This window comes from Lupinus angustifolius, chromosome LG20, assembly GCF_001865875.1.
Source record: "Lupinus angustifolius cultivar Tanjil chromosome LG20, LupAngTanjil_v1.0, whole genome shotgun sequence".
Classification (NCBI taxonomy): Eukaryota; Viridiplantae; Streptophyta; class Magnoliopsida; order Fabales; family Fabaceae; genus Lupinus; species Lupinus angustifolius.
The window spans coordinates 20,901,607-20,965,037 of record NC_032028.1 but is presented as its reverse complement, the minus strand read 5'-3'; the positions used below and the strand labels follow the sequence as shown (position 1 = coordinate 20,965,037).

Below are 63,431 nucleotides of genomic sequence, written 5' to 3'. Positions count from 1 at the left end.
TGAAAAAACTATGATCATCAAATAATTTTCCCAAATTTAATTTGCAATAATGTCTCAGACTTGTGTCATTTCTATTATTTACTGAAGATTACTATTTACCCTTGTTAATCTACATTCAACCATTCATCTCAACAATCAAATTTTCTTTAGCATATGGTCAAAAAGTCTCTCTCTATTGTGTTGAATTCTAAAAAAGTATTTATATTGCAACAAGTGTTATGAATTAATATTTGTCTTCTAAAAGAATAATTTCACATCATCTTTAAAATAAAATATGAGTATTGCTTTTATATTAGATTGATTATTACTCACTCAAAAGTCAATGAGTAAGTCAATACTAGAGATTAGAATGAAAAAAACTTAAGGCATACCCAATATTTGGGGAATCTGGATCCTCCCTGATACTGGAGAGTCCAATACTGACAGAGATTGTGACATGTCACATTTAAAAATATTCAATGGTACAGATTTTAAATAGTTTTGAATTAATTTTGTTTTAAGTTATCAAATTATTATGAACCTCACATTCCAGTACTAGACTGTCCAGTACTGGAGAGGATCTTAACCTATATTTGGGTCGGCTTATCGAGACCGACATGATACATAGTCAGATTTATGTGACATCTCTAGGTCACATATTGGAACTATCATAGATTGAAAGTTGTAATAGGATTATACATAAAGATGTTATGACTAACAAATGGATAATACATGAGCATGGCTTCAGTCATGAAATCAATGAATCATCATTCACATTATAGTAATGTCATTTATACAAGGGTATTATCTTATCTTCTTGGTAGATTTCACTTCTTCCATAATTTCTCTCTCTATATTGCCCCATTCACACACCACTCATTGAACCAATTAATGCTTAGATTCTTATGTTTTTGCCACTTTTGAATTCAATTTTGGTAATGACAATGTTGATGTGTGTTGGACTTGATCGATGAGTCTCCAATTATTGGGGAGTTTCATTGTTATCAAAGTATGGAAAGATTGAAAAGTTACAAATGAGAATCACGTCTTGAACCAAAATCTTTAATACATTAGTTTCATGAGTCTTTTCCACTTATAAACTCAACAATGTGTAGTTGTTTATGAGGTGCCAAGGAGTTGGATTGATACATAGGCGAAAACTTAAAAATAAACTAACAAGTAGTGCTGCTAAGATATTACAACTAACCCAAGAATTAAGAAAATATACTCATGATAAATGTATGAAAATATCATTGTTGCATGCAAACACATAATTTTGTTCAACCCGTTTTAATAGAAGAAAAGGGAAGGAAACATAAAATGAAAAGAAAAGGAGACAAAAATGTGATATAGTAGTTTTATGGCTTTATAAAGTCAACAAATACTCTAACCCAATAAGGGTAATGTGGTATTTTTCGGGTTTTATAATTTCATTATATTATTTTCACCCAAATAATGGCATTGAAGTATTTGAATAGTTATATAAAATTAATAAATTACTTTTACCCATTCAAGGATATATGGTATTTTCATCCAATTAGGAGTACTATGATATTTTGTATTTGTTATTATTTAGTTTCTAAGTACATTCTTTTTAATAAGTATGATAATAAATTATAATTTACTTGATACAAAATGAACAAATAATTAAAATAATTATTTAAAGAAATAATCAAATGATAATAATAATAAAATATAACAAAATAACATTTTTTTTCAATTAAAAATAATCAAGTAAATGAATACAATATTATAATATCTATACTTCTATACTATTAGTAAAGCCAAAACAAATAATAATCACCATGACATAATTTTATATTCAAAATTTATCCTTAGTAACATCTATCATTAGTAACTAAAATAACTTTCATTTTTATATTAATATCTCACTAATCTTGCATACATTATCTTATTTATATTTTCACTCTCTATTGAGTTCATATATTGCATTTTTTATATTTAAATTATTTTTTCTTAAATAATACAACGTGAAGATGGTACATCATATATTAGAAAAAACTACTAATGGGGGTGGATCGGCACGGATCGACACGCTAGTTAAAATAAACTAAATTGTATTTTTAATTAAATATACAATATGTAAGAGAGGAAAATATTGGTCATGGTTGCATTTTCCTTTCCCTTGGACTTTTGACACAATATAGGCCATTTCATTAATAGTGATTCTTTCATCTCACAATTTTGTAGACGGTTGATAGAGAATTTTTTCTTCTTTTCTAATAATCTTTCCTCTACCTCATAATTAATTCTTATTGAAGAATCATTAATGGAAAATCTCCTAATTAATTTAAAAATATTTTTCATTAATGAATTAATTATTGATGGAGAATCCCCTAACATATAAAAATTCTTTTATTAATGATTCATTAAATTAAAGGAGACTGCCTAATTATTTTAAAATGTTTGTATTAATAAAATCATTAATAAGGAATATAATCCCAATTAATTTAAAAGAATATTAATAATGATTCATTAGTGAGGTATCATTTAATTAATTAACAATATTTTTAACAATTGGTAGTTAATAGGAGATCATGGACAATTATAAAAAATATATTTTAATAATAGTTCATAAATAAAACAAACACACATCAAAATATTTTAATAATAATTCATAAATAAAACAAACACAAATCCTATAAGGATAGCAACTACTGCCAAAAATTCTATCTCAATATCATGTCATTATTCTAGCCTAGTGACTAAAAGAACATATATGATACCTCAAATAATGTTTATCAAAACATTGTAGCAATAAATATTTTCCAAAGATGACAAACAAGTAATTAAACAAAATCTAATAAGAATGAACTAAACAAAAATTTTAAAGTGAAAATATTTTCCCATTAGATTTTATTAAATTAAATTAATATACATGAAATTACACCAAATAAACAAATATCCATAAAAAGTTATAATTCTTTTTTTATTTATATTTATATTATTAATAAAGCCAAAACAAGTAATAACCACCATGTATGGTATAATTTTTAAATTCCATTTTTATCATTTTTAACCTCTCTCCTTAATGAATGGAAATCTATACTTCTATACTATTAATAAAGCCAAAACACGTAATAACCACCATGCATGGTATAATTTTTAAATTCCATTTTTATCCTTTTTAACCCCTCTCCTTAATAAATGGAAATTTCCACATTTTGCTTTCATTTTTTTCATTAATACATTATTACTCATCCACACATTCCTTTTTATCTTCTCTCTTTCTCAATTCAAAACTAAAACAATAGCACGTGAAAAAAAAAATATCCAACAACTCAATAATGATTATTAGATGTCTCAGAAATTTATAAAAGTTTTGTGTATATCATATCAACTATTACATCTTATATTCTTAAATTTACATTTTCTATTGAATTTATATGTTTCATTTTTTATACTTATACACTTATATCAAACAAATAAGAATGTGGGTCGACCGGCGCGGAATGTCGGTCGACACGCTAGTAATTTATAAAAAAAAAAAGTAAAGTTAGTAAACCATAACACATTTCCATATTCCTCGGGTTAAGGGTAAGGTGTCCAAAACTTAGATCCATTTTGTCTCAACCTACGTAACCATTTCCATTCCAAAAAACAGAAAACCAAAAAACAAACACTACATATTTAAATGAACAAGAAGAAACCCTATTCCTATGATGGCAACACCTAGAAGAATAGCATATATAAACACACCATCTTTCGATTCCAACACAACAACCTATCAAATTCGACACTCATATGTTTCCTCTATGTTGCACTTTTTCAAGAGACCTCACTCTCTTCCTTTTGTTCTAACCATCTTCCTTTTACTCACATGGATCTCTCTCCGAATGCGCCATGCACCTAAGTTTTCACCTTCAATGATTCAAACCCATTTGGATTCGACCATCAATGATGATTTGAAGGCCAATTTGGTTAGGTTTAAGGCACAGATCCCTTCTGATTCGGGAATAAAGGTGTATAGGTAGTTGATATATAGTTATTATATGAAAAATATCATAACCCTAATACAATTTTTTTGTTGTTTTTACATCTTATTAGACATTAGTATATGTTAATTTTTATTTCTGAGACGTTTTCTCTAAGTGGAATTGTGTTAATATGATAGTTTCTTATGATATAGGCACAGAACAACTTCCAAGATTGTAAAAGATAAGCGTGGCTGGTCACTTGATCCTCTTTCCCTTGCTTCTGATTCTGGCATTTCAGGTTTTTTTTCTTCAAAACTTGTTTATACTCTATTTATTTACTAATATTTTCTTTCGAGATATGTGATCTCCCGATAAATATTCCTCTCAATAATTAAACATTGATCTTTTAATGTTTCTGATGAAAACTTATACCACTATATCAACTTAATTTGATTTTTTATTATATCAGAAAATAGAATATTTAATTTAAAGATACAGTGCTAGAGGTAATCAATAGCATAAAAGTTTTCAAAGCTTAATACACTCGTTTAGAATAAAATATATTTTGGGTTTGTTTTGTGAGATTTGTTACCATATATACTCAAAGTAACACTATATTTGTCCACAAATCTGTAAAAAGATTAATTATTTAATTTATATTATAGTATGTCAATGTTATTTGAGATTTCACTTCTTTTATTTTATACAAACCAATCAAATCTTTGTTTTGTTTTATTAAAATTGTTATTGCTTTTCTTATTACACACTTCTAATTTCTTCTCTTCATTATTAATAGTTGACTCTCAATAATATAATTGGTATAATTAATAAATGAGTAATTAATGTTGTCTGGAAATTTGAGAATAACAGTAGTTAAGTTGAAATAATTTTTTTTTTGGAAAGAATTTAAATCTTCTATATTATTCCCCAATATCTAACCCAACATCACTAATAAGAATTTGACAAATATGTATTAAATAAAAATTAAGTTAATTTTTAATTTTAACATTATTACACATAATGGTACTTAATTGGTTTGAGACAGAGAAACATGATTATTTTGACACATAAGATTTCTATTCATTTGGGAATAGAGATCCCTTTACTGAAAAGATGTTGTCTTCCTATCTCTTGATAATAAATTTTTAGTGAATAATATAAAAATAATAATTTTTGTTTTTATAATTTTTAAGTAACATTTTTATTGTATATGAACATAAATAAGGATAACCGATCTCCATTCCTTATTGCATGGCTCAGTGTCAGTCTCTGAACCCTAGAGTAAGGAACTCTTCTTTTGTGGGACCCCATTTGTGCTGAATTTTTATATATATAAAGCAGATGAGATTTGGATTATGAAATGATCTTCGCTCTATTTTTTTGGATTAAGGGGATAAATTTTTACTTGGGTGACAAAAAAGAGTAAAAGAAGAAGGTTGTTGATTGTTATGTAATTAATTTATGGTTCTAGGAACTATAACATGATCATCCTTTTGTGCAGGAGGAGCACTCACTTGTGCTTCAATTCATGCTGGAGAAATTAGACCTGGAAAGTTGAGAGGAAATCATAGACACCATGATTGTAATGAGACACTTGTCATTTGGGGTGCTACAACAATATATAGGGTAACCTTCTACCTTTACTTAACAACAAATCTTCATTTTAAATAAAAACTACATTTAAAATGAATTTGCTTTTTAAGGTGAGAAAGTAATAACATCCATTATTAATTTTTTGAAGTATATTTATTTGCTCATTTTAGAGATATGCTCAAAGAGTTCTTGGTTGATTTTCATATATGATCCATGTTAATATATCTTTTGTCTCCTTTTTTCTTTTCAAAATTTGAATGCAAAATTTGGATTGATAAGTAAGTTGCTAGGTAAATGATATACATGAAGCAACAATATAGTGAGGAGGTGAGTAAAAAAATGTATTTGCTATTTTTGAAGTGTGTGTTTCTTTATATGTGGAAGCTCCTCAGACATGAGGTTGGTTCTAAAATGAAAAAAAATGAGGTCCATCCTTCATTAATAAAAGTTCATCAATCAAAATCTCAATCCAGTAGTGGACTCCACGACTATATCATTCCGTAATTGTGGTATAACAATAAACCATGAGATGCAACTATATTGGTGTTCTAATTAAGGATGACATTATATATTTAATACAATTATATTGACTATTTATTTTAGGTTACAAAACAAATGATCTAATTCTAACAACATATAGGACTTCTAACACTGAAAACGAATATGAGCTTAGTGAGTAGATACCCAAGTGGTTGGCCTATAGGTGATAATAGGAACCATATAAGTTGGTACATAAAGAACGATTATGGAAGGAAACGAATGTCCCAAAAGGAATTCATTTTCACAGTTTTAACCTCTCATCAGAGAGAAAACGAAAGTCCCAAAACAACATTTGGCTGAGGAAGACCATCGTACAAAAACTCTCTCTAAAGGCACACAAAAGGAATAGATTTGAGAAACATATATTCATGTATGATTTTCCATATGTTTTAATATTATGTATGAGAAACATAAGATTGAAGATCATTTGATTGATATTTCACCAATCACAAGAAAATTCCAACAAGTGGTATAAGTGAGTAAGTTTTGAATTTTATGATTGTCCATAAAAAATGTTTTTCCAAATTTTGTAGGAACCCTATTTTTAATTTAAAGATTTTATACTTCCTCTATCATGTTATACAGATTGAGATTTTTATATTGATTATTTCTGCTCCAATATTTTCTTTTGTGTTTCATAATTTTACACAAATAATGACATAAGGTAATAGTATGGATAATGTTTTAGGTTTTCGTTTTTGTTCATACCCCACAAGAAACTGTATAATGAAGGTAATATGCTGATGAAAACTTACTATTCCAATTTTTTTTGCACTTACCATATATATTGTTTACATGTTACATAATGTATGTACATTATGATATTTTAATTATCTCATCCATCATATTTGAGGCTTGTTTAATGATTGATTCATAATATACCTTACAATTTTATTATGCTAATAAATATTGCATTTACTATATATATAAATTATGTATTATAAGGCACATATAATATCTACTTTTGTCTATGACTCTAGGTGCATAAACTTATATAAACTATATAAAATGCATAAACATATTTGATTTCAAATTATATTGAGGTATTAGATTTGTTAAAAATTAAAGTGGTCAAATCTTAAAGTTTTAATTCCAATTGTATTTTTTTATAATGGATCATTTTATTCTTTTTGTCTAGTAATTTGTTTATTTAATTAGTTGACGCAATATATTGTCAAAGTAATATCTAATGGGAAAGCTGATTTGATTAAAATTGCATAGATGTTAGTATGTGATTATTTATGCGAATTGTGATCAGCCTAAAGGAAATCACAATTTGGCTAAATAATAACATACTTGCGATGATAAATATGTAACAATCCTAAAATTATATTTTTCATGTGAATAAGAGTGAGTATAAAAAAAGACTATTGTTTGATAGAACTAATTGTTATTATTTGACATTACATTGAGAGTACCACTTATACATTAATTTTTTTATTCAAAGAATAGAAATTGATGTTGTGCTAGTCTGTCAGGTATCTTGTGATATGTCTATTATGTGAAGATGTTTTATATATTACATAACTTGTTTGTTTAGATGTGAACATGTTATCAATTCTTTGTTCTATGGATTCAGTGTCTTTTACTAGTGTTGCAAATATTTTTGCTCAAATTAAAATATCGCATTGTTGAATGACACAAACTTTAAGGTCCAGAAGGAAGTCATATAAATTATTATTGGCTATATGGATTTAGATTTGGTACTTCGTATGCAGAAATCCATTTCTACTCTGTAAGATCTTGACGAGTTTAAAATTGAGAAATGGGAACACTCTAACTGAATGTGCTTAATAATCATGAAACACTCTATTCTAGAAGCATTTCGGGACTTTTTGCCAAAAATGAAAAGGCAGAGACGAAAAGCCTTTTCGCTAAACTCATCTCCATTAAGTATAAAGGTCAAGGGAACATAAAGGAGTATGTTATGGAGATGTCTAATCTCACATCAAAACTCAAGTCATTTAATTTAGAGCTTGGTGAAGACATCGAGTTAATCTCGCATCAAAACTCAATTCTCTTTTTTCATGGCATCAATCCACTTTTGAGAGTTACAACTTTTAATGCCTTGACAGAAGTTGAATGTATCATCATCTATTAACTTGATGTCTTCATCAAGCTCTAACTTAAGTGACTTGAGTTTTGATGCGAGATTAGACATTTCCAAAATGTTACTCCCTTATGTTCCCTTTGCATTTATACTTCTTGGAGATGAGTTTAGCCAAATGACTACTCCTCTCTGCCTTTTCATTTTTTTGGAAAAATATTGTTCTATTTCTTCAAGAAACTAGCTTGCACTTTGACCCTCAGAAATAGAGTCCTGAAATACTTCTAGAATAGAGCGTTTCATGATCATTAAACAAATTCAGTTAAAACGTTCTCATTTCTGAATTTTAACTTCATGAATGTTTTCCGGAGTTGAAATAGATTTCTCCATACGAAGTGCCGGTTTAAACCAATACGAGAGTAATTTCTACGGCTTCCTTCCGGACCTTAAACTTTGTCGCATTCAGTAATGAGATATTGTTAATTTGAGCAGAAACATTTGCAGCACAAGCAAAAAACATTGGATCTATAAAACAAAGAATTAATAACATGTTGACATTTTATGTAATATATAAAACAATAAGTGGATAGACTCATCACAAGATCCTAGCACACCATCAATTTATAGTATTTAGATAGATAAATTAATTTATAAGTGATACTTTCAATATAATGATTAAATATTACTTTTAAATGCTGAAACATTTTATATAAATTTATGTGCCTCGGGTCATGGACAAAGGTAGAGATTATATGTGCCTTATAAAATCATAATTTATACATATAGTATATAAAATATTTCAACATTTAAAAGTAAATGCAATATCTATATGCATAATAATATTATGTGGGTATACTATTGATCAATGAATAATGCATCAACTAAATTCTAAATCAATCAATGGACAAGCCACAAATATGATGGATGAGATAATTCTGTAACAAGTAAATATATACATGACAAGCGTAAAAAAATTGGAATAGTAAGTTATCATTATCATATTAACTTTATGGTACAATTTCTTGTCGCGTATAAACAAAAAAAACAAATGAAAAACATCAATCATACGATTACTTTATGTCATCATATGTATACAATTATTAACATAAAAGAAAGCATTGTGGTGGAAATAATCAATATTAAAATCTCAATCTTTAAAACATGATATCATAAACATAAAATCTCCAAATTAAAAATAGGGTTCATATAAAATTTGGAAAGACACCCTTTATGGAGAATCATAAAATTCAGAACCTACGCTCTTATACTACTTGTTGGAATTTCCTTAGTGTTTCTTTATATGTGGAAGCTCCTCAGACATGAGGTTGGTTCTAAAATGAAAAAAAATGAGGTCCATCCTTCATTAATAAAAGTTCATCAATCAAAATCTCAATCCAGTAGTGGACTCCACGACTATATCATTCCGTAATTGTGGTATAACAATAAACCATGAGATGCAACTATATTGGTGTTCTAATTAAGGATGACATTATATATTTAATACAATTATATTGACTATTTATTTTAGGTTACAAAACAAATGATCTAATTCTAACAACATATAGGACTTCTAACACTGAAAACGAATATGAGCTTAGTGAGTAGATACCCAAGTGGTTGGCCTATAGGTGATAATAGGAACCATATAAGTTGGTACATAAAGAACGATTATGGAAGGAAACGAATGTCCCAAAAGGAATTCATTTTCACAGTTTTAACCTCTCATCAGAGAGAAAACGAAAGTCCCAAAACAACATTTGGCTGAGGAAGACCATCGTACAAAAACTCTCTCTAAAGGCACACAAAAGGAATAGATTTGAGAAACATATATTCATGTATGATTTTCCATATGTTTTAATATTATGTATGAGAAACATAAGATTGAAGATCATTTGATTGATATTTCACCAATCACAAGAAAATTCCAACAAGTGGTATAAGTGAGTAAGTTTTGAATTTTATGATTGTCCATAAAAAATGTTTTTCCAAATTTTGTAGGAACCCTATTTTTAATTTAAAGATTTTATACTTCCTCTATCATGTTATACAGATTGAGATTTTTATATTGATTATTTCTGCTCCAATATTTTCTTTTGTGTTTCATAATTTTACACAAATAATGACATAAGGTAATAGTATGGATAATGTTTTAGGTTTTCGTTTTTGTTCATACCCCACAAGAAACTGTATAATGAAGGTAATATGCTGATGAAAACTTACTATTCCAATTTTTTTTGCACTTACCATATATATTGTTTACATGTTACATAATGTATGTACATTATGATATTTTAATTATCTCATCCATCATATTTGAGGCTTGTTTAATGATTGATTCATAATATACCTTACAATTTTATTATGCTAATAAATATTGCATTTACTATATATATAAATTATGTATTATAAGGCACATATAATATCTACTTTTGTCTATGACTCTAGGTGCATAAACTTATATAAACTATATAAAATGCATAAACATATTTGATTTCAAATTATATTGAGGTATTAGATTTGTTAAAAATTAAAGTGGTCAAATCTTAAAGTTTTAATTCCAATTGTATTTTTTTATAATGGATCATTTTATTCTTTTTGTCTAGTAATTTGTTTATTTAATTAGTTGACGCAATATATTGTCAAAGTAATATCTAATGGGAAAGCTGATTTGATTAAAATTGCATAGATGTTAGTATGTGATTATTTATGCGAATTGTGATCAGCCTAAAGGAAATCACAATTTGGCTAAATAATAACATACTTGCGATGATAAATATGTAACAATCCTAAAATTATATTTTTCATGTGAATAAGAGTGAGTATAAAAAAAGACTATTGTTTGATAGAACTAATTGTTATTATTTGACATTACATTGAGAGTACCACTTATACATTAATTTTTTTATTCAAAGAATAGAAATTGATGTTGTGCTAGTCTGTCAGGTATCTTGTGATATGTCTATTATGTGAAGATGTTTTATATATTACATAACTTGTTTGTTTAGATGTGAACATGTTATCAATTCTTTGTTCTATGGATTCAGTGTCTTTTACTAGTGTTGCAAATATTTTTGCTCAAATTAAAATATCGCATTGTTGAATGACACAAACTTTAAGGTCCAGAAGGAAGTCATATAAATTATTATTGGCTATATGGATTTAGATTTGGTACTTCGTATGCAGAAATCCATTTCTACTCTGTAAGATCTTGACGAGTTTAAAATTGAGAAATGGGAACACTCTAACTGAATGTGCTTAATAATCATGAAACACTCTATTCTAGAAGCATTTCGGGACTTTTTGCCAAAAATGAAAAGGCAGAGACGAAAAGCCTTTTCGCTAAACTCATCTCCATTAAGTATAAAGGTCAAGGGAACATAAAGGAGTATGTTATGGAGATGTCTAATCTCACATCAAAACTCAAGTCATTTAATTTAGAGCTTGGTGAAGACATCGAGTTAATCTCGCATCAAAACTCAATTCTCTTTTTTCATGGCATCAATCCACTTTTGAGAGTTACAACTTTTAATGCCTTGACAGAAGTTGAATGTATCATCATCTATTAACTTGATGTCTTCATCAAGCTCTAACTTAAGTGACTTGAGTTTTGATGCGAGATTAGACATTTCCAAAATGTTACTCCCTTATGTTCCCTTTGCATTTATACTTCTTGGAGATGAGTTTAGCCAAATGACTACTCCTCTCTGCCTTTTCATTTTTTTGGAAAAATATTGTTCTATTTCTTCAAGAAACTAGCTTGCACTTTGACCCTCAGAAATAGAGTCCTGAAATACTTCTAGAATAGAGCGTTTCATGATCATTAAACAAATTCAGTTAAAACGTTCTCATTTCTGAATTTTAACTTCATGAATGTTTTCCGGAGTTGAAATAGATTTCTCCATACGAAGTGCCGGTTTAAACCAATACGAGAGTAATTTCTACGGCTTCCTTCCGGACCTTAAACTTTGTCGCATTCAGTAATGAGATATTGTTAATTTGAGCAGAAACATTTGCAGCACAAGCAAAAAACATTGGATCTATAAAACAAAGAATTAATAACATGTTGACATTTTATGTAATATATAAAACAATAAGTGGATAGACTCATCACAAGATCCTAGCACACCATCAATTTATAGTATTTAGATAGATAAATTAATTTATAAGTGATACTTTCAATATAATGATTAAATATTACTTTTAAATGCTGAAACATTTTATATAAATTTATGTGCCTCGGGTCATGGACAAAGGTAGAGATTATATGTGCCTTATAAAATCATAATTTATACATATAGTATATAAAATATTTCAACATTTAAAAGTAAATGCAATATCTATATGCATAATAATATTATGTGGGTATACTATTGATCAATGAATAATGCATCAACTAAATTCTAAATCAATCAATGGACAAGCCACAAATATGATGGATGAGATAATTCTGTAACAAGTAAATATATACATGACAAGCGTAAAAAAATTGGAATAGTAAGTTATCATTATCATATTAACTTTATGGTACAATTTCTTGTCGCGTATAAACAAAAAAAACAAATGAAAAACATCAATCATACGATTACTTTATGTCATCATATGTATACAATTATTAACATAAAAGAAAGCATTGTGGTGGAAATAATCAATATTAAAATCTCAATCTTTAAAACATGATATCATAAACATAAAATCTCCAAATTAAAAATAGGGTTCATATAAAATTTGGAAAGACACCCTTTATGGAGAATCATAAAATTCAGAACCTACGCTCTTATACTACTTGTTGGAATTTCCTTAGGATTGGTGAAATATCAATCCTAGGATCTTGAATCTCATGATTCTCACATATAATAATACAAAATCATACCTAAATCCATGAGGAAGGCATTGGGTTAGTAAAGGATGATTCATTCAACTTCTTCAAGTCATGAAAAGTTTTAACTCTCAGTGCCATGAAAGATAAGATAAAGTCCAAGAAGGATTTGAAGGGTAATATTGACATATATAAAGCTATTGTAGTTGCTAAAAGCTACACTAAAAATGAAGGCATTGCCTATAAAGAAACATTTTCTCTAGTATCTTCGAAGAATTTTATTAGAATAATATTGACAATAGTAGCTCATTTTGATTTAGAGCTATATCAGATGAATGTTAAGACTACTTTGTAAATGGTGACATTGAAGAAATGATCTATATGGTGCAACCAGAAAACTTTGTGTCTTTTGGTTCAAAGTCTATGGTATGCAAATTAAAGAAATATATTTATGCCCTTAAACAACCTTCTCGTCAGTGGTATCACAAATTCTATCAAGTTATTACCTCATATAGTTTTGAGGTTAATAAGTTGATGATTGTGTGTAACACATGTTTAGTAGAAGTAAATTTATATTCCTAGTAATATATATCGGTGATATACTACTTGCTAGTAGTGATAATGGACTATTGCATGAGACCAAGAGATTTCTAATGAAGAATTTCAAAGTGAAAGATCTTGGAGAAGCTTCTTTTGTGTTAGGTATTCAGATACTAAGAAATCGCTCTCAAAGTATCGTAAGGTCCTATATAGATTTGACATGAAAGATAGTAAATCAGAGGATACCCTTATAGCTAAGGGAGGAAATTTTAGTCTCGAACCCTAAGAATGACCTTGAAATATACAAGATGCAAAAGATTCCTTATGCATCTATAGTTGGAAGTCTAATGTATGTTCAAGTTTGCGCACGTTCCAACATAGTGTTTGTTGTGGGAGATTTGGGAAGATATTTGAGCAATCTTGGAATGCATCACTGGAAGGCCTTCAAACATGTTATATGTTTACTAGAAGAGAACAATTGAGTACATCCTCACTTATCGAAGATATAAGAATTTAAAGATCATTTGGTACTATGACTCTGATTTTGTTGGATGTCAAGACATCAATGTTCCGCCTTTGGATATGTATTTATGTTGGTTGGAGTTGATATCTCTTGGAAGTATGCTAAATATATGCTCATAGCTCCTTCAACCATGGTTGTAGAGTTCATGGCTTGTTTTGAGATGTCGGACCATGTCATATGGTTGCGGAATTTTGTCACTCGCTTACGTGTGGTCGACGACATTGAAAGAATACTGAGAATTTATTGTGACAACAAGTCTACGGTTCTTTACTCCAACAATAATAGGAGTTCAACAAAGTTAAATCTTATTGACATTAAATTACTAGTTTTTAAAGAAATTGTTCAAAATAGACAAGTTTTCATAGAACATATAGGGACAAATTTTATGCTAGTTGATCCACTAACTAAAGATTTGGTACCTAAAGTTTTTCATGAGCACATTGCTCATATGAGTTTTGTTCCTTAGGATACTTCAGTGAGAATCTATATGTTTTATTATTAAATTGGAAGTCATATATAGTTTTATACAGAATAAATTTGATGATTTATTGTTCTATTTTGAACTTGTATATTTTTTTTAACTAGTGTATTATAATTAAAGATTTTGGGTTAATCTCACTAAAGAATAAAGAATTACCAGTTGGAAATAGACATGTTCGATATCACATTGCAAGAATTTCCGATGTCACTAATCTATATTTGATCTATGTCAATAAGTATATTAATATGGTGATCATCATGATCAAGTCGTGTTTGAATGTGATGAAGGTTGCGATGGTTCCATAGTTGATATATAAGATGAACCAGATTGTATTAAGAAGAAGTCTAAATATAAATCATACGAATGGGCGCCTAAAGAATGTGATATAATTGTTTTGAGAAAAAATATGAAACCCAAGTGGGAGATTGTTAGAAATTCATAATTTTTAATTAATCCTATGAGTTTTCTAAATATAAATTATGTGTTTGGATCATATGATTTTTTGTCTGAAAATAAATCCTAAGTGACTCTTAACACCCAAATTCCATAGTTTCTTGTGCATTATGTTGAATTATATTTGGGTATTTTGAGTTAATATTATATTTGACTAGTAATTAATTTAAACTCATTTACATTTTGCATAATTTTCATATTTAAAACATGTGCAAAATAGATTAGTTAGTTATTAATTAGTAGTTATGACTTATGTAGAGTTAAGTTTCTTGTATTTTCTATATAATAGATTGATTAATTTATTTATAATTTAATCATTGACTCCATTCAATTTACTCAATTCATTCAATCAATGAAATACATATTTCTTTCTTCTTATTTAATTTCTAATATGTATCTATTTCTCATACATTTTCCTTTCTTGTTCATTACCAAAAGAAGTTATTCTCTATCATATTTTAGCTTCTCTATCTCATCTCTCTACACTCTTGAAGAAGATGTGGCTTTGTGTTCCATGGCTTCACAAATTCATCTTCACCAAGAATGAGGAGGTTGTTATGTTGTCATGCATGATTCAAGGGCAATGAAAATTTCAATGCAAGATTAGTTGTTTTATTTCTTTATCATTCTTTTTTATATTCTTCATATTTTCTATTTCTCTCAATTATTTTGTTGATACTCTTCAAACAAATATTGTTTATATTTTAGCATATTCTTCTATTGTTATTCTTGAGTAACAATTGCTCATATTTCATCATATTTTTATCTTGTTATTTTTGAGAAAAAATTTCTCATATTTCATCATATTCTTTGACCAAGAAACTAAGATGGTACTCTTGAGCATTGATATTCTTGAACAACTATTGTTCATATTTCAATCATATTCTATATTTCTCTTGTTATTTGGCCAACAAACCTAGATGATAATATTCTTGAACAAGTATTGTTCATATTTTATCATATTCTAGATTTTTCTCATTCTTTGGCCAAAACCAAGATCATATTCTTGAGCAATATTATTATTTGATCTTATTTTTATTGTGTTGGTACTTTATGAACAACATCATTACTTTCAATTTCAACTCATTTTCTTCTAAGAATTCTTCTATTTCTTCAATTAATTCTCTTAGCACAACCTTTCTAGTTTCATGTACTATATTTTGAAAAGTTATTATATTCCTTTAAAGTTTTTTCTATTCAATAGTATTCTTTGACTATCACTTTATGCAATTTTTAAGTTTTATGAGCAGTAGTTGCAATTACTGAACAAAGACCTCCCTGCATCATATGAAATTTGAACAGAGAGACAAATACAAAGAAGACATGCAGATCTTTAGAGCTTTCTCAATTCAATCATCTTTTATTCAAGCTAAAAATTTGTCAATATCCACTTTCCTGCTTGAGGAGAGTGAAATATATTTTGATATCTTGAATTAATATTTTATTGGGCTAGTAATTAGTTTAAACTCATTTACCTTTTGCATAATTTTCATATTTAAAACATGTGTAAAATAGATTAGTTAACTAATTAGTAATTATGAATTATGTATGGTTAAATCTCTTGTATTTTGTATATAATAGGTTCATTAATTTCTTTGTAACCATTCAATTTACTCAATCAGTAAAATACACATTTGTTTTCTTGCTTTTCGATTTCTAATACATTACAACACTAAAATAAGGAAGGAGTTGTTTACAATATACTTTTTCTGTTTTAAGTAGACAAAACTTATTTCACCTTGTATAATGCATCCAATAGGTGAATAGGGTAACATTTGTTTTGATTAAAACAAAAAATATTCATCAAAAACATATATTTGCATTAGTTTGTTAGTCATAAGTGTTAAAATAGTTGAGTTTTTGTTAGTCGATTAGTTAATTTGATTAGGGTAGTTAGTGTTTTCTTCCCTTTATATAGATGTTTCAATGTAACTTCCGAATTAAATTCAATAATATTTTTTCATTCTTTCTCGTTCATCAAGAATCTCTTTTATCCATGCATACTACCATTTCGACAATGAGTTGCAATGTTTTTTTTTTCAGATGGAGAACAACAAGGTACCTAATGTTGGTTATGCTGAAGTGACTATCGGGTCAGATGATGTTATTGTTGCTGCCAGTCCTAGAGGAACAGCCCATGCTATGAAGAACATAGATCCAAGTAGGAGCACATTCTTTATTGGATGCCAAGACAATATCATAAATTATAATGCCTCAAGTACTGACTTTAATGTTTGGAAAGATCTTTAAGATCTTATAGATTTTCCTTAGTTATTACTTTCTTGATGAAATCTACAATGTACCATGATGTTTTTTTAGGGGAATTGCAAAATTTGAAGTTTTTAATCTTTTAGGTTCAAGTACATGATATATATTATTATATTTGCTTAGTCGCAACTTATTTGATTAATGCCAAATTTTGTATATAAGCAAAAATAAATAATGACATGAAATAAGGGTGATAATTAAGTAGTGTTATAAAAACCGGTTCATGTGGCCTGTTCAGTCGGTAAACTGGTCCCAATATCGATACGGTACAATAATTATACCGGTCATGTAATCATACCAGTCAAAACTGGTCGAAACCAGTCATATCGGCTAGTTTTCGATTGAACCGTACCAGTTGTGCCAGCCGATTTTTATTTAAGATTAATTTTTTAATGAAAATAAAAAATAAAAAATATTGATTTTTCAACATTAATGTTAATATATTATATATATATATATTTAACTTTACCGATATACAGTTTAATTAATGAACTACCGATTTAATCGTTATATCATTATACTAGTATTCTGACCGATTTAATGACAAGTACGATATTAATAACATGGGTGAAACATGTACAAATGCTTAAATCAAAGTCTGGGTAGAGTTTGCAGTACATGTTAGTATGATGAACTTTCAAGGACTAAAACGAAAACCATGTGATGTTAACTCATCATTTTAGGCAAGTATCAAAATTGATGTGATATTTTGTTAGCCACATAACACTTAATAAAGATGAACTTTTATCAGTTTATCAGTTTAATAATTTCATTCTATCTTGTATAAAACAAAAAAGAGAATCATTGTCATGAAAATTTCCGGTAGTAGAGTTATCCACTGTCATTGTATAAAACATGTGGGCACGGTTTAGTTGATTAGAGATATAGGCATATATAGCCAATAGCAAAAAAAAAAAAGAATAATAAGCTGCTGACGTGGCATGAAACTCGGCGTGTGGGCCCTACTTTTTGATTCACCCTCTACGTCCAAACTATGAGCACATCTTCTCTCCCAAAATGTATATCACTTTATGTACTCTTCATTTTTAATTGGTCAAAAAATATAAAATTAATATATATTAAATTCATATTTTACTCTTTTTTAAACTTACATGCACATCTTCTCTCTCAATCTTGCTTTCGTCTCTTAGTGCCAGTGTCAGCCCAACAGAGTGCTTTCGTCGTTGGTGTTCTTTCCGATCTCTACGCATTTCACCGCTCCATCGGAAATTCTCTCTTCCCCTACCCTACTCCAGCTTGATAGTTTTCATCGCCTGTCCAGGGTTGAGCCCTACGATTTGACGACGAACTTAAAAAGCCACCTACAGACACATTCTGGTAAGGGCCAGATCGAGACCCCATGTCTTCTGCAGGTAGAGAGAAGCTTCGTTGCACTCATTATGGCAAACGAGGGCATAGGCTAACTGATGAAATGCTAGAGAACTATGTTTGACTTGTGTAGTGATGTATGCAGCGGAGACATCCTAACATACCAGTAGACTTGAACTTTTTTCCTACATGACCCGATCGATTCGGGTCAGGCACTCGCCATATATTTTCATTGTTCAACTCTTTCACAACGTGACAAAACCAAAAACTCTGAAATGCGTATTGATGTCTCTTTAGTCAAAAGTATCATTAGTTCTCTAATTTTTCATCACATATACATGATAAACAATATATATACATATATTATTTCATATAGTGTGTAGGGTTTTGCTAGATCTCCCAATATGATCAAAAGGTCAATGGTTCAATTCTTAGGAGCGACACTTATTGAGATAAACAACCACTCACCCTAAAAGAGATTAATTTCTTACCCAAAAGGTGATGATACATTTGGTATTACAAAAAAAAATGTCAAATAATATATCTATAATAATAAGTAAAATGTTGAGTCCTTTATCTAAAAATATATGCATTATATTTAATCAGATCCAGAATTGGGTTCAGGTTCAAATGCTAACTTGGTCAACATTTAGGATTAAATTAATTTTGGGTTTAAAGCCGAGTTCGAGTTTAAAAAAATGACTCACTAAAAACAAATCTTATCCGACTCAATCCTGCTCATGATCATCCCTAATAACACCGATGGTTCTTGAGTTGATTTTCTAACCATTCCATAAAAAAAATCACTTATTAATAATCTACAAGATAAATATTATATAATAAGATAGGTTTGGTGGATAAAAAAAGGAAAAAAAAACAAAGAAGAAGGGCAAAAAGGAGAAAGAGAGAAAAAAGCAAGGTGTTCGGTTATGATTTAATGATGATGCCATAACATACGAGGTTCCATTCATTCATATATAAATAATCCAACGCTACCTTCTCTTTCAACATTCAAAAATAACGCATCATTTTTCTCTTTCTTCACAAAATTAATCATTAATCTTTCAAAGGAAGAAAGAAAGAAAGAAAAAGCGATTATAATGGCTGATCAACTTACCGATGATCAGATCTCTGAGTTTAAGGAAGCTTTTAGCTTGTTCGACAAGGATGGCGATGGTTTTTATTTATTGTAGCTTTATTTGATTTCAACATTACATATTTTGATCATTTTTGTTTTTTTGTTGTGATTAGCAAATTGTTTAGATTGTTGAATTTTGATTATTGGTTTTTGAACGTTTTTAATTTGGTCATATTTTGAAGATTTTGATTTCCTTTATTTATCACAAGATTGTGATCATTGTGATTATGGTTGTTGCAATGCAGATTGCGGCTGTTACCTTTTGAATTATTTTATAATTAAAAAAAATATTTTTGAATTCGATGTGGCCCGTTGTGACCCAAATGTGGTCCGATGTAGTTGCTTTATGATTACATCATTGTGATTCGATGTCACAACACAATTGTGGTGCGATGCGGTTGTGGTGATCACCACAACTGCAATATTATAGCCATACCACGTAATGTGATTCGCAGTTTAAATCACTATACCGTATTGAATTAGATATGATGTATAAGGCAAAAGGTCAAAATCTGTAATATGGTGATGAGATTTGTTAAGATAGAGGGTGGCACGTTTAGAAAAGAGGGATTGGTCTCTTTGGTTAATAAAAGAAAGGATCTAGCTTATTTATTATGTATGTTCTTTTTCTATTTTCAGTTTTATAGGGTGGAAAAAGTAGTGCTTATGTTTTGTGTGGTGTTGTTATTTAATGTTTGAAGAGATAATTTTGGAGGAAGAGGATGATTAGGAATTGAAGGAATTGAAGGAATTTGTGTGTATTTAATGCTTTTTCTGTGAGACAAAGGGTAATTTGTCCTTGTGAAATTGTAAATCAAAATGATCTACCTTTAAGAAATTAACTCATTACTGTCTAAAATTGTAAAATTTTCATTCAAATAGGTCCATTTGTTAGATCAATTTGATTGATAAAAAAGGACCATTTTTTTCAATGCAGTTTCAAATGCTAATATATTTTCTTAAAGGTATATGAATGCAACTTTATTCTTAAATTAGTTTCAGCTTGAAAATAAATAATCTGCAAGCAGAATGATTAATGAATTAAGCATATAAGAATAAGAACAAGTAAAAAAGCTAAAACTCTCAAATGTTAATGTTTATCTGATATATGCATATACATTAGCAACCTCTGTTGAAGTATTATTGGTAACTTATTTAATATGATTGATGCATGAGTAGTTTCTGTATAAGGTAATGAAATTATTTGAAGCTGTTGTTGATTTGATTGTATTGTATATTGTATGAACTTGCAGGTTGCATCACAACCAAGGAACTCGGAACTGTTATGCGGTCGTTGGGGCAGAATCCTACTGAGGCAGAGCTCCAAGACATGATCAATGAGGTAGATGCTGATGGAAATGGGACAATTGACTTCCCCGAGTTTCTAAACCTTATGGCCAGGAAGATGAAGGACACTGATTCTGAGGAGGAACTAAAAGAAGCATTCCGGGTTTTCGACAAAGATCAGAATGGTTTCATTTCTGCTGCTGAACTCCGCCATGTTATGACCAACCTTGGTGAGAAGCTTACTGATGAAGAAGTCGACGAAATGGTTCGAGAGGCTGATGTTGATGGTGATGGTCAAATAAATTATGATGAATTTGTTAAGGTTATGATGGCCAAGTGAGATAACAAAACCTAAATGAAGAAATGATTGAAAAACAATGACAAATAAAGGACAAGGTTGGCTTGTTGATTTTAGTTTTAGTTCCCTGTCTTTTCTTCTTGTCTACATTTCTTAACTTCATTTTGTGCTATTGGTTGTGGTAGAATTATATTTTTCTAGTTTTGTCTTGTAAAAGTGTGATGTTTATGTAACTTTGTTTCTACCACTCATAAACCCAATGGACATTGTGCTTATATAAGTTTTATTCTCCAACTTAATCATGTATAATTACTTCAAAGTGATGAATGCCTATTATCTCCTTGTATTATGGAATTAGGGAGGTTAATAATTACCCATATCCATACTATTTGCGGGTATTCATGCGGATAATAATGAATATATATAAAATAATTATTACATGAATAATAAAATATATGTACATGTTAAATTTACCAATATATTAGATCACTATAATTCATTATAAAACAAAAAATAGATACCATGTAATTATAAAATAAAATAAAAAGTATAATTCATGTAAAAGAGAAATTTTATTACATGGTAAAAATAGATACCATGTAATAAAATATATGCATATTGTTGTGTTAAATAAAAGAGAAATTTCAATGCTGTGCAATAACGGAGGACGTATAATTCAACCCAATAAATTCAAGAGTAAAATCCAATCTGTCCGTAAAAAAATTTATATATCAATTTTATCCTAAAAATCAAAATTAATACTCAAAGATTGTAAATATATATTAAAATAGTCCTTGACACAGACTAAAATGTCTTAAAAGTTAATCATAAAAAATGCTTAAAAGAATATTCAATTTTTAATATTCGAAAACCATTTTGAGTTTTCCAATTTGTCAAAAGACGGAATTAATAAACATAAAAACTGAAGAACCAAAATGAGTTTTTACTCTAAACTAATCCATTTCTTCAAGAAACAGGAAATCATCAAACATAAAATCCAACTATTAAAGCTATAACATTTCCTAGATATTCCAAATAATATTTGTGAAATACATTTCCATAATGGTAATTTTCAATCCACTAATCTGCATCCATTTCTTCAAGAGCTGCTTTTGCTGCTGTCTTGGCTTCTTCCAGAAGAGCATCAGGGACCTGCACATATTAATTAGTTGATGCTATGAACACTAACAAGTTTTTTTTTAAAAACAAATACTTTTCCCACAGGTATCCTTACACTGGAAGCAATCCTGTCAGAGCCAGGAACATCCACAGGTATGTGGGGCTAACTCTTCCGACGGGTATTTTTTCCATCCACAAGACTCGAACCCGAGACCTTACTTAAGGGAAATCAAGCATGTACCACTTGAACCAACACCCGTTGGTAGTTAAAAATTGTTTAAGCAAACTTTTATTCAGTCTTGGTCCCCATACATAAAAAAAAGTTCAATCCAGTTCCTATATGAGTAATTATTTTCAATTCAGTGCTCCCTATTTATTGTTGACATAACATTGTTTATGAGTTAAAAGTAACAAGAATCAAGCCTTTATTTCACTAGGTGACGTCAACTACATCGATCCAATAACGTCATAGCGTTATATCATAAAAGTACAAGGATCAAATTGAAAATGATCGTTACATATAATAAAAGACTAAAATAAATTTCTAAGAAAGAAAAACCAAAAAATTAAACAAATGAAGCACACAAAAACCATCTTCATATAAAAGTTAGGCCTTACCTTTTGGTGTTGGCTGTTGGATTCATCACAGACCCAACTCAACTCTAGTTCAAAATCTTTATCCCTTGCCTCATCATGAACTCCATATATACTGTGAGACACAGACAAAAAGAAGAAAATTGTTGTAACATTTCACATAATGCAATTGAGTTGGATAAAGAGTAACATGTTCAGGAAAAAGAAAGTTCATTCCCTCCTTTTGAAGAAAAAAGCCCCAGTAAAAATAATGATAAATGAAGATAGAAAATTGTAGAGAAGTAAAATGCCCCAATAAAAGGCTACCCATCCAATACAGAATTTCCTTTGTACAAATCAGCTAGCAATCAAATTGAAACTCGAAAAGTTCAATAACAGAAGACCTAGGCGTTACCGTTGAGTCAGATAATTGATTACCCATGGTAGCTGTTAGAAAACATTCTCAGTTCCCCATTTTGTTACATCACAATTTCTAAATCTTAATATGGACAAACATACACACTACAAAACCTAGAATTTCTGTTCCTTCATAAAATTTACCTTGATCCTGTATTGCTGTTGGAATTTGGAAGTTCCAAACAAAAATTAATCATGTTTTCTTAACCTATTACCTCGATTTTTTAATGATGTTGGTGTTGACTAAGCTATGTTAAAATGTAAGAGGACAAGTCATGGGTGACACTGACAATCTGTCATTTGAAGAGTTGCCAACCTATGAATAAAATCATATAGATACTACACATCATTTGAGTAAATAATCATGCTGTCTTCCATATATCATTTGGGCGCATCGGATGACTGCTAAAGTTGTCCTCTAGGGTTAGATTTGTTGGACCTTAACAGTTTCATTGACCACAAGACATGGTTGGTGATCGGAAAGTTTGCAAGAATGATCACAGTGCCAAGAATCTAACAGAATGGGAGAGCAGGCTTCGATACCAACTAGAGGATTTATGGTTTTTTCTTAATAGCCTGAGAATCCTTAAATGATAGGGATTTCATAAACTAAGCATGATACTACTAAGATTTAGTTACTCTAATTATATACAACCAAGGATACACATACTCTGATCACAGTATCCAACAGTGGGTACATAAAATAAAACAGACAGAGGCATGCACCCAAATACAAAACCGGGCACCTCTTTGATTAGGAATATGATAAACAAAATAACTAGGAATAGTGTATAGCCAATAGCCATGATACTTACATCTTGGCTACCTCAATAACTCCCTGTCGGCAAGTCATATCAGAAAGCTTTAACTTTTCAATTTCCCTGCCATGAAATCAACGCAATAGTTTATATCATATTGAATACAAGTCTACCAAGGTCACATTTGGACAATATTTTAAATTTTGAGATTAAACAATGTTGATATACTTTAAGGGTGTAACATTAGAAGTTTAATCATAGAAACGGATGCAATGCAGCATAAGAAAGAAATTTGTAGCAATTACTCTTACAAAAAAGGAAAAGCACATTATCCAGAGACAAAAAATATTGCAAAAGTTACTAAACTACATTCAAGCTTCCCTTGCTGTCATTTGTGCGCACACACAAACCAAATTAATGCTTTTTATTTTATACCCTTTGAAGACAGTGGCCAAACTTCTAGTGCCCAGTGCTCACTTGAACACTAGCCATACTTCCAGTGACCACTTTGAACACACCTTCCCTGATTGCTAGTGCCATATAAAATGAAAATAATTCTAAAATCAATTTTTCTATTCAACCTAATTAACAGGTGATACTCTGGGTTTACAAGTACTTGGAATTTGGTTATAGATCCACTATTTTCAGTGTCTTGGGTGAAGATTTCACAAATAATACAACAAAAAGTGCAAAGATAGGGTTTCAATTAGAGACAATGGCTAAATGAGTAGGGAGATAATTCTAATATTAGTGTTTTCTTGCCTTGTTCATTCACTTGAAGCAGTTAGCAGTGGATAGCAAATTATGAAAACACGTTGAAAAAATTGACATCACACATTGTCATGTGGTCCACATTAACCCATAAACAAGGTACACTCAAAGAAGTTCCTATGAAGCGCTGGTGCTATCTTTCTTAGAACAGAGTTACATTATTTTAATTTACATGTACACTTACGTTTTAGCAGCCTGCCTGCCCTTCCCGATTGCAGCACCAAAATACCTCTACAACAAATTTGGAAAACAATAAATCAGTACCGAAACATCACATAGAAATGCCAAAAAATCTTAATAGCTCAAGTAATGATTAAGAAGACCAAAAGTTCTTATCAAATAACAAAAAGACCCACGTAGGAAACACCGGATGGTTCAACCATGTATAGTTGTGGTCCATCTCTGTCATATCCTCCTAGTATGACACCACATCCAAAAGGTCTGCAGCACCAGTATAGATCTGTTATTACTGTTGTTAAATGAGGATATATAACTTCCAAATAACCACAAGACAATTAGTTTCATCAAACCTTAGCCACCAGTATAGTGTACAAAGGTGCACATAACTAGCTACACGTTCAGCTAGTTCCTTAACAGGAATTGGGTCACCGTACACACTGAAAAGTCAAACAAGCTAGAATAAACCTCTTTCTTATCAACATGGAACACAACTATTTAATAAAACCACAACATAAAACAGTGTGAGTCATGAATTCATGACCTAGGGTAGGGCTATATGATATACAATAAATCGATAACTTTATCATTTGTCATCAACAATCAAGCTGCAACTTAAGAATGCTATATAATACTATAATAGATACAAAAAACACCTTTAACTAGTTACAACAAACACAACCTGTTATAGAAATTGTAAAATTTGGTAGCTACCACTAATTTCTTTTTGGTAGATATGGCAAAAAAATAAGCACTTAAAATTTGAGTCACTTCAAAATTAAAACAAGCTGGAGTCATCATACAGGGTTTCAATTAGTAAGCCAAAACTAATAATGAGTCCAATTTTCTGGCAACTACTTTTTCTAGCCACTGCTTTGACATATAACAAGAACCTTTAATTAGGTTGACTTCAAATCAAAACAAAACAAGGTTAAGTTACTTTGCGGGCTTCACTTAGTCTGCCTATCTTTTACAGCAGTAACACATCATATCAAGAAGATGGGGAGAGTATTCAGTTAGTAAAAAGACAATGAACGAATGTGCATGAAAATAAAAGAGGCAGGACATTCTCCAGATTTTGCAAGAGAACGAACTAAACCTGTCATAATTAGTTGCTTCAGACTTAGCCCTGGCAACAATTTGCCTGCCATCGGCTGCTAATCCTGCAACAGCCTAAAATTGGAAGAAGATTCATACATCAGAAGTTGAAAACATCAAAGCAACTAGAATACCACAAATTACATTATAAAGTATAAACCAAAACACAACTAAATAAAAGTATCACCCATTGCAATGATTTGACTTAGTTATACTGATATACCAGCTGCTTTAATATTGCATAGCACAAGCTGTACAAAAGAACATCTCATTGTCCTTACGACTTTCTTACTAATATTCACATGATCACATCAAATTAATAGACCGAGAAAAACATCACCAAATTGCAGTTTCAAATTTGGAGACTCGTGCATAGTATGTGGGTGGTAATCTAGGATTCATTATGCTAACCACATAGTACCTCTACCAACACATGAAACAAATAAACACCAGTACTCTACTACAAAATATGTACAACACTCAAATTTGTTCACTGTCTTTCACCTTAAAAGTTGAATTCTTCACTTCAACACTACCCACTTGAGGTCAAACTTGAATAGAAATGCAAATGAAGCATGAATCTTTTATGTAACCTCCACTTTGATTATTACAAAATCAAAACAAATAGGACCAGCAACCAAAAGACAAAGACGACACAAGCGAAGAAGTCGTTTCCACGAGTTGAACCAGTATCATCTTGATCACTAAGCAACAACCTTACTATTTCCTAGCCGATAAAAAAAACACAAATGTTGAAAACATAAGAAAAAGGTAAACATCAGAATACCATCCCGGAATGGCGATGAACGGAGTGAATTCTTCTATTAGAACCCGGAAGCATCATTTTTGAAGGAATAAGCTTCTCAACTCCCTACAACCAAAACAACACTTCAAGTCTTCAAATTAATAAAATTAAAATTAAAATAAAAAGAGAGATATACCAAAAAATAATAATCAGAATAACCTACCAGAACAACCCCATCTTTGCATTTGATTCCAATAACAGTCCTGAAATAAATAAAATCAATTCTAAAATTCAAAATAAACCTCAAACAAAAGAATAAAGGAAAACAAAAAAATAAATATTATTTTTTTGTTTTCCGGAACAATCATTCAATTTCCATAAATAAGTAAATAAATAAAAAGTGGAGAAGCATTTTGAATTGAAAAAAAAAAGAGTAAAATAAAAACCCGCTATTATCAACGGCTTTAGAAGCGTATTCGATCTGAAAAACGCGTCCATCGGGAGAGAAAGTAGTGACAGAAAGATCGTAACCGGTTCCAATGCTACTCATTATTCTGATTTCAAACCCTTCTCTTCTTCTTTCTTCTTAGAGAGTTTACTATTTCCCATACATATATCCTCACACTGAAGCAATCATGTCCAAACCGAAAAGTTTAGTATTTTACTCTCACTGTGTAAAGTTTTTTTAATTGCACAAATTTCTCTAATCTTTCCAATATTATCAATTAGTCCTCAATATGGGCATAGATGAGGGTAAGGATTTAAAAATAAATACACAAAGTCATAGATGGATTTTTTAGGTTAATAATTAGTAATTACAAATTAATATGAGGCTATAATGTGTGAGTGAGACTTGTTGAGAATGATAGCTATAAAACTTGAAAGAGACTTTACTAAAAAATTTTGAGAGAATAACTTTGATAGTACCAAAAAAAAATGATACGAGAGTACAATGTGTCGAAAAAGAGAGATTTATTTTAAGAGTGAAATTTTATGTTGCAAAATTGAAATTGTTAGGGCATTTTTTTAATATCTGTAGAGTTGGAGAGATCAAAAGTGAGTTTTATCATTCATGATATTTTATATGTTTAGTTTTTTATTGAAATGGGTAAAAGTGGTTAAATTTAAATATGTTGATAAATATTTTTTTAATTTTAGTATCTTGATAACTATTTCATTAATATATATGTTTAAATCAATAGTTTAATTTTATTACAGTATTAATTAGTAATTTAGTATTCCACATTAACATTAATGTTTCTCAAGTCAATCCTACTAACATTCATTTACCAATGAAATACCTATATTTTTACTTAATTTCAATATATTTTTATTCTTGAAATTAAATTTTTGTTTTAGTCCTTATAATTTATTTTTTAGGTTTTGTTCTTGATACATTCCAAAATTTAGATTAATCTGGAAAATAAATTATATGCTACTTTTTTGCTTCTTGGAGTCTTCCCAATTCCAATTGCATCAATTCTATCTTTGGCATTTTTTTCCAACATCAGATGTATGTATTTAATATTTGTAGTGATTATGGTTACTGTGTGGTTGTTGAATTATGGTTGATGTAGTATGAATTAATTGTTAATCAAAAATATATTTTTGAATTTGATGTAACCTAAATATAATTATGTTGTAGTTTGATGCGGTCATATCATTATGATCGAATGTGATTCCTCATTTTCTTATCCAGTTGTATTATTGGAAAGCATCATCATGTTGTGGAAATTAATAGAGAATAAGGGGGAAGTCCAAGAAATACTTTATCTTGAATGTTACCATATATGCCTAGTCAACTCCAATTGGATTGTAGAACCTAGGGGAGGGAACATCTAATAATGCCATACCTAGGGATGGCAAAAAAACTAGACCTATGTGTATCCGTAGAAATACTCGTAATGGGTACCCGCAATAATAGCTTATGGGCGGGAGTGAGTTTTGTGATACTCACTCGCGGGTACCTACAAATTTATATATTTAATTTTTAGTTAAACTTTTATATATATATATATATATATATATATTATTTTAAGATTATATATCATATACTTTATTATTAATTCATAATAAATTACACATATTTGACTATGATCATAAACTTATCATATTATTCATGTAATAATTATTTTTACATAATGATTATTACAAATTATATAAATATATAATTAAAATTAAAAACTTATCGAGTACCCGCAAATACTCACTACCCACACGGGTATCCGCAAATATTGCGAGTTTGGGCACGGGAAAACACTACTTATATCTGTCCGCACCCATTGCCATCCATAGGCCTACCCTTACAAGCCTCGCTTTCCCATGCAGCTTCCAAATCACATAAATGATGTGGATATATATATTTGTTGTCCATTTGCTGTGTGTTGGTTAGAAAAAGAATTAATTATTAATATTTTAACTTAAAAATCATAGTTATAAAAGCCGTTTCGTACCGGTCGGTTCAACCGGAAAACCGGTGAACCGGGCCCCTAACCGGTACGGTATAGGTGTTGATCCGACCAAGTACCAAAACCGGTCAAAACCGGCTGGTTTATACACATATTTTTTTTAAAAAAAACTTAAAAACTTAAAAATCAATTACAAGGTGACTCATATTTCCAACTCTTCTTCAACCCTTTTCAAGACACATACTTCCAAGACATACTTAGATTACATCTTTTGGTTCCGTAACATTCGTGTGTAATCTCAGTGACATTTGTGTAATCTTGGAGTACTATCTGAAGATAGGATTTGGTAGAGAAAAGTATAATATTCATATGAGACAACTTTGACTCTTTGTTAAAACTCTAAATTTATTTGTTTTATAGAGTGAGTTGTGAAGTTATGTCATTTATTTATATTTTGTGGTTGTTAAATGATACTTTTGGATTGATATATGTTTTTAATTTAGACTTTGAATTTGTTAAAGACTTAAAGTTGTTTATTTATGTGAATTTTGAGTAGATTATAAATATGGATTATAAATTTGAGTATCTATCTATTTGGAATTTTTTGTTATAGGTTTATATATATAAATATAAGTAGGTATGTCCGGTTTAACCGGCATGCGGTTTAATTACTGAACCACTGGTTGAACCACTGTACCACTATCCCAGTACCCTGACCGGTTTGATAACCGGTACGGTTTTAACAACACTGTTAAAAATACTTTTTCAATTAATCATAGACTTATAATACATACATTAACACAATTTATGGAACAACAATTCTTATCTCGAACATGCTCATACATAATTCCCTATAGCCAATACTTCTTTTTAATAATAACATATGTTATAAACTTACAATTATTATAATAATAATATTGTAAAATTTGGTCTTAGATAACAACTCCCCTTGTCATGTTCTAAGATATATAATATATTAAATTATAAACAAAGTAAAAGAATAAAGTGAACAAATACTACAAATTGATGGAGCTGTCTGAGTTCTGCTATATTATTTGTATGTATCTATTATAAAAATAAGAATGTGAACTTGATGCATATTGCTTGACCATGAGGTTACAAGTTAAATCCGAAAAATAGTAACTTTAACTTACGGGGTAAAACTACATATATTTACCATTCTCAAATCGACAATAATTAGAAGGTTGCCTTTTTTATACATTTTAACTCAGTTAGATGAATATTTATAGACCTCTGCTAGAAAACAACATAAGAACAATAGAAGAGAGCAATAATGTGAATTGTAAACTACCAATATATATATATAACTGTGAAGTAATTAAAGAGTAATTACCAAGGATTATATGGAACTGTTTTAAACAAATTTGGTAAATGGGATTTTTCTGAAAGATAAGAACAATTTTTCAGTTAGCTAGTTGAAATAGAAATCATAGATGAACTTCTCTTAAAAGCAGGAGAATAAAACCAGAGAACTTGCTTAAAACAATATATGCTTACCAAGATCATGCATTTGGGTCATTAAAGTTGGTGTTTGTTGAACATATCAAAAATAGAATGAACTTAACATATCAAAAATAGAATGAACATAGCATATAAAACATATGTGTTCTTTTGCTTGGTAGATTCTGTAACAAAACATGAAACTAGACTTAAAATGTTGAATATTTTGATATTCTGCAGAAAAAGCTTAAACAAAACTTCTTATCCCATTGATGTTCGATTTTGTTCTGTCTACGCACCAAACGCTATCAAAGCGAGTTAGCCTCGGCATCATTAGGTTGACATGTCTTAGAAGCGTCCTCTTTACCGCTTTCGGAAATACACCAGTCTGGAATTGTTGTTAGGGACAGCCATACAATGAGCGGAGTAAGGAAGAGAATGAAGCCAAATGGAACCATCCAAAGCTGGCTATTTGTTGAATGATATTTGTGTAGCCACCATCCAAGCATAAAAACTCCTACTATACTTATCAACAAGGACAAGAAGAAAATAACCAAGCATGGCTTTGTCATGCACCTACTATTGTGCTTTTCATTTCCCTTTATTTCATTTGGTTCCATCTAATTGAAATCCAAAGCCCTGAAATATAATATTAGCAAAAAAATAAAACCCTTTTTTTAGTTTTCTAGAATAAATGATATCCAAACAACACCTTCCAATATATATATATATATATATATATATAAAAGAAGTTAGGAACATAAAAAATCCTGCAAGTGCTTATTGATGAAGCAATAGTGTAGAATGTGATGAAGCAAGTTGGTTTCTATGTTGAATAAGATAGGGATGTGAATGAAAAAGGGACAAATGTAGCAAATAAAAACATGAATGCAGAAGAGCTAAAAATGGAAGAGGACCATGATGTTGGATTATGTTTCTGTTAGAGTTATACAAGTACCATGTTCTTATTGAAATATGCTTGTGAGTCCTTTTTTTTCATTTTTTTGATCAAGTTGTTAATATACATAAGAGTTAAGATCGAGGAGTGTTTAGTATTCCAAGTGTGAACGAAGAAGTCTCATATTGAGTAAAAATGGATGAGTTAAAGAGTACATAAGTGGATGAACCTATAGACCTAATGCCTTAAGGTTTTGGGTCAACGTGTGGTGTCAAACTCACTTATATGTTTCTTTCACTTGGCCCATAAATAAATGTTGTATCTCAAGTTTTGATGCTTTTTATGGGGAGAAGTTATTTGGGGTAGAATGATATTGATATATTCTGGGCCATAGTGATTATGCTATTTTGACAACTAGTATTATTTGTTTGGTGTGAAGTGAGTAGTGCTTACATTTTTCAAACTAGGCCTACACAGAAAAAAGAACTTTTAGTAGTGTACTTAATTGACAAGTACTAAAATCACTTAAAAATGGTTACAATCCCAAATGATGATTGTGGAAATGAAGATGTTCTATCTACGGTTTCACTTCATATATACTTGTTATAATTAATTAAAAAAATATTTAATTATTAAATTTTATTTAATATATTTTTCCAAATGACCAATCAGAAGAAATGACATATGAAGTAATACGTTTTTTGAGACATTGGATATGCTACTCTATGGTGTAGAAACCCGAGCCCGCAAAGTGTTGGACCGGCCCAACTCGGAAGGATTTAAAATTTGGTAATTATTATGTTGAGTATGCACCAACATCTTAGAAATAAGTTGATAGGATAAACGTTTGTTTTTTTGTTGGTATAAAGGGTCACTAGTAAGAAATTAATTTCTTTCGAGATATATAATTGTCCCTCCCGACAAATGTTGTTCATAGTAATTAAACTCTGGATTTTTAATCATTTTAAGGATTTAATATCTTATACAACTAAACCAACACCTACTAGATAAACATTTGTTTATTATAGTCAATTATACATAACAAATGGATAATCAATTTATCTCTTTTTAATGGAGAATTATTGAATCTCATTAAGATAAATATGATTAGAATGCCTAAACACAACCCTTATAAAATTGTCACATCGGACAAAATTCACTAAACTCTATCGAAGAATATTCATTTTACATTTCACAGTCGTCTTGCTTGCGAGTCTACGTAACTCTTGGGCATGTAGTTATATTAGAACATTGCATATATTATTTATATATTGAAAATGTAAAAATATATATTCACTCACTCAATACATTATTCATTATTTATTAAAATGATAATTATGAAATGAACACAAAGTGTAAAGTCAAAAATAATTAAAAATGAATTATGAATAATCAATACATATATCTTTTTCACATTATCATATATCATATATTTTTGTTTTTAATATATGATTTCAACATAAAAATTAAATGAAAGATGGTAACAAAGGTTACTACATCATCCAACATTTATATTTAATTATTGCTGATTAAAAAAAATACAAATGAATAAAAGAAAAGAAAATAGATACACTAACAGTTTAAGAGATTTATACACTATCAGTTTGTTCATTTTTAATCATCATTAATTCTTCAAAAAATAATATAAACAATTATGGATGATACATTAACTGTGTATTAATTTTTATACCAACAATACATAGATATTACACTCAAATTTTGATGTTATGACAGGTAGTGATCAATATTTTTGGTATTTTGTGGTCTTTTAGCAAGTATTCTACAAACATACATGAGGTTAACCCTCAAATCCGGTAGTTAGTACTATTCCAAGATTTAAACCCTTTAGTATGGTTTTAGAGGGTAACTGAATGGATGACTTTCGAAAATTTTCCCATTGTTTCGGAGTTGGATGAAGGAGAGAGAAGGTTTTGGAAGGTCTTTCAAACCCTTCAAAACCCTCCCAATTTGGGGTTTCGTTGAGATAATATCAAAATAGCTAAATATTTTTAAGAATATTATATAATTATACATTATTGTCTATTTCTCATTGTTAATTACATTTTGAAAGGAAAAATAAAAAATATTCTTACATTATCATTAGTTTACCCTCTATCTTCTAAATTTTATATTCTCAAACAAACGGGAGAATTTCCTTCCTTTTCCCTTCCCTTCCTCCCCCTTTGATCTCTCTCATTCCCGTTCTCTCATGACTCCCAAACAAAGCCTAAAAGTTCATATCAGGTGGTAGTTCTCTTACATTGCAACCAACCATCCGGGATGATAACAATAACAACCAAGCTTTAATCTAACTAGATTCGGTCGGCAACGAACCCTTGACAACTAAATATTTCAATGTCTGACCTGATTGCATGTAACAAATTGCAGATTCCATGCAGCCCCTAAAATTAAGAGCACCCATACATGATATCCAAACAGCATTTACTCCAATTAGACCTGCCCTCCAAATAAAGCTTAATTTGAAGGTTCTAACAGAAACCTCTGAAAATTCTTATTATACACAATACACCATGGCAATGCTTTTGTTTTTGCAGCACATTGGAAAGATCTGTGCTGGCATATTTAGCTTCTCAACCGAATTGTAAGATAAAATTTCATATGATGGATAAGATAATGGTTGCACCATTAGAAACATAACTAATCTCAAAAACTAAAAATAAGGCTCAGAACAAATGTGATTCTTAGTAATCAATAACGCATCAAATGAAATCAAATTGCTTCACTTATCGATGTGGTGGAGGAGGAGGCGGTGGCATGTTGGATTTCGCAAATCCCACCCACGCAACAATGCCAACTGCCAGAATTACCCATCCAAATATGTCATACTTCAGATCACTGCTTTTCTTTTTCTTTTGAGTCTGAAAAAACAAAACCAAACAAATATCAATGTCAGTTTCTACCTACATATTTGCACATCTCCTTAAAAATAAAATACACACACACACTATCCATTTCAAAGGCCGAATTCACCATGACATTAATTCAATCACTCTTAATCCCACAAGTACACAAGTCAGGGAACCTGAATTCCGAACAAAGTTAATGATGCAGTTTTGCTTCTAAAAAATCTAACTACTTGTAGTTAACAATAAAACATGATTTCAACAGAAAGGCACAGTATATTCCAGTGAACAAGTTCATTATTTCACTGCAACAACACTCCTTGAACGTGCCCACAACCAGAGAACATTTATATATTGATAAACACATGAACTTAAGTAACTAAACCTCAGTGCCAAAACAATTCATTAAAATTTCAAAACATATACTATGTATGGGTGCGTAAAGAAATCAACAGAAAAATATGAAATTGCATTAATCACAAAAAAAAGCAAGGTAGAGACAGACAGCTGAAACTTCTAAGCATTACCTTTGTGCCTGAAGAAGTAGAAGGTCCAGCTGGCCCGGCTGCCTGCTGCTGTTGACCAAACCCGTGCTTATGGATTTCTACATGCAGCTCAGGAGCCTTCAAAAAATAGGTGTTAGTAACTGAATTTGTCCGGTGACAGTTTGAGAACATGTTGGTGAGCAATTTTTTCAATGAACAAGAGTATATTAGCAAGAATGAGAATATAAGGCAGGATGATATGTTACCCTCCAAAAACACCAGCGGACAGAAACATAAATAAATACAAAAAGGAACATATCAGTTTGAAAGCATAGTCCAAATACTTTGTGAAACTGGTAGACAAACTCAAATCTTTGACCACATACAAGGCCACAAACAGTGAATAGCTATTAAGTATTAACATTTAGCAGGGTAAACATGAATTATTTTCAATTAAAAAACACTCAATCAGTCAATGTGTTTATATATAATTCATCAATAGAATATGTCAAGGTCCTACGCCATATTGATTTTATTCAGCATTCACGAATCAACCATCTCTTTATAGTCCTACTCTCCTCTGTATCAATATTGTTGGCATAGGTTGTTCAGTATCTTCCGGCCGCCTATGATTTTCCCTTTGGACTTGCACTTTTCCTGCTTACTAAATTGGTTCAGTTTTGGTTCTCATAAAGATGACAATGATCATTTTTTGCAGTCCAGGAGTGTATTTGGCTAAAAAGGAACAATACAATTTATAGGGTTACATTTAGGTATACTCCGGCGTAAATGAGCTCAATATCGGGACGGGGTAGATATGAAGAGAGATTGGCATGCTTTGTTGCATACTTGTATGTCCCTTTTGAGTAGTTTCTAGGTATTTCTTTGTGTCAGAGGATTTCTTATCCCCTTGTAAAGTTATCCCTTATTTTCTAATAATATTTCCTTTCTTTGCCACTCAACCTAGATTTTAGTTTTCTGTACCAAGACAGGAAACAGATTAAAAAACCCATTTCAAAACTGAAAAAAATTGCAATAGCCATTTGCCCATTTCCATATTACACTGACGTATCATAGCTTTCCAACAGCACGAATGCATTATAATAGAATACAAATCCATTCCGAAAAATAACATACCTTGGCAGCCACTTCCAACGATTTCTGGTAAAGTTCATTTGTAGAATCCTATAGAAAACAGAATGACACTGTTACAAATTATTTTGACAAAGTACTAAGCTTCTTCTCATACATCGATGAGAGTGTAACTGGTTTCAGACCGAAAACGTACCTCATCAAAAGCTTGCTGAACCCTAAACCCTAAACATCAATGAGAGTGTAACTGGAGTCAGACCGAAAACGTACCTCATCAACAGCTTGCTGAAAGTACTCAGCTGCCTTATCAAAATAAGGTTTGGCCTCCTCCTGATCTGGAATTAAAAATGCCTGTGAAGTGTAAGCATTTCCCAGGCACCATAGAGTATCATGCTTCTTGGGATTAATCGCCAATGCCTCCTCCAGCTTGGAAACAGCCTCTGCAAATCAAATGAGAAACCCACAATTGAAAATTCAAAATCAAAGTTCTGGAATGTTCACCATAATACTAGGGGATGTTTGGTACGTTCGTTATTTTCCATTTTCAATTGATATTTCTCATAGATAATGACAGAGCACAACACACATTTTTTTTTACATTTTGATCACAAAATGAAAAAAAAAAAAAAGGCCGCATTCTCATAATTATCTATAAAAATATCAACTAAGAAAAAAAAACAACTAATCATAAACACTCTCTTATAAGTTCCACACTGCATTTTTTTCACTTTCTGGAAATTCAAAAGACTAATACAATAAATGAAAATTCCTCTAATTTTTTTAATAACCATAAGCATTGCATATTTCAAGTTTAAACAAACAACCCAGATACAATTTAATACAAAAAATTTAACTTTACATAAGAAAAAAAAACACAGGACAATGAATTAGCACCTTGGGTCATTTTCTTTGATTCAGGCAAACCCTGAAACTGAGATAACTCTAATAAAGCTCCTCCCCATCTTGTCAAATTCTGCAAATATTAAATTTTCAGTAAACAAATTATTTGCTAAAATTTCATTCAGAAAAATAATCCACAAACAAATATTAGACCAATTCAGAAAAAAAAAAACGAAATAAGTCTATCAAATTAATAATAATAATAATAATAAATAAAAATAGGTATAGAGAAAGAGGGAAATCTGACGTCAGCATCGAGAGGGTTTATGGCGTATTCGGCTTCTGCAGTTTTGCGAGCATGCTCGAAGAAGAAGAGGCGATCGAACTCATTCTGTTGCAAATCCATTCTCTCAATTACTCAAACTCTGAATCGTGAGAGGTTTTGCTACTTTTGATTTAGGGTTTAGGGTTTTTGTATGTGAAGATTTTGCATTTCCTTCTAGATCTAACGGCTTAGGAGGGTTTGTCTTATCCCAATTTTTGTTTTAAGAATTGATGTTTTTAATTCATATTTATAAAAATGAGGATGACATGTAAAATTGTGCACATTATAGAGAATTAAGTTTGTGAGTAATGCTATAAAGATATAAGGAAAAACAATTTAGTAGGTGAAAATAACATATGTGTATCACTTAAAATTAATTTGATTTTATGTTTAGAGGTTGATATAGAGGTTATATATGTTTGATGGGGTGATCGATGGAGAGATGTTGAAGGAAGCGAAAAGATTTATATATAGTTTTTATTGATTTGGAGAATGTGCATGATAAGGTGTCTCGAGATGTATTATGAAAAGCTTTATAGAAAGAAAGTGTTTGTATTACCCACATTTGGGCAATCAATGATATATATGCTGAGGACAAAGCTAGTCGCATACGATTTTTCATATTGCCTACATTGGTATCGATGTGTTCATTAGGTATATCAAAGAATTGGTACCACATGTGTATGTTTTTTGCTAATGATATTGTCTTAGTTGGAGACTCGATAGAGGAATTAAATGAGAAACTATAAATATGGAGACAAACTTTATAAGTATATGACTTTTGAAAGTCGGGGTAATACAAAATATATGAAATGTAAGTTTAGCAAGAGACATACATACCTTGTATAGGTAAAATTCGGAGATGATATCATATTACAACTCATTAGATTTAAGTATTTGTCGTCAATCATACAACGCAATTAAATAATTGTCTAAGATGTAAACCATATAATACAAGCATGATTGATGAAATGATGAAGTGCTTCAAGTGTCATATATGATAGAAATATATCACAGAACCTTACAGAGAAATTTTACTATACAACTATAAGACCTGCAATATTATGAGATCGAATATTGGACAATAAAGTGTTAAAAGAGAATAAACTTTATATAGCAGAGATGAAAATATTATGTTGAATGAATGAGATACTAGACGAGATATGATTACAAATGAATACATTAAGGGGAAATTTGAGTAGCGTATATTATATAAAAGGTTGTAGAATTGTGCATTAGATAATTTTTTTGTACTACCAAAGATATGCTCTCACCCTTTTTGGATAAGGAACTAATCTCTTTCGAGGCTCATGACTACCTTTCTCAACAAATGTTGCTCCCATGAATCTCATTGGCATATTAGATGGTTTGAACATGTAAATAAGAGACCACTAATAGCATCATTTTGGAGGGCATGTGATATAAAAGTTAAACCAATTTCTAGAAGAAGAAAAATGCTGAAATAAGCAAAATGATTGAGTATTTATAGATCATTATTTTATCAATAACACAATTGATGATAAAAATATACAACCCAACCACCACCATTATGACTTGAAGATTATATCTTAATCTAGCATACTTTCTTTATTTCAACTCTTAAAGGGAAATACTTATTATCATGACTTGAAATTTATGAAGAAAGGAAACTTAAAACTACCTTATCATGTCTCATAATTTAAAGGTTTAATTACTTTGTAAATCCTTGAACTATTTGAAAATTTGAAAATTTGTAATTAGGTCCTTGGATTTTAAAATCATTTGTAATTAGTCCTTGAACTTTAATGTCCCTAACCAAATCACTAACCTCTAAAATCTTTTCTTTTTTTAGCCTTAAACAATAAATACAATGAAAGATCCATACATGTTCAACTATGATCAATCCAAGTAGGAAGAGGTCTTTTTTCGGTATAACCAAGAATATCCCCTCATCTTATTAGTAAGGAACTAATCTCTTTCAGGGTGCGTAACTGTCCCTTTCAACAAATGTCATTCGTAAGAATCAAACATTTGACATTTTGGTCTATCTGATGATTTAATGAGTCCTTAAACCACTAGATCAATGCTTTGTTGGTACGAAGGAAGGGGTCAGAGACTGAGAGAACAGTAATGCAGATATATAAGCACCATGTTCATTCTAAATTGAAAGCAATAGATATGATATTATCACACATGAATCAGTTACAACAGAATATAACATTTATAATAGAATTGACATGGTCTCTACAAATCAATGTCAAGTGAACCTACGTGTGATAAATAACAATGAAGGTGTACAACATTTGTTATGTCTTCACCTAAGTTGTCATAAGACAACTGAAGATACTGTACACCAATTCCTAGTACCATTTTTGCCTACAACACTTATCAGCAATGCAAGTATGCAACTACTTGTGGCTACTTCAGAAATTCCTATAATTATCTTTAATCGCAAGGCCGAAAAGGGTGAATGATTTAAATGAGGCAGATAACCACTTAGTGCTACTGGTGTCATGTGCTTCCTGGAGCATCATTTCCTGTAGGTGGCTTGCGATTTAAATATCGAATAACAGCATCTTCAACCCTGTTCAAGTTGTCAAACAAGATATGAAATTTCATAGTGAATAGATTTTCGGCCATTGCCGCTAGCAAAACCATTTTAATAATTGCAAATGAAATGAATCAAAATCATCCGATGGGTCATGTCCTTATGGGATGAAGGGAAGTGTATAAATACATCATCCTCTCCTAAACTCAACAATGAAGTTGGATTCTAAATTAGTGTTGTCTTCAAGCCACTCATAACCAAGTCCAATGGATGGTAATGAAATTATTTTCAAGGACAAGCAAAAGTAAATTATAAAATAAAATTGAACATTGAAGGACAAAAAGCTAAAGCTTACCATGGTTGGTTGAAGAATTCTGATCGGCCTTCTTTTTCAGCATTGCGACTGGGTTCTCCAGCTACAAATTTCAAATCCTTGCTTTGAGACTCAATCAAGGCATTAATAAATTCTACTGGCGATTGACTGAAACCAAGAAAGAATGCCCGTCTCCTACGGTGCTCGTGAATTTTTCTAATGATTCCACATATTGCTTCATCACATGTATCAATCTCTTTATTCTTCTCCACACTAGCCAATAATGCAGACAACTCCCTCTGAATAGGAAAAGGAATATCAACCGTCACATCATAACAAGCAGTTCCAGCTGGACTGTTTCCTGAGAGTTTAATCTTATGCTCCAACAATATCGGCTGTGGAGGGAACAAATGATGTGATATTTTCTGTGAAACCATAGTAAACTTCACCTTTTCATCCCCAAATACTTTCTGAAGAGGCTGATCGCAGTGAAAGAAAGAAGGGTCATTTGGGTTTTGCAATTTCCTGGCCTTCACATAATGCCAGATTGCAGCAATAACTCTTGGGCGGGTATCAACCTCAATACCAAGAACTTCTGTCAATGCTTGTGATAGTTTAAACTTCTCAGGTACATAATTCATTTCCAACCGGATACTCGCTGTGAATTCTTCATCTCCTTTCCTCTTAACTTCAAAACCTTCATGAGGAGCAGGTGATCGGGAATTCTCCCAAATAATCACGTGATTATCAGGATAGAGTGTCTGATCCAAAGAAATGGTTACTCTTCTGAAGAAAGCTGAGAACTTGGGATACAATACAGATGACTTCTGGACTACTCCTGGCTGATCAGGGTCAACACCATCTTCCAATATTCTCCCAACTATCTTAAGCGTCCAGGTAGGAAGCTCGGCATTTGGCTTCTTAGGAATCGTGCGAACTTGATTAGCAAAGGTATTAAAAACATATATGCGAAGAGTTTTCTGAATACAAGGTGGATTCTTGAGCGCTTCCTGTATATCAACCTTCTTTCTAGAAAGCGAAGCATCGACGCGAGACTCAAACTCGAGAAGCTGGGTGTACAGAGCAGACTGAGGCAGTATAGCAGCCACTTTCTCATGAAGCTGTTTCTCAGGGAGCTTCTGCTTCTTCCTCCGAGTCAACGCAGCAGGCGTGAGTTCCATCGGTCTCAAAGGCGAGAAGCTATTCATAGGCGAAAATCCAACAGGCCGCACAGGCGGTTTCAGAGGCATCCGCTTCCCGCTCGCATTGCCAGGCGTCGAACCCAATGTCGGCGACACCCCTAAATTCCCCAAACCACCAGATTGGTTCTGATTAAGAGTCAATCCTTGGGCCTGCAAATGGGCCTGGAGCTGAGCATGAGCCGCTGCTTGGGCATGAGCCGCTGCTTGGGCATGAGCAGCCTTAGACTGTGCTTGGGCAATGGCATGGGCTTGGGAAAGTTGAAACTGGCCTTGAAAACCAGCACCAATTTGAGCTTGTCCTTGTGATTGTGAAAATCCAGGGTTTGATGGAATTGAAGTAACATTTCCAAAGGGTGATGAAGAGGACCCAGTTCCCTTTGAAGAGTTATTATTGTTCACAGACATCACTATCTAAAACCCTAATCAACTAAAAAGGGGCAAAATATGCATATATCTAAATCAATACATAAAATAGATAAAAATCTAATCTTTTTTAAGACCCAAATGTAAAGATCTTAACTTTAACTACTAATCTCAACCTCTGAACTAAGTGGGATATACCCAACAAAAAATCAAGTGTCAAATTCACAATTCTGATAATTTTGAATTCAAAAACATGTGAATCAGATTGTGGATCTAGTATGTTTTTACCTCGATCTGGGTTAGAGGATCCTTTGAGAGTAGGACTAGGGTTGAACACGATGATTTTGTGGGTTTTGGAATTGTTGTAGAGAGAGAAATCTGAGAGGAAAATCCAATGGCTGAAATTTGAGGAGAGAGGAGTTCGTGTGAGAGAGTTGAAGAGTTAAAATTATCAATCAATAAGTTCAACAGAATTGGAATTATTCTGTTGTAATTGTTTGTAAGATGTTGAAAAATTATAAGATGGCAATATTGAGTTATATATTATGAATGGTAATATTTATATTTATAAATTATTGTATATATGAGTAATAATATTTCCTATAAATTTTAATGTTATAAGGAAAATTGTATATCATTTATAAATTAATTATTAATAATAAAATATTACTTTATGATTAGTGATTCGTATATATTGTTGGGGTGAGTGGGGGTGACACTATTGGTTCATCCAATTTAACTTAGTCATGATTGACCTTGAATATAGTTGGATTTTATAGAATCTATGACCGAATTCAGGTTCAAAAATTAGATTTAGTCAATATTTAAGGTTAGATAAATGACAAAGGTAATATGGTTTGACATGTCCCATGATCCGCCATTTGTCTATGTACATATTTATATTATTATAAGAGAGTAATGACATATTTTTTGCTCAAAGTATAATTTGAATATCTAATTTTTCACCATATATACATATATGTAAATGATTAATAAAATATCTATATATATCATTTCATATGTCAATTGATATATTGAGAATAATAAGTAATATTAAGATGACTTTATCTAAAGTAATATGTATTATATTTAATTTGATCTAGGATCAAGTTCAAAAACTAATCTGATCGACATTTGGGATAATGTTAGCTTCCGAGACTAGAGTCAGATTCGAGTTCAAAAATAATTCAATCTAGAATCGAGTAAGCGACAAACCATACCCAACCAATGTTCAGCCGTAATACATTGCATCCATATTAGACGAAAATAAATACCTCAAGTTTTTAAAAATAGTTTATTTAATAACTTTTTGAAAACCCCACCTTAGTTTATCTTCATATGAATAGAAATAGAAGAGAAAGAGACGCCGAGAGATTGAAGAGAAACACCTACTTTCTCTTCTTTAGTTTAAAAGAGAAAGTGAGAGGAGAGAAGAAAATGAGCATCAAACTCACATAAAAGTTTTTCTCTCCACAAGTAGAGAGGAAGTTTGAGAGAGAGCAATGGTTTGAAATAACAAAACTAATCATCATTTTTTATCTTTTAAACTATCTTTTCTTGTTATTATATGAATATTTTTATCATTCAAAAATTCATATATACTCCTTTCTTTTTTTCTTCTATCAAACCAAACAATACAAAAATCTACTATATTTCTTTCTCCTCTTTCTTTCTCACATCTCTCTTATTTTATTTTTCACTCTTCAAGCAAATAAAGCAACCAGTGCATCCAAACAAAATACTTTGAAAATTGAGACTGACCTAATTTTAAAATTTTAAAGTTGCACTTTTCATAGTTTTAGACTTTTAGGGTTTATTTGGGAGTTGGATTTTGGAGGAAAATGAATGGAAAGGGAAGGCTTGGGAGTCATGTCACAAGTGTATTTATTGGCTCTCAAACCTTCCATTTTCCTTCATTCCCCTCTAAAACTCAATTTCCAGACTAACCCTTAGTAGGAATTTTAGAGCCATTCCGCTTAAAATTTGAGCCTAGCCTGAATCAGATTGTGGATCCAAAAGGGCTTTATCTCAATCTGGGCTTAGAGGATCCATTAAGACTGAGACTAGGGTTCAACAATCAACACCATGATTTTGTGGGTGTTGGAATGTTAATGAGGAATGCATAAGCATCGGTAAACCTGACATACCCTCTTATATATAAAAATTTCGAATGAATAACACATGTCTCAATCTAATTAAAAAATGTCACTTAATTAAACATACAAATTATAAAATTAGAAAATAATTTTTTTATATTACGAAATTTGATTTACTTGGAACTACGTAATTTGTCATTGTTAAAAAAAAACAATAGTGTCAACAAATAGTGCATGATGATATATTTTCCAGCCAAACTTATTTAATCACTTCATTTCATGTAGTATTTCAACTATTTTTGTGTGACCATTCTCTTTTAATGTGTTTGCATAGGTTGAATATGTCACAAATCTCTACCACCTTAGCAAGTGATAAATTGTAAATGTTTATTCATTGTTTGACAATAGAGTAAAATTTTATGTTTTTTGTATACTCTTAATTGAACAGCTTTGAAATTTTGATGTAAATATCTCTAAATCATGAAACAGACAACATAAATAAATTAACAAAAAAACTTTGACATTTGAACTTTGAAGCTTATTACTAACAATAGATTTTACTTTCCATTTTCACTGCCTCAAGAGCAAATATGAAAGGAACAAAAGATACATCAACAAGCTTCTTAACATTGACCCTATGCCATTCAAGTAGTTTCACATAGTGACATACTTTTGTGGCTTACTAGTTAAAGGTCAAACATTAGAAGCTTGAACTAAAAGCAACATCAGATTAACATCGGGGAAGAGGCGAACTCGATTTCTACCTCTCTCGAATTATTTGGAGTTCCTGCATGCCCTTTATTTTTAGTTTTATTATTAGATGATTCATTTCAAGCAACTCTTCTTATTTCTTGAAATTTAGACTTGAAGGTTCAAGCTAGCATCACAGCACAATTGTGAATAAAAGGGTTAAGTTTGGTGCTGCTACATACAATTTGTTTCCAAGGCAATTTCTCAAAAGCTGGATCAGGGAAACAAGTGTATATAGTTAAGGCTCTTTCTGAATAAGAAAGAGAAGTTGCACCAATAACAAGTAGCTTATTACCAAGAGACTTAAAAGCTACACCCCAACCTCCTTGTGCATCAGCTCTTACAGGAACTGTTCCTAACTTCTTCCATGAGTTGCTTTCCTTCAGATACACCTTTACCTCATTTGAGGAAGCATCAAGTGTGTATAACTCGTTGTTGGCAACCGCGACAAGCGGAGGAGACCGCGAACTCGAAAGAAGAATATCTTTCAGCATGTTGGGAATCAAGTTCCAACTGTTAGTCTTTTGGTCGAAGAATTCGCCACAAGTGAGGTCATTATGTTGCTCATCTTGTCCTCCTATTACATAGAACTTGTTATCCATATAGCAGCCTGAACAAAACTTCCTCTTTCGAATCATTTTCGGAAGGGTTTCCCAAGAGTGGCTTTCTGAGTTGTATCTCTCAGCAGAACTAAGAACTTCCCTACAAGTTTTTGTCTCAAGTCCACCAGCAACAAAAGCATAGATACCACAAGATGCTGATGCAAAAAGACACCTTGAAGTGTTCATTGAAGGACCCTTGAACCATTCATTTGTAGGTAACTCATACCTCCAAATAACAGCTCCATCAATCTCCTTGCCTGAAACAAAAAGATTAGTACCTGCTGAAAATGATTCCTTATCACCATACTCAAAACTATAATCTGATGGAATAATAGGGAGTTTCTTGCAGCACTTGAAATTTTCATCAAAAGCACACCAATTACTTTCTCCACTTGCTAACATGAACACACTTGGTTCTTTGAATCCTATTTCTCTTCTGATTTTATAAACTTCACCCTTTTTCAATGCTGCAAGAAACTGTTTGTTCAGAACACATAGCTTCCAGTGTTCTGATATTGGGAATCTGGCAAGTATCATTGTCTCTAGCTCATCACTGAGACATGGAACATCATAATCTGCATCCTGAGGTTCTTGACCCGAGGAGGAACCGGTCGCTTTCGAGGTTAGCAACTCTAGAATTCTCATATTTTCCGGTGAGAAATTATGAGAATTCATGCAAATGCCACCACCAAAAGTCCAAACTGACCATGTTTTTTTCCTAGACATACTAAAGCCTTGTGTTTCTATTACACCTTGTTGTTAAGTATCTGTAACTGCAGACAGAAAATTAAGGTCTTAGGTACAAGAGTTACTAGCTTGAAATCTCAAACATTAAGAACAAGAAACAGAAAGTATCTGATATGGCATATGAAACTGTTAGCTCATATGGCATAACATAATCATAGTTTTTCATTGAAGAAACATAAGTGAGATATAGAATCTCAAAAATCATAAATAAAAAACAAATGTCATTTTCATTGATTGAATGTTGTTGTCTCAAACATTAGGATGTTGAAAACAAAGTGACAATTTTGTTGATTGACCAAATAAGATGGAAATTTAAGAAATGTAAGAAATGAAATAATGTAAGGTAGTGTTAGGTGCGCGGACAAAATAGGATGGAACAAAACCGAACATTTGGTTCTACTGAACCGAAATGTTTTCGGAATTTTGTTCCGTCTTGTTATGACGTGTCTACCAAACACTACCTAAAATTTCACCCTGGGAACTAACAATGACTAGTTGACTACAGAAGAATTTAGAGCTGAAACTATTTCTCAGTGGTTTTAGTTATGACAATTGAAAAATAGATATGTAATAGAATAATAGATGCATACCTCTAGAAGAATCCTGAGCAGAAAAATTATCAACTTTTCACTTCATGGGGTTGATAAGCTTTCAATAGTTAACACAAAAACATGCAAAGAAACAGAAAAATATCATAGTTTTAATTTAGAGGGGATAAGAAGCTTCTAAGACAAGGGATTTGTGCATAGTTTCTTAGATATGTAGAACACACAAAAAAGGCTACAAAGAGAAATGAAAAACACACTAAGACAAAGCATACAAAAAGAGATAAAGAAGTGAAGAAAAAGAGGAAAAGGTAGAAAGATTGAAAGAAGTTACATTACAGAAACAAGAGATAAAAAAGAGAGAAAAGAGACATGTTTTGAGTTTCTTAGACTAGTTTTTTAGGCCTTGTTGGAGTTAACATAAGAGACATGTGAAGTTGAAATGAGAAGAAGCATTGAAGGAAGAGGAAGAGAGTGAAGAAGGAGATGGCAAAAGTGACTTGGTGTGAGGAATGAATCCATTAAAGTGAAGAAGAAAAGAGAAAAAGAGAGAGAGATTCAACATGGAGATATCTCCATTTGTTAAGAAAATATATACTTAAGTTAGTACATAACCTTTGTTTAACCAATATTTTAATTAATTAATCATTAAGGGCACTAACATCATTTTTTTGTTTTTATTAGCCATTTTAGAAAGAAATAAAAGGTAGCTATAGCTTTGTTGTTAACATAATCTAACCATAAATATTATTATTGATGCCGATTCACATTTTAATATTTTTATGGTCTCGTATGAGGGCTAATTTACTAATTTCAGAAGTATGAGTACGGTATAAAGTTAGGTTTAACACTTTTCTAGACCTTGATTTTTTGACATATGTTTTAGTGATTTACCTATGTAGTTTGGTTTTTCACATGTGTTTAAAAAATTCAATACTATACAAATTTATTACTATTATTATAAAGTAATGGTTAAAATAGAAAGAAAAAAACAATAATGATAAAATAGTTTAGTAAGTTGTTAAAAAATATTTATTAAAAAGATAAAAGGGATCAATACAACAAAGTTAAAGATTGTTAGTGGGGTTGACAATGCATCACACCAATTTGACATTCGTTCGGAACTCGATTCATTATTTAGCTCAATAAACTTGGTTAATGAACCAAATGAGTCGAATTCGAGCTAAAAATTAAGTTCGTTAATTAAACGAATCGAAGTTGAATCAAGTATAGTTCAATTTGTTAGGTTCATTAACTAACTTAATTATATTGTGGTTATAAATATGTCTATACATTGTATATATATGTCTTTAACTTTATACACATTAAATAAATAATCAACAATCAAGCTGAAAAATTGAATCAATCGAGCTAATGAATTGAACTAAAAATTGTGTTAACTTTTTGACGAACCAAAACAATTCGAGCTAACGTATCAAATAGGAAAATTTACGAATTTCAATTAAGACGAATTTGAGGTATAAAAATAGTTTGTTTCAAACCCAAGTCGAAATTCGAGCATAGCAAATTCTTATTGAGCTAAACCATGGTTTGACTCGCTTCGGCTGATTCCAAACCCTAGTGTTAGTGGTAAACCCTCATCCTTCTCATAATAGCAAAAATCAAATCCAATGCCTTATCTAAACCTATCTCCATGGCATTGTTTGAATTTCAAAGGTAATAGGGCGCTTCCCATTCATATATTAAGTGAATCATTTGTGGTTGCTACTTTTTTTGGGTAGTACCAAGGGTAAGGAACTAATCCCTTCTGGGATGTGTAGCTACTCCTCCCAATAAATGTCCTCATGTACAAGAATTAAATCTTTGACCTTTTGGTCATCCTGTGGATCTAACAGTGCCTTATGTCACTAGACCAACGCCTTATACTATAATCGTGAAACCCTAATTCCTCTCATCTCATGGATGCAATATACAAGTATATTACATAAAATGATACTATATTCATGTACCCAAAAAATGGTACTATATTTGTGAAACCCTAATTCCTACATTAGATTAGACAGTACATATACATAAAATAAATTTGGGTTACATAAATGTGTGATAGTTTTGGATCTTTTAAAGAATGAAAATGATTCTTTTATATAAAATGGACAAATACATTTAATGTAATTGTTTAGAAGGTTGTGACTTATCATTTTATGGTAATTTGTGTAAGACATGATTTATCATTTAGTATAGAGTTAATTTCTATTTTTGAAATTTTAAATTTACAAAAGAAGTTTTTATGTCACGTTATAGAGGGCCTCGTTTCAAACAAATACGTCGTCTAGGAGTTTTACCAGGACTAACTAGTAAAAGGCCCACAGTTATAGTCGGAAGCGAACTTAGAAACCAATCGCGCTCTAGTAAAAAAATCCAATATCGTATTCGTTTAGAAGAAAAACAAAAATTGCGTTTTCATTATGGTCTTACATAACAACACTTGCTTAAATACGTTCATATAGCCAGAAAAGCGAAGGGGTCAATAGGTGAGGTGTTACTACAATTACTTGAAATGTGTTTGGACAACATACATTTTCGATTGGGTATGGTTTCGACTATTCATCAAGCCCGCCAATTAGTTAACCATAGGCATGTTTTAGTTAATGGTCATATGGTTAATATACCAAGTTATCGTTGTAAACCTCAAGATATCATTACAACGAAGGATGAACCAAAATCTAAAGCTTTGATTGAATTTGCACCCTCTCAAATATTGGAGCGTTCATTATTAGGTGAAGATTATAATAGGTGACAAAAATAAGTATCTAATGATCATTACTTTTTTAATGAAATAATTTTTAAATTTAATAGTCTCATTTTTCCTCGAATTGTAGTACTGAACTCTTCAGTATCCGAAATGAATGTTTCTATACACCTTTTATTGTTAAAGCAACATGAAACTGATTTACAAATATGCACCATCATCTCTAACCCAAACATGTTATGTGATAACACATTTTTATGGTTATTCTAAAATCTTAATGGTGGAAATAAGGTAAAAGCTAATATTTAGTTCTTATGTTGAAGTTATTTATAAAAAAATTCAGAACACTATCATGTGGGTGGTGTAAATTTTTTTTTGTAGAATAAATCACATCCAATCTATTAACTATATAATAAAAAAGGTTCTCCTGTTAACTTTTTATTCATTTTTTCCTTCTAAAATGATTTCACCTCCTTCATGTGTATATTCTCATACTATATATTTCCTTGACTTATTATAATAATATGATAATATTAAATCTATTATTGCATTACTTAATAATTTCAAAACAAAAAACATGGCATTGAGTCTTTATCTATGATAGCTACACTATATATTAAATTTCCTTATTATAATGATATAATAATATTAAACTCATTATTGTATTTATTAATAATTTCAAAACAAAAAACATGGCATTGGACCTTTATCTATGATGACTACACTTTATATTTCATTTCATTATTATAATAATATAATAATAATAAATTCATTATTGCATTTCTTAATAATTTCAAAACAAAAAACATGACATTTTGCATTTGTCTGTGATGGCTACACGTCACACTAAATCTATTTACTATGTAATAAAAAAAAAGCTCATGATGGTGTCATCGACTCATCGTTGGACACGGACTTACAATGCATCGACCACACTCTATCCGCTTCTCATAAAAATATCATATTTTAAACTTCTTTCACATCATTACTTGTCACATGTCACTTCTTATTTAATTTGTTTCCCTCCTAAAAAGTTTCGTGGTACTACTATGTACCTACCCATACTATATAATTACTTTTATACAATGATATTTTCACAGTTAATAGTAAAAAATATATAAAGTATGTAACTTGTTATATTGCTGACAAAAATGAAAAAATAATTACTTCAACACTCAAACATTTTAAAGTTTTAATTATGGGATAGATGGTGAATATTATTTCATATTCTTATTAATGATAGTTTGCTAAAATTTAGAAGAAAAATTATGTTGTGTATTAATATCCTATTATTTTCCTTTTAAAGTTTTAATTATGGGAGAGGTGATGAATACTATTTCATATTCTTATTAATGATAAATAACTAATAATATATCATCATCCAACTAAATATTCAACCAATTAATGCTTTCATTATCAAATATCATGATCTTACTTTTGGCAACAAAACCTTAATATAATTCATATACCTTCCCTTATGTAGTCTAAATTGAAAAAATTATATATTTTCAGCACATTCAATATTTGCATTAATTTATCTATTATATTTAATGTTTACTATTACTCTAAGAATTACTATACTTTTTACCTCATCAACATTTTGTGATATTTTTCTCATTAATATCACAGTTCAGATTATTTGGATTTTAAATTTTCCATATTAAAATTGAAAATATCAAATTTGGAATTAAAGTTTTTTTTTTTTTGTAACTTTTAAATATATTTTTAATAAAAAGTACTCATATAATATCATGTTTATTTTAAAAAATCACATAGTATCATGTTTCAGTTTCATATTTTTATTAGAAAATTTGAAATTGTCTTTTATTTTTCTTATGTGTTTGAGCAGACAAATACATGAATAACACATGTGTTCTTAACCCTACAAATGTAGGGTAACGTGTGTATTTTAACTATACAAATGCATGAGTAACATGTATGTTATTAACAATGCAAATGTACGAATAAATGTGTGTTTTTAACCATATGAATGCACAACCCACATGTGTGTTCTTTACAATATAAATGCATAAGTAATGTGTATTTTTAATCATGTGAGTGCACAAGTAATATATGCATCCTTAACCATATGAATGCACATGTAATATATGAGTTTTTAATCATGTAGTAAAAAATATTGACCCGTAATAATGCTCAGGTAAGTTTGGACTATGAATTTGTCTGCCCAACCATCTAAGTTGAAAGGTCATAACTGAAACCATCGATAATAAGTTTTGGCTTCATTCATATTTTGTTGTTTGAAATTTGGATTCCAGCCCCATAATGGAAGTTCAGATTCTTGACAACAATTTCCTAGAGATTGATTACCCATCAATAACTACAAGTAAAATCCATTGTACCCTATTAACCATGTCATTTATGTTATCCATTATTTTCACTATGTCAATTGACCATAGCAAAATTCATATGATGAAGCAAGTGTGCAAATAAGTCTCAACTTCCAACCTAAATATTGTATGATACTATACATTTTTTTTATTATTATAACGCAAGACAATCTAAAAGATTCAAAAAAACGTAAAACGTGAAGCGTACTTGTATATTACATAATGTTATTTGGTTTTGTTTCACAAATGGTCCTTTTGTTTATGACTTTGCACAGTGGTGCATAGACCCTAGGTCTTGTATATCCCATATTAACAATGTTGTTTTATTGTGTTCGTTTTTATTTGTATTTGAGTTGGTACCCCTTGTGTCTGATTATTGAATTTTTTCACCTATCAAAAAATATATTACATAATGTTACTGTGATAAGTTTTGATGTTGTTTAAAACAGTTCATAGTCCTTTTATTCATTGCTTTCAGAGGATCCCATCCATTGTTGTTAAAATATTTGGGAATATAATTTCTCAATCAATTAGGATATGAGTACCCCAAAAATTCCACGTGAAAGTTATTAGAATAAGAGAAAAATTTTATGTATTGACACTATATGATTCACCATTTATATTTAATCATTATCGACTCTTCGAAAAAAGTAATTCAATATGAATGGTGAATGATATAATGACTGTATATAAATCTTTACGGTGTATAAATATTATAATAGCACGTCAACCCTAACCATACTCAATTACTAAAACTTATATCAGTGATGCCTTTCTAAAGGACGAGTTAGGGATGATTGCGACAAAATTATGAATAATTGACATTAATGTGATTTGCCTCTTCAATTGTAGTTGAATTTATTTTCCCATATAAATAGGTCTTCTTTGATTGTTGTTAGTGTCTTTATTTTGGTATTATCAAGAGTATCTTTCACCATTTTAGGTAAAAAAAAATTAATATCTTTCCAGGTGCGTGATCGTCCCTCCCAGCAAATATTACTTCTAATAATCGAATATTTAACATTTTGGTTATCTAGAGATCTAGCGAACCTTTAACCACTAGATGAACATATTCTCTTAAAAGTATAAAGTATAAAGTACATGATTGCTTATTCTCTTTAACGTTGTATTATGAACAACTTTTAAGACAAATTTAATTTATTACATTAAGGAAGTTGTACAAACAGTTTATATCTTGACAGAGGAGGAATTATTTAAAAGATTACATAATTAGAAGACAACCATAGACCATTATAGTAAACAACATTGTAAAGGGTCTATTTAAAATAGAATTACATATAATATATAAATTGAAAAAATGCAAGCACGGGGTAGCAATTATAGTGGAACAAAATAATTGATAAAAGTGTATTGGTGACAAGTTCATATTTGTTGTCCCACAGTTTATGTCAATTAATGTGTCATGAACTTATGATTGGTCAGAAAAATGTATTTACGTTAAAATTTAATTATTAAGTATTTTTCTAACCAATCATAAACTCATAACACATAGAGTGACATAAACTGTGAGACAGTGAATATGTTTCCAATAGTGACATGGAGTTTTTTTTACTGGAAGACATACTTATAAATGACAAAATCATGCATCTTTTAATGTCAAGCGTGATAACTAGAAGATTAATAAAATTAATGAAATACATACTTGTGTATTTACTGTTGTTTCTTAATATTACAACAAATTAAATTCATCATTTATTTATGATTGTATTGCTCATTTGGTGTATGATGATCTTGGTATACCAATAATGACATCCATGAATGAAGTACTTATCTTGTTGGTTATATGATGACGTATAAAAAGACATGAAGTGTAAAACAAATACCAAGGACCCATATTTTTTTGTGATTGTGAGGAACCATATAATGAGTTACCACAATGGATGAACATTGTCCAACAATTCGTATTCGATACAATTGTGAGATATCAAACATATCATCTTTGGTAGACGATATTAAAGATCCTACTAGATTTATTCTTGAGAGGGTTTTTTGAGATTTTAAGTCATGCATTGAAGGGTTTGTATATTGCAGCTTAATTTTACAAGTAAATGAGACATTCTTAATCAAGAAATATATTGGAATGACGCTAATAGCTATTCCATAACGTGGTAGCAGACAATGCTAGTATACTAGAATGAAGCTAGAGAGTGATTCTTATACAAACGTCGGATATATATTACTCTGCAACCAAACATATGTATAATATGTGTCAGACCATATGTCTGTTGGTTGCATTCTGAAGCGACCTAACATGATTGCTTAATGCACAACCAATTTATTACATTCGTTATCTTGTGAGTATTGTCAACAAGGAGTTTTAAGATTCTGATTTGAAAGACAAGGAAATTAAAATCAATATGTATTATTTTTTAATTAAAAAATCCTATATATTGTGTATATATATATATATATATATATATATTTACGATAAGAGTTGATGCAACCATATATTACTCAAATGCTTAATGTATTGCCTCAAAAATATTTGAGGGTTGAGGCATGGTTAAACCAGATCCCTAAAGAAAAATGAAGTCAAACTTATGACAAAGGGAGACAATACATCTATATGACCATTAATCTTGTAGAATGCCTTAATGATGTTCCAAAAGGTTCTAGAGTTTTGCATACAACTACTCTTGTGAAAGCAATATATTACAAATTGAATTCATGGTTTTTTAGTCATGGAAATCAAGTGATTAACATGATTAAGTCATGACATATATAATGTGAAGAGTTGACAAAAAGTATTGAAACAAAATTAATGGCAAGCTACATATCAATTAATTCATAGTTTTACACGAGAGACAAGGGTCTCCGAGGTAGAATTCGTTTCTTGATGTGGTGGTCGACATGTCAAGGTTGACATAGTAAAACTAACCGAAAATTGATGTGATTGTGGAGAATTTCAACCAGTAAAATTGTCATGTTCTCATGTCATTGCAACATGTACATCATTGAGTTTAGATCCTACCTAGTATATTTCACCAAGTTATCGGTGAGATAATCTTTTAAAGGCTTATGGACACAAGTTTCAACCACTTGATAATGAAGAATACTAACATTCTTTATTCTCCAATCCTGACATGCGAAGAAAAACGTTGGAAGGCCAAAAAATGCATGGACACAAAATGAGATGGATGAAGTCCAACATAAACACATTAAAAAATGTGGACTATATAAGATGTAAGGGTATAACAAGAAGACATATCTATGTCGAATTAGAGAACTTGGTGAGAATTCTAAATAAATCTCCAACTTGTATGCATTTTTTAGCTTAATTACATTTATTATGTATAAAGTGCTTTTAAATGAATCAATAACTAATGATATTTTGAAATTAATTGGAAATTCGAATTGTGCATAAATCGTGTGTGTAGAATACGAGACACCTTTGCACGAGAAACCCCATGTATGGGATATACGATTTTTAAGTATTTCAATAGCAGAAATCGTGTATATGGTATACTATTTTTAAGTATTGCACTATAGACTCACTTTTTGGTCGGTGCATGTAGAAATCGTGTATGAAACACACATTTTTCGATTTTTCAAGATTAACATGTGTCATGAATGCATGAATGTCGTTTCAATTTTTTTGAAAACCAATGAAATAAATGATACACAAAAGTCGTGCATGAAGAATATGACATTCTCCCTAAATCATGTACGGGGTACACGACAAACCACTAAATCATGTACGAGGTACACGACAACCCCCTAAATACTGCATGCAAGGGTTACACGACAACTCCTAAGTATCTGAGTATGTGGAACACGAGATACTTTTGCTTCAGAAACCCAAACCTCTTCGTGTACGCCAAACATGATTTCCAAGTATGTCATACATGCAAAAAAAACCTTTCAAGTTTGCCGAATGTATCCTTACACGATTTCCAAGTTTGTCATGCATGCAAAAACAACTTTCACTTTTATAAAGATAAAAATTTCAATGATCTAAAAATTGAAGTTGGAATTACAATATATTGAAAATTTGACAACACACTAGTAAATTTTTTGACTCTTCGTAGAAGATAAAATCACGTCCACCATGCACGATTTAGCTTATGAAACCTTATCGAACTTGTGCCTTATATGACTGAGTTTCAAGTATAAGATTTGCCTTATACATAGATTGTGGCTTGGATCCACGATTTAGGTGATATTGTGGATTTGTGTCTGTAATCCACGATTTAGTTGTAATTGTGTATGAGATGCATGATTTTGATTGATCTCCTTACCACCACCCCCTTTATAAATACACTTCTCATCTATACTCTTATTCACTCCATTCCTAAAACCTCATTGTTGGAACTTGGTTTATTCGAAGCCATTAGTGGGAATTTTTGGGTAAAAGTTTTAAAAACTTTCAAGTCTCATATAGAAGAGTTTTGCAAAACAACTCCCAAGTCTCACATAGGAGATATAAGGAACTTGAAAAAGTCCCATGTTATAAATAGAAGTCTTCTCCCTTCATATTTTCTTGCCCCAAGTTGAATGCGCTTTCATTCAACATTTTCTTTCTTCCTCATATTTTTCGCCGACACATGTCTAACAAACTTCTGCTATTTCTTTTCGTGGCACTAAGAATTGGCAGAAACAACCAAATTGTAAGATTTTCAAGAACTGACACTGGTATTTAGTATTATGGAAAAAGAATTGATATTGGTAGTCATATTGTGGGAAAAGAATTGACACGGGTAACCATATTGTGGGAATATCGAAATTGGCATTGGAAGCCATATTGTGAGAATTTCGAGAACTGATACTGATAGTCATATTGTGGTGGATGCATTCAAGATGAGTTCTTACAGTGTAGTAAGAATTTGATAACAGAGATCTGAACTATTTTATCCTAGGGACGGTGTGGTTGATAGTCTGCCTGCACATTTTGGACAGTGCCACAAAACGTCTTAAAGAGAGCGACATGATCGTGACTCAACTATTAAATATTATCTTGTGCCATTTAGAAATGTTACAAGCTACGGTAACAACACTCATCCATTTTGTTTCTCTGATAAACTATATTTCTTCTTTGTTTCTACACTTTCCACCATTCTTCAATACTACTACATTATAAAATGGAACATATTGGTCCAAGCCCTAGTGATACTTCTTTACTCAGATTTCAATCCAAGCATATATCAATGAATGTATGGAATGTGGAAGAAGTTTTTTTTTGAGTGAGATATAACTTTTGACAATATTTGTCTCCTAAACCAGTGTTGCAAGTTATTTACAACACTACTAACAACAATGTCTTGAATATTAGGGCAGTAAATATTAACAATCATCTTATAATAGCAATGATTGAGAGATTGAGGTTAAAGACACACACTTTCCATTTCCCTAATGGAGAATGCACAATCATTCTTAAAAATGTTGGTGTTTAGCTTAAAATCCCTACAGATGGACAAGTTCTAACCGGAATGGTGAGGAAGTTTGTATCGAATTGTTGGGTGTTGTTTTAACAAATAAGAAAGTATTTGAGCAAAGGATTCAATTCATTTGGCTTGAGACCACATTGCGTGGCTTAATTAAAAAAATAGTTAATATATACTTAAAAGAAGGATTAGTGTCCCCACATATATTTTTCAAAACTTACCATAATTTTTAAACATAATGATATTGTAGTACATTCCAATATTGTACTACATTTCATTTTCCTTTTCTGTGTTTGATGCATCAACCAGGAAAAAATAGATATAATAACCGAAGATTTATGATGTGACTTAGCTACTTTAATTTTAATATGTTGGTCTGCCTGTGATGTAAATCAATGTCCACAAAACATATCCTTAAACTAATCTATAATATATCATCCAAATTGGAATAAAAATGGAGCCTATTTAATATTATAAAAAACAAAAAGAGAAACCCATTCTAAGTGTAGAACCTGAAAGATATGTGATACATTCACTGAACCACCATATTATAATTAAGAAACAATAATTATAAAATTATTAGAGTGAAAAGAAAGGAACGGATTATCTCTATGATTTGATATTATTTGCTTTTATGTAATAGGAGGGGAATCAAATACGTCATTTGTATTTTTGTTCTTATTACTTCTATGTCTATGGTGATATAATTCAATGCTTTTGATAAATATGAGTCGTGGCATGCACCAGCTTAAAGCTGGTCAATATAATAGAAACCTTATTGGTTGCCAAGAACTAATAACTATGTAATTATTTGTGCTCACTTTTTATGTCACAATAATTACAAATAATAATTGTGTAATTATTTGGTCGATATAATCTATGAAGCACGGTTTCGTCAAACACCCTAACGTGTCGATGTCGGACACGTATCCGACACAGATACGCTCGGATTCGCGAAAGATACGTATCCATAGAGTATCAAAAATTAAAAAAATAAAATAAAATAAATAAATATTAAGACACGTATCCGATTCATTTTCAATAAAATATAGGATATATGGATTCATTTTCAGTAAAGTATAGGATATATAGATTCGTTTCCAATAAAACAGGATAAGATAGATTCGTTTCCAATAAAACATGATAACATAGATTCGATTTCATTAAAATAGGATAAAATATATTTGTTATGGATGGCAATGATTATATGATAGATTCGTTTTCATTAAAATATAATAAGATAGATTTGGTATGGAGGGTAGTGATTTTAAATTTCCATTATATTTTTTATTTTGTATATTTTGATTCACACTTATAATTTTATCATATTTTATGTGTTTTTATTATTTTATACGCGTATCCATGAACGTATCGTATCTTATATTTTGGAAAAAATACGTGTCGACGAATCGGATACGTATCGTATCCGATACACGTATCAGTATCCGTGCTTCATAGGATATAATAGAAACCTCACACATGTGCATAATAATTCATATGAGGAGAAAAATGAGTATAGTTCTTGGGATAAGAATAATTCATATGAGGAGAATGTGGCCTCAATGATTGGTATATTTACTCCCAATGTTACTGAACTTAGGTATATATCAAGGTCATTTATGCTTGGAGATTCCTAAGGCTACTAAATAATATTTTGAATTTTTTTTAAATAGATACAAATTAACTTACCTTTTTTCTTGATGCCATTAGACAATTATCCATATACTAGTCTAGACCATGTATCATTGGGTTCACTACTTAAGAAAAGGGAAATTGTATCATCTTCTATATTATTTGAAGTCATCATTATATTTTTATGGACAAAAATAGAAAACCTTATTTATGTCCAAATTGGAATGTGTTGGTCTTTAAACTATAATTCTAAGCTTGGGAATCAATTATGGGTCGAGGAAGATATTAACACTCTTCATCTTATATAAAAAGGTATCTCACAAATTGCATGGATATTATTTTATACTCTAAACTTGTTTGATTATTTACTTTTTAAATAACAAGATTCTAAACATATCCCTAAGTGTAATAGTAGATCAAAATTATGTAGTTCTAGGTAGAAAATATTTGATGATTGAGCATGCTTTAATTGTTTTAAAGAAGATTATCACAATCGTTCAAATGATGAGTTGAGAAAAAGAAGTGAACACACATTATTTTGGTTTCATCATTTGTTATGATTTATTTTAAGAGATTAATCAATATGATAAATGCATTATTTAATTATTTAAAAAATCACCATTTATTATTAAAATGTATTTTTCTAAAAACAACTATCACAATCATTTACTAATTAAATTTTATTGTTATTAAAAAAATGAAAATAGAATAATAAATATTAATAAATGCAATAAAAATAAATATTATACATATAATGTAACAAAATGTGAAAAAAGTTATACATGTAAGATAGAATAAAAATTAACAGAAGAAAATGACCTCACACAAATGAATATAGGATGTAGACTACAATATCACAATCAAAATCCAAGGATTACCACGAACCCCAAGACACAAGTACTAATAGAATACGATATTAGCAGTGTTTTCTAAAACTTAAATAGTAACAATTCAATCCAATTAAAATATTTTAAATTAATATCATCTAATCATTTTTTAAAATTTTAGAACGCTAAATCGAATATGTAGTAATTGTATATTTAAATATTAGATATTAAAACGTTCTCAATTAAAATTATTTAATCATTTTTAAAACTTAAATAATAACAATTCATTGTTACTATTAATAGAATGAGCTTTGATATTACAATTAATAAGGAAATTTGTTGACATTCTATCCACTTAAAAATATTCTCAATTAATATTATTTAGTTGTTTTTAAAACTGAAATGGTAGGAATTCAATCTTATTAAAACATTCTCAATTAATATCATCTAATTATTTTTTAAATTTTAAAACACTAAATAGAATATGTAGTAATTATGAATTTAAATAATAGATCTTAAAACATTCTTAATTAATATAATTTAATCGGTTTTTACAACAACTTAAATAGCAGGAAGCAATTGCTATTATTAGTAGAATGAGTTATTATATTACAATTAATAAGGAAATATTTTAATATTCTATTTCACTTAAAATATAATAGACAATGAATTTATTTCAAAATAATCATTTTTAATAATAATTATTGAAATAGATATTAAAACTTTCTCAATTAATATAACTGAATTATTTTTAAAACTTAAATTGTAGGAATTCAATCTTATTAATACATTATCAATTAATATCATCTAATCATTTTTAAATTTTAAAATGCTAAATAGAATATGCAATAAGTACGTATTTAAATAATAGATCTTAAAAAATTCTCTATAAATTGAATTTAATCAATTTTTAAAATGTAACGGTAAGAATCTATTAATATTATTAATAGAATGAACTATAAAATTACAATTAATAAGAAAACTTGTTGAAATTTTAGCTACCTTAAAAATAATAGACAATGAGTTTATTTTAAAATAATCATTTTTAATATTTATTTAAATAGATCTTAAAACTTTCTCAGTTATTATTAGTTAATTATTTTTAAAAATTAAATAGTAGGAACTCAATCTTATTAAAATATTATCAATTAATATCATCTAATCATTTTTAAATTTTAAAATGCTAAATAGAATATGTAGTAATTACACATTTATATAAAAGATTTTAAAACATTATCAATTAAGATCATTTAATCATTTTTAAGTACTAGGACTTCATTGTTATTATTAACACAATGAATAATAATATTACAATTAATAAAGAATTCTGTTGATATTCTACATCACTTGAAAAATGATAAACAATAAATTTATTTTAAAATAATCATTTTTAATACTAATTATTTAAATACATCTTAAAATATTATCAATTAATATTATTTAATTATTTTTAAAACTTAAATAGTAGGAATTCAATCATATTACTAATAAATGAGCTATGATGTTACAATTAATAAGGAAATCGGTTGATATTCTGTTTAATTTAAAAATAAAATTACTTAATAGAGCTGAAGATAATAATATCATATCTATTACATGATAATATTTTATTATTATTGCAACTATGTATATTAATATTTTTTATTTTCTATTTACGAATTTGTTCAAGTCACAAAAAAAGAGAGGGAGTTGTCTAATAAGTAACATCTTTGAAAATTGATTTTATTGTGATAAAATAGTTACATTTGTCTAAAGAAATAAAATTAGCAGCCTATCCTTACTAACATTACTTTTATTTTACAATCATATTATTCTTCTACCTGCATTTATGGCTTAAAAGATAATATATTTGATTTGATTGTGATAATGAATTGATTTGTTTTATATTTTGTTTATATATATTTTTTATTTATTTTTTATTGCTTAATTTCAGGCAATACTCGATCTCTATGAATATAAATTTGAGACAATGCTCATCATTGATATATTTTTTTTATAACAAATTGTGTTCAGTTTCATTCAAAACAACATATTGAAAAGGTTCACCAAAATATAACATATGGAGGTTGACACTGTTCTTTAGACTCATATACCTTCTTTTATCAACTGAGTCTCTTTCAAAATGTTATCTTTTACTTTGTCTTAGAAATATAATTATTATCAGTCATTGGAGTTGAGTAGTTTTATTGATATAAATGTAATCATTTTATAAAAATGGACTTGCATTGGTAATACTGGTAACACGTGTGTACTTAGTAATAAGAATATACATGTAACATGTGTGCACGAGTAACATGTGTTTTCTTAGTAATGTGAATGTACGGGTAATATATATGTTTTAACAATTAAAATGTATGGGTCACATGTTTGTTCTTAAAAATACGAATGCACAAGTAACATGTGCTTTTAACTATACGAATGTACGAATAACATGCGTGTTCTTAACCATGTGAATGCACATATAATATATGTGTTATTAACTATGCGACAAAAAATATCATTCGTATAAATGCACAGTTAACTTGCTAGTTATATAAGAAATAATTCTTATTTCGTTTGGAGCTTGGAAGATTATTAATTAGTATTTGATGGGTTTTGTTTTGGTAATAATTAGTATTTGATGGTTTTTTTGGTACATAGTATTTGATGGTTTAGTACAGCTACATTATGAATCGATCTGAATCTAGAATCTTTTCATATTAAAATTGAGATTTATAATATTTATGATAGACAGACATTTTTTTATTTTCCACATACAAGTTTGATTTATATAAATTGTTTCTTTGTTTTTCTCTAAAGTAAAGATTTTTATGTCTCTTTTGTAGAATTGCGACATTTTGATGGTTATTACTTTTGTATTTTTCTCCTTAATTTCTCATTGTATAACGACATTTTTCATCCTCTTTTTAAATGGTAAAATAGACTAACTATGAAAATATATAAGAAATAAGAAATAAAAAATGTGTATAAAAGGAAAGCTCCATTACTTTAAAGTTAAATGTCAAATAGTATCATCAATAAATTCTTTGAACATTTAGATCATGGTTTGAAATGTAAGCGAATGTTTATTAATTTTTTTATAAAAGATATCAAAATGACACATAGTGTATATAAAACACTACTTTAAATTTAAATGTCCAATAATATCATGAGTTAAAATTTGAAAATTTTAATCATGATTTGAGCATATACCTAAACCTAGCTTGGCCTATCTCAATTGACATTCTAAGCTTATATCAAAGAAAGTAAATGTTATGAGCATTGCAAACCGTAAATTGCTTTTATAATATGCTTAATGAAGGCTTTGACTGTTAAGGAGTAATTGCATATACTTTAACTAAATTAAAAAGTATTATAAACATTAATTAAAATGAGTATAATGATACATTATAAGTTGTATATACACTGATAGAAATTAAAAGCAAGAAAATGATTGATATTTCATTCATTGGATGAAGAATGAATAAAATTATATTGACTGAATTGATTGAATTACAAAGTTACAATAAAATCTTTATACAGAATGAAGAAAAACTAATTAACCTAACAACCAAAATTAGCTAATCGACTAAAAAATAACTAATTAGTAGCTCAATACAATATTAACCCAAACTACCAAAATACGTTTCAAAATATATTTCAACATCTCCGAAAACTCGATGTTGTCAACTCCTAGCTTGAACAAAGATGATTAAAAGGAGAAGGCTCCAAAGCCTTTGTTAGAAGATTTGCAATTTGATCAACATAATATGGTCCAACACTTGATTAGTGTCCATACATTAACTCAAATATAGTTGAATAGAGGAAATTTCAAGAGATATATAGATTTTTTTTCAAAATATAGCACATGAAACTAGTCAGGATTAAAAGAAGAAATAGAAGAATTCTTAGAAGAAAATGAATTGAAAATGAAAGTAATGATGTTGTTCATCAATAATCAACACAATAGAAAAAATATCATATGAAATTGTTGCTCAAGAATGTAATCTTGGTTTATTGGTCAAAGAATGAGAAAAATCTAAAATATGATGAAATATATATGAATAATAATGATCAAGAATATCATATTGGTTTCTTGCCAAAGAATGAAAGAGAAATCTAGAATA

General features: G+C 30.0%; 6 protein-coding genes across 7 annotated transcripts; 2 read left to right on the top strand and 4 right to left on the bottom strand.

Moving 5' to 3' along the window:
• LOC109336446 lies at positions 3,637-17,288 on the top strand. The gene is made up of 4 exons (XM_019573049.1): positions 3,637-3,970; positions 4,130-4,215; positions 5,419-5,543; positions 16,954-17,288. The coding sequence occupies exons 1-4, from the start codon at positions 3,660-3,662 to the stop codon at positions 17,158-17,160; spliced, it is 729 nt and encodes a 242-aa protein (XP_019428594.1). The 5' UTR covers positions 3,637-3,659; the 3' UTR covers positions 17,161-17,288.
• On the top strand, positions 19,498-21,510 carry LOC109336448 (calmodulin). The gene is made up of 2 exons (XM_019573051.1): positions 19,498-19,683; positions 20,899-21,510. Exons 1-2 carry the CDS (start codon positions 19,608-19,610, stop codon positions 21,270-21,272), a joined length of 450 nt encoding a protein of 149 aa, XP_019428596.1. The 5' UTR covers positions 19,498-19,607; the 3' UTR covers positions 21,273-21,510.
• On the bottom strand, positions 22,210-27,470 carry LOC109335140 (proteasome subunit alpha type-3-like). Its single transcript, XM_019571224.1, has 10 exons — positions 27,335-27,470; positions 27,112-27,151; positions 26,931-27,014; positions 26,145-26,218; positions 25,399-25,485; positions 25,225-25,309; positions 25,053-25,099; positions 24,155-24,220; positions 22,968-23,058; positions 22,210-22,382 (listed from the first exon to the last, which is right to left on the bottom strand). Exons 1-10 carry the CDS (start codon positions 27,436-27,438, stop codon positions 22,311-22,313), a joined length of 750 nt encoding a protein of 249 aa, XP_019426769.1. The 5' UTR covers positions 27,439-27,470; the 3' UTR covers positions 22,210-22,310.
• Positions 34,131-43,072, bottom strand: LOC109336144 (mitochondrial import receptor subunit TOM20-like). Its single transcript, XM_019572554.1, has 8 exons — positions 43,059-43,072; positions 37,244-37,381; positions 36,991-37,069; positions 36,367-36,536; positions 36,142-36,189; positions 35,047-35,142; positions 34,366-34,534; positions 34,131-34,331 (listed from the first exon to the last, which is right to left on the bottom strand). Exons 2-7 carry the CDS (start codon positions 37,340-37,342, stop codon positions 34,400-34,402), a joined length of 627 nt encoding a protein of 208 aa, XP_019428099.1. The 5' UTR covers positions 37,343-37,381; positions 43,059-43,072; the 3' UTR covers positions 34,131-34,331; positions 34,366-34,399.
• Positions 39,489-42,123, bottom strand: LOC109336142 (SWI/SNF complex component SNF12 homolog). 2 transcript variants are annotated; one of them, XM_019572551.1, is made up of 3 exons: positions 41,955-42,123; positions 40,144-41,730; positions 39,489-39,824 (listed from the first exon to the last, which is right to left on the bottom strand). In XM_019572551.1, exons 2-3 carry the CDS (start codon positions 41,706-41,708, stop codon positions 39,752-39,754), a joined length of 1,638 nt encoding a protein of 545 aa, XP_019428096.1. In that variant the 5' UTR covers positions 41,709-41,730; positions 41,955-42,123; the 3' UTR covers positions 39,489-39,751. The 2 variants fall into 2 exon arrangements, with proteins under 2 accessions (XP_019428096.1, XP_019428095.1); XM_019572550.1 differs by having other exon boundaries at positions 40,144-42,123.
• Positions 44,554-46,955, bottom strand: LOC109336143 (F-box/kelch-repeat protein At3g27150-like). Its single transcript, XM_019572553.1, has 2 exons — positions 46,452-46,955; positions 44,554-45,887 (listed from the first exon to the last, which is right to left on the bottom strand). The coding sequence occupies exon 2, from the start codon at positions 45,838-45,840 to the stop codon at positions 44,635-44,637; it is 1,206 nt and encodes a 401-aa protein (XP_019428098.1). The 5' UTR covers positions 45,841-45,887; positions 46,452-46,955; the 3' UTR covers positions 44,554-44,634.

What these genes read in the sequence shown, in the direction of transcription:
- LOC109336143 (XM_019572553.1), bottom strand. Translation starts at nt 45,840, where the DNA reads ATGTCTAGGAAAAAAACATGGTCAGTTTGGACTTTTGGTGGTGGCATT.
- LOC109335140 (XM_019571224.1), bottom strand. Translation starts at nt 27,438, where the DNA reads ATGAGTAGCATTGGAACCGGTTACGATCTTTCTGTCACTACTTTCTCT. An exon ending in ACACTATACTGGTGGCTAAG is followed by an intron (nt 25,310 to 25,398) that starts GTTTGATGAAAC and finishes CTGGTGCTGCAG; the next exon opens with ACCTTTTGGATGTGGTGTCA. An exon ending in GGCAGGCAGGCTGCTAAAAC is followed by an intron (nt 24,221 to 25,052) that starts GTAAGTGTACAT and finishes ATTTCATGGCAG; the next exon opens with GGAAATTGAAAAGTTAAAGC.
- LOC109336448 (XM_019573051.1), top strand. Translation starts at nt 19,608, where the DNA reads ATGGCTGATCAACTTACCGATGATCAGATCTCTGAGTTTAAGGAAGCT. An exon ending in GTTCGACAAGGATGGCGATG is followed by an intron (nt 19,684 to 20,898) that starts GTTTTTATTTAT and finishes ATGAACTTGCAG; the next exon opens with GTTGCATCACAACCAAGGAA.
- LOC109336446 (XM_019573049.1), top strand. Translation starts at nt 3,660, where the DNA reads ATGATGGCAACACCTAGAAGAATAGCATATATAAACACACCATCTTTC. An exon ending in TCGGGAATAAAGGTGTATAG is followed by an intron (nt 3,971 to 4,129) that starts GTAGTTGATATA and finishes CTTATGATATAG; the next exon opens with GCACAGAACAACTTCCAAGA. An exon ending in TTCTGATTCTGGCATTTCAG is followed by an intron (nt 4,216 to 5,418) that starts GTTTTTTTTCTT and finishes CCTTTTGTGCAG; the next exon opens with GAGGAGCACTCACTTGTGCT.
- LOC109336142 (XM_019572550.1), bottom strand. Translation starts at nt 41,708, where the DNA reads ATGTCTGTGAACAATAATAACTCTTCAAAGGGAACTGGGTCCTCTTCA. An exon ending in GAATTCTTCAACCAACCATG is followed by an intron (nt 39,825 to 40,143) that starts GTAAGCTTTAGC and finishes CAACTTGAACAG; the next exon opens with GGTTGAAGATGCTGTTATTC.
- LOC109336144 (XM_019572554.1), bottom strand. Translation starts at nt 37,342, where the DNA reads ATGGATTTGCAACAGAATGAGTTCGATCGCCTCTTCTTCTTCGAGCAT. An exon ending in TAAACCCTCTCGATGCTGAC is followed by an intron (nt 37,070 to 37,243) that starts GTCAGATTTCCC and finishes TAATATTTGCAG; the next exon opens with AATTTGACAAGATGGGGAGG. An exon ending in CTACTTCTTCAGGCACAAAG is followed by an intron (nt 34,535 to 35,046) that starts GTAATGCTTAGA and finishes TTGTTTTTTCAG; the next exon opens with ACTCAAAAGAAAAAGAAAAG.